At 43.4% G+C, this 60,948-nt stretch overlaps 4 protein-coding genes and 1 pseudogene across 4 annotated transcripts; 2 read left to right on the top strand and 3 right to left on the bottom strand.

Annotated features, from left to right (window-relative positions):
• Positions 1–4,169: 4,169 nt before the first annotated feature.
• LOC125347704 lies at positions 4,170–4,981 on the bottom strand (annotated as a pseudogene).
• Positions 4,982–15,467: 10,486 nt separating this feature from the next.
• Positions 15,468–16,397, top strand: LOC125348863 (olfactory receptor 7A10-like). Its single transcript, XM_048342455.1, has one exon. The coding sequence runs from the start codon at positions 15,468–15,470 to the stop codon at positions 16,395–16,397; it is 930 nt and encodes a 309-aa protein (XP_048198412.1).
• A 6,374-nt stretch (positions 16,398–22,771) lies between these two features.
• LOC125347703 (olfactory receptor 7A17-like) lies at positions 22,772–23,761 on the top strand. The gene has a single exon (XM_048340680.1). It carries the CDS (start codon positions 22,802–22,804, stop codon positions 23,759–23,761), a length of 960 nt encoding a protein of 319 aa, XP_048196637.1. The 5' UTR covers positions 22,772–22,801.
• A 5,240-nt stretch (positions 23,762–29,001) lies between these two features.
• On the bottom strand, positions 29,002–29,964 carry LOC125347702 (olfactory receptor 7A10-like). Its single transcript, XM_048340679.1, has one exon. The coding sequence runs from the start codon at positions 29,869–29,871 to the stop codon at positions 29,002–29,004; it is 870 nt and encodes a 289-aa protein (XP_048196636.1). The 5' UTR covers positions 29,872–29,964.
• A 24,589-nt stretch (positions 29,965–54,553) lies between these two features.
• Positions 54,554–56,027, bottom strand: LOC125347701 (olfactory receptor 7A10-like). Its single transcript, XM_048340678.1, has 2 exons — positions 55,737–56,027; positions 54,554–55,180 (listed from the first exon to the last, which is right to left on the bottom strand). The coding sequence occupies exons 1-2, from the start codon at positions 55,950–55,952 to the stop codon at positions 54,554–54,556; spliced, it is 843 nt and encodes a 280-aa protein (XP_048196635.1). The 5' UTR covers positions 55,953–56,027.
• Positions 56,028–60,948: the final 4,921 nt, after the last annotated feature.

Below are 60,948 nucleotides of genomic sequence, written 5' to 3'. Positions count from 1 at the left end.
ATATAATCCAATTACTTCATATGCACCAATACCACAATAAACCCCATAAGACAAGGGTATATATCAATTGTTAAAAAGAAGGAAAAGAGCTGGGTGTTCATGCTTGTAATATTAGCTACTACAGAGATTGAGATCTGAAGATCACAATTTCGAAGCCAGCCCAGGCAGGAAAGTCCATGGCTGGCACAAAGGAAAAAAAGAAAAGAAAAGGAAAGAAAATTAGGCACTATGTCTCTAACATTAATTCACAGAACTTGAAATAGTTGATTTCAAACTATTTTCTACCTCAACCCATTCTTGGCAAGATGTGGCCAAAGATACCTCATTACAAATTTGGATCTTGGTGCATTTATTTTTTATAAACCAATTTATTAGCCTTAATTATGCAAATCTGTATTATATTTACAACCTTCATGTACTTGGGTCAAATTCACCCCATTTACATTATACTTTCTTAGCCCCTCTCCTTATTAGCAATCTTTGGTGGGTTTCATTGTCTACTTTCCACACTTATATTTAATGCACTTCTGTAACGGTCACGCCTTTGTCCCCTGTTCTTTTCCCTTACTCTAACTCTCTGCTTTCCCATTTTTAGTCTTATGTGGGTCCAAAAAAAAAAAAAAAAAAAAGTCAGGGTTTACTATCTTATTTTTGGTGACACTGGGGTTTAAACTCCGGGCTTTGCACCAGCCAGGCAGGCATTCTTCCACTTGAGCCACGCCCCCTAGCACGGAGCCACGCCCTAGAACGGAGCCATGCTCTGTACTGCTTGAGCCACGCCCTATCAAGGTCACACCCCTAACAAGAGCCCTACTGTGTGAGCCACACCCTCCACAGCTTGAGCCACGCCCCAAACCTTGAGGTAAGTCCTCTTGAGGAGCCACACCTCTATGGCCTAAGCTACGCCCTTGCCGCTTAAGCCACGCCCCCAGTCCTGAAAGTTAATATTTTATCAATTGATGTCAGATCTTGGGTCCATTCCAGATTTTTTTTACTTGTGCTTGGACTGTTACCAACCCAATGGCTAATCAGAGGTCTGCCACAAGAGGGCGCCTATGCAAAAGCTGAGTCACAAGGGATTTACAATAAATTTTACTGAGGAAAACTTTAAATACAGATACCAGCATTAATTAAAAGCAAAATGTCTTAGCCACCAAACTAGAAAGACAGCCAGCCATATGGGAAAGGATCTTTACCAGCACAGCAACAGACAAAGGCCTAATATCCGTCATCTACAGAGAACTAAAAAAACTAAGCCCCTCCAAGCCCAGTAAACCAATTACAAAATTGGCAAAGGAGCTAAAGAGAGACTTCACAGGAGAAGAAATAAAAATGGCAAAGAAACATATGAGGAAATGTTCAACATCTCTGGCAGTAAAGGAAATGCAAATAAAAGCAACTCTGAGATACCACCTCACTCCAGTTAGAATGGCCTATACTCTGAACTCAGGCAACAACAAATGCTGGAAGGGGTGTGGGGAAAGAGGAACCCTTCTCCACTGTTGGTGGGAGTGCAAACTAGTACAACCACTTTGGAGAACAGTATGGAGGTTCCTCAAAAAGCTCAACATAGACCTACCCTATGGCCCAGCCATACCACTCCTAGGCATCTATCCTGAGCAACAGGTCTCAGGATATCAAGAAGACATCTGCACATCCATGTTTATCGCTGCACAATTCACAATAGCGAAAATATGGAAACAATCCAGATGCCCCAGATGAATGGATCCAAAAAATGTGGTACCTATACACAATGGAATACTACATAGCGATTAGAAATGATAAAATATTGGTTATTCGCAGGAAAATGGTCAGAACTTGAACAAATAATGTTGAGAGAGACAAGCCTAGAACACAGAAAACAAAGGGGCATGATCTCCTTGATTTTTGACTGTTAAGGTGGGGGAGGGACACCAGAGACCAGGTCTGCAAAACAAAAAACTCCTTGTCAAATGGTATTTCCCACAGGTTTGGGTCAGCTACCTTACATTATGTAACTAAAACCAAACAACTACTAAACATAAAAAGGTCTAAAATAGACCTCTCAGTGGATCACAATAGCTCAAAAGCTATATATGTATGATCATATAAGACAAGGATAAGCAAACTCTATTGTTGACGTTATATTTAAAGTTCTATGTGAATTTTCTTCGGTGTATGCCACGTGGCTACTTTATATGTTTTTGGTACACTGGGTATTGTATATATGCCTACCTGATCTAGGGAAGGGAAAGAAAAACGAGGGTGTAAGATATCACAAGAAATGTACTCACTGCCCTATTATGTAACTGTACCCCTTTTGCACAACACCTTATCAACAAAATTTAATTAATAAAAAAAAGAAGTGAATCTTAGCCTGTGGGGAAAAAAAAGCAAAATGTTTGACCATGTGCAGGCAGTTTGTAAAGGTCTATCAGTGAAGGAGAGAGTGCTTATCTTGCCTAGGAGTCAGAACAGGGGTAATTAAAATACAACCAGGCCTTGCCTATCTAAGGGTTATTTTATTTTGCCAGTGACAACCTCAGCTGTTCCTAGGAGAGAATGATCAGTCACACAATTAAGGTAGGGACTTGGTTCAATTGTGCCAGCCACAGGTTGGTGTGAAGAACGGGCTGGTCCTCAGGCTTAGAACCTAACCCTGGAGTCAGTGGCTTACACCTGTAATCCCAGCTACTTAGGAAGTTGTGATTCATATCTGGGTTCAAAGTCAACCCAGGGAGAAAAGTCTGTGAGACTCTTGTTTTTTTTTTTTTTTTTGTCTCCTGGTGCTTGGACTCAAGGCCTGAGTACTGTTCCTGAGCTTTGTGTTCAAGGCTGGCACTCTACCTCTTGAGCCACAGCACCACTTCCAGCTTTTTCTGTGTATGTGGTACTGAGGAATGGAACCCGGGGCTTCATGCATACTAGGCAAGCACTCTACCACTAAGCCACATTCCCAGCCCCATGTGAGACTCTTATTCCCATTTAATTACCAAAAATGCTGAAAGAGAGGCTGTGGTTCAAGAGGTGGAGTGCTAACCTTGGTTGGAAAAATTCATTAGGTATGTCCTTAAAAAAAAAAAAAAAGAAGACAGAAGTTTGGAGCTTTCTCAGTCCATAGCAATTATAAATAATTCAGGAAATGGATTGCATATTCCCCTGAGTGATCATTAAACACTGCATGTAGGTATTGAATTATATTGCAACCCTTCAATGTATACAGATATATATCAAAGTACATATCTAAATTAAAAAACAACCCAAGTCATTATGACAGACAACTGAGGGAAACAGCTGTGTTCATCAAGTGTTAAAATGATGGCCAGATCCATTTGGTGGCTCAGCCCAGGCCCAGGGGGCTGAGAGTGGCAAGACTGCCGTTTAAAGCTGGACTTGGCTTTAATGTTCATTGTACTCTATCTTCAGAATACTCAGCCAAAAAATAAAAAAAAGCTGGATTGGAGGCACGGCTCCAAGTGGGAGAGTAACAGCCATGCAAGCCAACCAAACAAAGGAAAGACCCTGAGTTGAAGCCCCAAAGAAGAGCAGAGAGAGTTAAAATTAAAGCTTGAATATTACAAAGTGTCGGGGTTTTTAGTCCCCCCACCCCCCACACTCCCCCGACCCTCGGGAGAGATGGGGAAGGCACGCCCAGACTGGACGAGCCAAGAAAGGAAAGGGTCGGCAGACCGCCCGCACTCAGCCCTCCCTCAGCAGAGGACAATCAGACGGCCTGGGAGTCAAGTCAGCACAAGATCTCGTTTATTGGGGAAGTACGTGCCACTAATATAAGGCACAGGAGCCAATTAGGTCTAAGATCGGCAGGAAGGGGAGGGGTGTGCACCTATCTAGGGACTGTAAGGGGAGGCATAAGCTAGCCGTCCATCAAGGGCAGAAGAGCCGGGGCGTCACAGCCCACAGAACCGCCTCCAGGTTATAACCAAAGACACTTGTAGCAGCTGCGCATTGTTGTTAGGCACCGCCATCCTAGCCATACGTGGCCTCAAGACTGAGAAACAGGCAGGGCCAGCTAGTTGACTTCCAGGTGTGCCCCACAACAAAGGGTGATTCAGATAAAACATGGTAGAAGGGAACCTAGGGCAGCATGGATCTGAAAGGAAGCCGCTAAGGATAAATCACAGCAGCAGGAATCAAGGCGGCTCCATGGGTCCTCTGTGGCACCCACGTCACTAACTCCTAAGGATGCTGCCACCTGTGGCCCCTTCACTGAGAGGCGCCATCTTGCCCAGAAGCCTCCCCAGGGCCCCCTTCACATCCCTGTTCCTCAGGCTGTCGATGAAGGGATTCAGCATGCGGGGGGGGGGGGGGGGGTGGTTCACCATGGTGGAGGCTACGGAGGCTGTCAGGCTCAGCCGGGAGGATGCTGTGGCCACAGAAGTGAGATAGTCCCCAAGGATGACGCCATAGTACAGGGAGATAACCAGCAGGTGAGAGCCACAGGTGGAGAAGGCCTGTACCTGCCCGGCCTAGGACACTGAGGATGGAGGAGAAGATCTGAGAGTAGGACACGGGGGAGCTCGCCAGAGGCAACACTGCCAGGACCAGGGTGATGCAAGACACCACCATGGTACTGAGGAGGGTGTCAGAGCAGGCTGGCATCAGGACTTCAGGGAGGTCATGGAAGTGTGGGATGTCTACGTGCATGCCGAAAGAGAGCCTCAGAACAGTCAGAGTTTCTGGAAAGGAACCCATCACACTGACCAGCCAGGACCCCAGAGCCAGCGTTTCACTTAGCTCATGATGACTGTGTAGCACAGGGGGTGACATATGGGGCCACGAAGCAGTCATAGGCCATCGCTGTGATCAGCAGGTTGTCCAGGTACCCGAACACAATGAAAAAGAACATCTGGACCATGCCGCCCTCGCAGCTGATGATGGCCTGGCTGTGGGTCTGGATGTCGAGCAGTATTTTGGGGATGGTGGTGGAGGTAAAGCAGACGTCCATGAAGGACAGGTTGGCGAGGAAGAAGTACATGGGTGTGTGCAGTCAGGGGTCAGAGATGGTGGCCAGGATGATGAGCAGATTCCCAAGCACAGTGATCAGGTACATGGACAGGAAGGGGCCAATGAGCAAAGAATGCACAGCAGTGTCCTCTGTGACTCCCAGGAAATAAAGTGTCCATTTCCTGTTTGCTTTTGTCTTTCCATGAGGCTGCTGGGTTTACCCAGAGAAAGAGGGAAGAAAGGGAGAAAGAGAAAAAGGAAGGAAGGAAGGAAGAAGGAAAGAAAGAATAAAGAAAGAAAAGAAAAGAGAGAGAACACAGTGCTGTGACACTTATCATTCAAACAACAGGACGTCAAATGCTCATTTTTTCCCCCAAAATTTTGGCAACTCGTTACTTGCCAGGATCAACAAGTTTTCCTTCTCATGACCAGCTAGAAAAAGAGCTCTAAGCTGGGTTTAGTGGCTCACACTTGTAATTATAGCTACTCAGGAGGCTGAGCTCTGAGGATCATGGTTCAAAGCCAGCCCAGGCAGGAAAGTCCATGAGACTCTTTATTTTTATTTTTTTTATTAATTGAACATAAATTTTTTACAAGGTGTTGTGCAAAGAGGGTGCAGTTACCATGAGATTCTTATCTCCAGTGAATTACCAGAAAACTGGAGGCTATGGCTCAAGTGGTAGAGCACTAGCCTTGAGTGAAGAAGCTCAGAGACAGTGGCCAAGAGTTCAAACCCCATAACCTACCCCCCCCAAAAAAAGAGCTTTAAATCATAACCAACCACCAATATCTAGAAATATAAAATGAAAAGTTTCAAATGAGAAAAGATGACCATGTAGAAAAGAGGAAGGCAAGAAAAAATTATTTGGTAGTATTGAGTTGATATATTTTATTCATAAAGCCTGAAGTATAAATCATAGAAAGATTCACGAACTTCTGGGGAGAAATGGAGAAGCACAGAAAAGGAAATGGAACGATGATCATAAATACTTGAAGATTTGGCTGGAGGAGAATGAAGGCAATCTAGGGCTTGAATGCAGGATTTGGGAAGCTGTCCCTGATCTTTTGTGCTCTGGGTTAGTGCTCTACCACTTTGAGCCACAGCTCCATTTCTGGTTTTCTGGTGGTTAATTGGAGATAAGAGTCCTGCAGACTTTCTTGCTGGGGCTGGCTTTGAATTGAGATCTGAGATCTGCCTCCTGAGTAGCTGCAATTACAGGTGTGAGCCGGCAGTGCCTGGCTAAAGGGCAATCTTATTTTCCCCAAAGAACTATGACAGATTGATATGAACCGAGAGAGAGAGAGAGAGAGAGAGAGAGAGAGAGAGAGAGAGAGAGAGAGAGAGAGACACTTGTGACAAGAGGAAGGCCCAGAAGAAGGACAGAGATTGGGAGTGACCCCACAGATCGATGGCCCTGAATGCTTTAAGTGACTAGATTATTCTTCTTTGTCTTAATCAGGTTGCATAGCTTTCACCCTTGGTGACCCCTCCTTCTCACTCACACTCCCTCCTTTCCCCCCTGCATCCAACCAGGAGCAGCAATGTGTTTCCTGGGTCCTTTTTTTTTTGCTCACCAGGACTGGGAGAAGCAAGTCAGCTGCCAAGAGGAGCAAGGATGTGGCACCAAACAAAAGACTTTTTTCAAATTGGAGCTTTGGGTGAGAGGATCCATATTTCCTATCTGCAGGCCCTCTGAGGTCCAATTCCCAGATAGCCTCATTATAGTAATTGTTCCACTGTGTCTCTTCTCGGAGCGACGTGGTCCTCTAGGAACAAGGGGACTGAAAATAGAAAATGCTTTTATTCTTTTATTTTTTGTAATTAAAGAAATTATCTTTAAGTAGTTGTACAAAGGAGCACTTCATGAACACAGCCCATCTGAGTCAATGCCATCCCTTTCAACATTCTCACCCGCCCTTTCCTTTACTTAATTTTAGGTTACATATTGGTATTTATTTTGCCGTTCAATAAAGCGTATGGAGAGTGCCAATAGTATAATTCTTTCAATAGACTGAGTCAAAGCCCAACAAAATAAGCACCAGGAAATGTGTGTTTGAAAGAGGGAGTTGGGGCCAGGGGAGAGGGGTGGAAGAAAGAAGGGGGGAAGAAGGGGAGAATGCAGGCGAGAATTTATTGTCTATACCATAGACTTGAGAACTATAAGGCAAGAGGTGGATGGAAGGGAGGGGGGTGAAGATATTGAAGCCATGACACAGATCAAGATGCACTGTACACATACACTTTTTTTCCTTTTAAATCCTCATAGTTTTGTAGCATTATCGTTTTCACTAGATACATTTATTCCTTCCCTCTCCCCTCCATGTCCTCCAGAGCTCTCTGGCTCATGGTGTTATTTTTCCCTCTGGATTAATTCCCCCCACCCCCCATCTCTTTTTTAAGGTTTTTCCCCCCGGGGCTTTGGGGCAGGAACCATACCGAATTGTTCAAGGTCTTAGTCACAGCTTGCTCCTCTCCTCGGTGTCTGAGCCCAGGTGACGTTGCAGCCATGCTGCAAGGCAGAGCTCCAAGCAGGAAGTGTCATGGTCAGTCTCGGTGAGGCCCTCAACTCCAGAGTCAGCCAGATCCATGGCTTGGCTCTTCATAGGTTGGCCCAAGGAGGAGAGTTCACCTTGAAAAATTCATAAAGCAAGCTGGGGGAGCTGCTGGCGCACACCTATCACCCCAGCTACTCAGGAGGCTGAGATCAGAGGATCGCAGTTTGAAGCCAACCTGGGGCAAGAAAGTCTGTGAGAGCCTTATCTACTACAAACACCAGAAGTGGTGCTGTGGCTCAAATGGTAAAGCACCAGCCTTGAGCATGAAAAGCTTAGGGATAGCTCCCAGACCTCGAGTTCAAACCCCAGGAAACACACACACACACACACACACACACACACACACACACACGTTTTAAAACATTGCTTTTATAGCCCAACGCAAGCATCTGGCAAACAAGAACGCTAGGCATAGAACATTCCTTTTGGGAAATTACTTTTCAGCTTGAAAGAGTAATGAACAGGTCGAGATGCTCTTTTTTTTTTTAAAAAAAAAACTTTGTTGTCATAATTTTTTTCTTCTTTATTGTCAAAGTGAAGTACAGAGGGTTACAGTTTCACATGCAAGGCAAGTGCATTATGTATCCAACTTGTTACCTCCTCCCTCATTTTCCCCCCATCTTCCCTCTCCCCAGTTCCTGCCCCCCTTCATGAGTTGTATGGTTAGTTTACACCAGATGCTTTTTTCATCAAAAATGAAGCTAGACCCTGGGCTTCCCACGGCCCTGAGTTCAAGGGTTGTACCCCTAGCGGACCAATGCTTACTGGGGGCCTGGCTTTCTGCCTCTACTACTCTCCTGAACAGTGCTTTCTCCAAGTCACATCTGGCTTAAAAAGCATCCTTATCTAAAAAAATGTACTCTAGGTAACAACTTTAAAAAAAAGAATTAATTTACTTTATTGTTATTATAGAGGTGATGTACAGTGGGATTACAATGACGAGTCGGGTAATGAGTACATTTTCTTTCATCCAATGATTTTCTTTTCTTTTTTTTCTTTTGGCCAGTCCTGAGGCTTGGACTCAGGGCCTGAGCACTGTCCCTGGCTTCTTCTTGCTCAAGGCTAGCACTTTGCCACTTGAGCCACAGTGCCACTTCTGGCCATTTTCTGTTTATGTGGTGCTGGGGAATTGAACCCAGGGACTCATGTATATGAGGCAAGCACTCTTGCCACTAGGCCATATCCCCAGTTCATCCAGTGACTTCTGGACCCTCACTCTCTCCCAGTCCCTCCCTCCCATCTCCTCCCATGAGTTGTATAGTTTACTTTCATCAATGTCTAGTGAGCTCCACTGCTGCACTTTTCACCCTTTTCCCTCCAGTCCCGTGCCCTCTCCGCCACCTTCCCAAAGATGTACACACGAATACTCCATACGTAAAGAAAATAAAAATCATCACAAAAACTAAAGATGAAAAGAGAGAGACATATATCTATTTCCTCATCTCTGAAGTATATTAGTAGATAGGTATATTACTTTATATAAATATGAAGAGGCGCTTGGGCATTGCGCCTTTGTGTTTCTTTCCTCAGAGTATCCTCTTTTGGTCTCGCTGAGTGTGAGGATCTAGAATCCTGTTAGTGGAAGAGCACTTGCTCTGGCAAGGGCAAGGCCCCAAGTTCAGTCCTCAGCTGTGAAAATCAATGCTGGAAAGACCAAACCAAACCAAACCAAACCACAAGACATCTAGGTAACAGTTTTATCAAACCTATAATTGGATCCATACACAGGAGCTGTTTTAGGGCATCACAGAGAACAATGTATGGTAATTTATATTGGAGAGCACTGAGATTATTTCCCTTTGCACATCTGTCCTTTTTTTGTGTGTTTTGTTTAGTTTTAGTTGTTTTTTTTTGTCGGTCCTGGGGCTTGAACTCAGGGTCTGGGCACTGCCTCTGAGCTTTATTTTTTTGCTCAAGGATAGTGCACTACTACTTTGAGCCATAGCTCCACTTCTGATTTTTAGGCAGTTTTTTTTAAAGATAAGAATCTCATGAACTTTCCTGCCTGGACTGGCTTTGAACCACGATCTTCAGATCTTAGCCACCTGAGTAGCTGGGATTACAGGTGTGAGTCACTGTTCCTGGTAGAATCCTATCTTTTCAGCATACAGGGCATTTAAGTGATGTGTTGATGTGCTGTTCTCTTCCTCTCTCCCTCTCTGTCTGTCTGTCTGTCTGTCTGTCTCTCTCTCTGTCCCCCCCTCTCTCTCTCACACACACACAGAAGTTGTTAGGAAAAAGTTAAACATACACAAAAGTTTAAATGTTGAAATGATAGCAACTTTTGCTTCTCCCCCAATGCTCCTATTTCTTCCCTCATTGTATCTGCAAAATTTGATGTTCTCATCACATGCACAGGGCTTAAACTCTCTCCCTGGTTCACTCACAACAAAAACCTATGATACATAAAAAATGATGTGTGGTGATCGTCTGTGCTTTCTGCGTCACCCTGGAGCAGTTAATGTCCTCAATACAACCTGGGGTGGATTTTGTTTGCCATATTCATGTGAAAGCATTAGACAGTGAAATAAAACAGAGTTAGGATAAGGAAGAGAGATCTGAGGCCTGGCACTGGTGGCTCATGTGTTTTGGGAGGGTGGAAGGAGAGGGTGCTCAGGTGAAAAACTTTTTGTAGAATTTAGCCTTCTAAGCTGAGTGCAGGTGGCCCATGCCTGTCATCCTAGCTACTCAGAAGGCTATCTGAGGATGGCAGTTTGAAGTCAGCCTGGGCAGGAAAGTCTGTGAGACTCTCATCTCCAATGAACCAGCAAAACACTGTTAAGTAGAGCTGTGGCTTAAGTGGCAGAGTGCCAGCCTTGATTGAGAAAGTTCAGGGACGGCACCAGGCCTTAAGTTCAAGCTCCAGAACTGGCCATTTTTTTTTTTTTAGTCTTCTAAGAGAGCTGAGCATCTGTCTCCAATTTCCTTTTTTGGGAGAACCCTATATTCAGTCATTGTGTCTAATATCAGATTCTTCTAGTATAAAGCCATCTCCTCTTCTGCCAAAGCCAGCTTGCTCTACCATTTTTAATCTTTCATAACATGTCATTGTGTGTGTGTGTGTGTGTGTGTGTGTGAGAGAGAGAGAGAGAGAAAAAGAGAGAGAGAGAAAGAGAGAGAGAGAGAGGGAGAGAGAGGGAGAGAGAGTTTTGGGGCTTGAACTCGGGGCCTGGGCACTGTCCCTAAGCCTTTTTCTGTCTGAGACAGTGTTCTACTACTTAAGCCACAGTTCCACTTCTGGCTTTTTGTTTATTATTTGAAATTAGAGTCTCATGATTGGACTTTCCTGCCCAGGCTGGCTTTGAATCTTGTCCTCAGATTTCAGCCTTCTGCATAGAAGCTGGGATTACAGGGGTAAGCCACTAGTGACCAGTTGAAATACAAAATTCTCAGTGGTGTCAGGTCAAGGGCCACAAAGTTAAGAACGAGAATGCCTGCAGCGATAGCCTGAGATACTTTTCTCCCTTCTGAGGATGAACTTTCTAGAAACATCAGGGGTTCTATCCTCATCACCCCATCACTGCCTCTGAAGGGTCTTGGGATTTTAGACAAGATGGATTCCATCTTAGGAAAAAAAAAATGAACAGAGCAACAAAAAGCTGTTAACTCCTAAGAGGAGAAGGAGACTCTGAGGTGAGGTCTCTGGGAGAGGGATGAGTTCTGGGAAGAAGGAAGGAAGCCGAGATTAAACAGAGAATGCACTGGTCTCCTGAGGAGGGAGAGAAGGAGAGGATAGTTCTTTTCCTGCCAGGCCACGGAGGCCCACAGGGAGGTCAGGCGGTTAGTTAGAGCATGATGTAAGGCGTGGGCAACATGCCCAGCGAGAAAATGCAGGTGTCTGCCCCAGGCTCGGGTGCCTTTCATGGTATTCAAGCTTGAGCTGAGGTCTTCAGTCTTCCTAGTGGACCAGCCATTCCATCCTTCCTGTTATCCTTCTGGAAAGAGAGCTTGCTCTTCCTCCCCTAGACTCCCACTCAGTGGCCACTATCCCCCCACTGCGCCTCCAGGTGAGTGACAGCCCGGCAGGCACCACAGGAGAGGTCCAAGAGAGGGTCCCCAGAATTGCCCACCTCACCTGACCCCGAGCAGGGTGTCTGGGGTTATTGGCTGCCTGATGGGTGATGTGTTCATCAGGTAGTGTCGGTGTGTCATGGTGTACCTCTCTCTGTAGCATAATGCATGTGTGCATTATGTTGTGTGAACGTATCACGCTTCTGTTTATGCCCTGTGTATGCATGCATGTGTTTATTTATTGCACCAGTTCTGAGGTTGGCCATTGTTCCTGAGCTCTTTTTTTTTTCCCCCCGTCTTGAGGCTGGGCACTGGGCACTGTCCCTAAGCTTCTTTTTGCTCAAGGCCAGTACCATTTAATTACAACTTGAGCCACAGTGCCACTTGTGGCTTTATTTTATTTTATTTTTGTGCATAGTTTATTGTAGATAAGAGTCTCACAAACTGGACTTTCCTGCCTGGGCTGGCTTTGAACCAGGATCCTCAGATCTCAGCCCCCTGAGTAGCTGAGATTATAAGCATGAGTTTTTTTTCCCCTCTCTCTCAAGATTGGTGATACTTTACCACTTAGGCCACACAGCTCCACTTCTGATACTTTGCTGGTTCATTGGAGAGTCTTATGGACTTTCTTGCCCAGGCTAGCTTTGAACTGAGATCCTTAGATCTGAGTATCCTGAGTATCTGGGATTGCAGGTATGAGCCACCAGCACCTGGTTTGCTTTGTTTCTTTATAGTACTTAATGGTTAATAAATATTGAATGGATTCAATGCTGGGCTCATTGCTTCTCGTTCAAGAATAGCAATAAAAGCCTGTGTGAGATTTGTTTTTTCTTTTTTTTCAAATGAAAGGAGGGGATGAGTGGGGGATTGGTTATGAAGTGCATAAAGAAGATGCAAGGACTTTTTTTTGTGTGTGTGCCTGTCCTGGGGCTTGAACTCAGGGTCTGGATGTTTTTCCCTGAGCCTTTTTGCTAAAGGCTGGCACTCTACTACTTGAGCCACAGCTTCACGTCTAGCTTTTTGATGGCTCATTGGAGATAAGAGTCTCATAGACTTTTCTGCCTTGGTTAGCTATGAACCATGATCCTCAGATCTCAATCCCCTGAGTAGTTGGAATTATAGGCATGAGCCACCAGCACCTGGCTTTTTTGCAAGGACCCTTTTTGTGGAAGAGGAGACACATGCAACCATGTTTCTCTATGTTGATCAGGGAGAGAAAGGAGAGAGAGAAAGGAGTTTGTGAGAATTTCATTTTGCCACAGAAACTCACCAGAGGCAGCTTTTGATGCTTTGTCTCTTAGTCTGGGCATTTGTATAGAATAGAAAAAAAAGGTAGCCTTTGTAATCATGACAATTCCTATGAGACCCACTTACTGTATTGCAAAAAAGTGACACCACTCATTTTTTTTCATTTTTTTTTTTTTTTGGCCAGTCCTGGGCCTTGGACTCAGGGCCTGAGCACTGTCCCTGGCTTCTTCCCGCTCAAGGCCAGCACTCTGCCACTTGAGCCACAGTGCCGCTTCTGGCCGTTTTTTCTGTATATGTGGTGCTGGGGAATCGAACCTAGGGCCTCGTGTATCCGAGGCAGGCACTCTTGCCACTAGGCTATATCCCCAGCCCCGTCATTTTTTTATTAATTAAATTTTGTTGACAAGGTGTTGTGCAAAAGGGGTACAGTCACATAATAGGACAGTGAGTACATTTCTTGTGATATCTTATACCTTCGTTTTTCTTTCCCTTCCCTAGATCAGGTAGGCATATATACAATACCCAGTGTACCAAAATCATATACAGTAGCCACGTGGCATACGCCAAAGGAAATTCACCTAGAACTTTAAATATAACGTCAACAATAAGTTTGCTTATCCTTGTCTTATATGATCATATATACATAGCTGTTGAGCTATTGTGATCCACTGAGAGGTCTATTTTAGACCTTTTTATGGTTAGTAGTTGTTTGGTTTTAGATATGTAATGTAAGGTAACTGACCCAAACCTGTGGAAATACCATTTGACAAGGAGTTTTTTGTTTCACAGACCTGGCCTCTACTCATTTCTAATTGCTATGTAGTATTCCATTGTGTATAGGTACCACATTTTTTGGATCCATTCATCTGTAGAGGGGCATCTGGGTTGTTTCCATATTTTGGCTATTGTGAATTGTGCAGTGATAAACATGGATGTGCAAATGTCTTTTTGATATCCTGAGATCTGTTGTTCAGGATAGATGCCTAAGAGTGGTATGGCTGGGTCATAGGGTATGTCTATGCTGAGCTTTTTGAGGAACCCTGACACCACTCATTTAAAAAAATACTGCAAAGGTGATGTACAGAGGGGTTCAAGTTATATAAATTAGATAATGGGTGCATTTCATTTTGAACAATGTCACCGAGTCCCTCATGTTCTCCCAGTTTTCCCTCCTCCTGTGAAGTGACAGCCTATTTATTCCTAGTTTTCAGTGCGTGTGTGTGTGTGTGTGTGTGTGTGTGTGTGTGTGTGTGTGTATGTGTGCATGTGTTCATGCCAGCACTGGGCTTTGAACCCAGAGCCCTCTTGCTCTCATTTGGACTCTTGGCTCCTTGCTGATTGGTTGCTTTATCACTTGAGCCACATTTCCATTTCCAAGCTTTTCTTTGTGGCGGTGTGTGTGTGTGTGTGTGTGTGTGTGTGTGTGTGTGTGTGTGTGTGTGTTTAGTTGGAGTTTAAGAGTATGCTGAGGGGCTGGAAATATGGCCTAGTGGCAAGAGTGTTCGCCTTATATACTTGAAGCCCTGGGTTCGATTCCTCAGCACCACATATATAGAAAATGGCCAGAAGTGGTGCTGTGGCTCAAATGGCAGAGTGCTAGCCTTGAGCAAAAACAAGCAAGGGACAGTGCTCAGGTCCTGAGTACAAGCCCCAGGACTGGCCAAAAAACCAAACCAAACCAAAACAACAACAACAAAAATAGTATGCTGAGCACAGTGGCTCACAGCTGTAATCCTGGATACTTGGACAGTGGAATCAGGGGAGTAGGGCTCAAGGACATCTTTGGTGGAAAAGTTTATGATCCCCCCCCAGCCCCATCAACCCATACAAGCTGAGTGCTGTGGGGTGCACCTGTCATTCCAGCTGTGCAAGACATATAAACAGTAGTGCAAGCCAAGCTGGGCACAATGCAAGACCACATCCAAAGAAATAGAATAAGAAGGGCTGGGTATGTGACTTGAAGGGCAGAGACCTAGCCTAACAAGTGCAAAGCCCCAATTTCAAATCTTGGCTCCACAATATTTGATATCTTTTAAAAAAGATTTTTGTGCCAGTCCTGAGGCACAGTCCTGAGTCCTTGAGCTCAGGGCCTGGGTGCTGTCCCTGAGAATATTTGCACAAGCCTAGTACTCTTCCACCTGAGCCACAGCTCCACTTCTGGCTTTCTGATGGTTCACTGGAGATAAGTCTCATGGACTTTCCTGCCTAGGCTGGGTTTGAACTGTAATCCTCTGACCTCAGGCAGCCTCCCGAGTAGCTAGGATGACAGCTGTGAGCCACTGGCATAATATTTGATTTCTTGAGAAAAAGACTCAAGAGTGGGGTAGCACAACCCATACCCATGGTAATAGCTCAAATATATATATATGCCAGTACTGGGGACTGAACTCAGGGCTGGGCACTGCCCCTGGCTTCTTTTTGCTCAAGGTTAGCACTCTACCACTTGAGCCACAGCACCACTTCTGGCTTTTTTTGATTATGTGGTGCTGAGGAATCGAACCCTGGGCTTCATGCATACTAGGGAAGCACTCTACCACTAAGCCATTCCCAGCCCCTCAAAAATATCTTACTGGGATCAGATCCATGAATGACAACAAAAGTATGCGGCCACTAGTGTAAACGTCTGGGATCCTGAGTTGTATCATTCCCCCTCTCCTGTTAGTCGTAACCCAGCTACTTTTTTGTTCACTGGTAGGGACAGGCAACACATGAACTCAGAAAACAACACGAGAGATCCAGAATTTCTACTTCTGGGGTTTTCAGAAATGCCCACACTGCAGTCCCTCATCTATGGCCTCTTCCTGTCCATGTACCTGATCACCGTGCTCGGGAATCTGCTCATCATCCTGGCCTCCATCTCTGACCCCCATCTGCACAAACCCATGTACTTCTTCCTCGCCAACCTGTCCTTCGTGGACATCTGCTTCACTTCCACCACCGTCCCCAAGATGATGCTCAACATCCAGACCCACAGCCAAGGTATCAGCTATGTGGGCTGCATCGTTCAGATGTTCTTCTTCTTGGTTTTTGTAGAGCTGGACAATTTCCTGCTGGCGGTGATGGCCTATGACCGCTTCGTGGCTATCTGTCACCCCCTGCACTACACAGTCATCATGAACCCCCAGCTCTGTGGCTGGCTGGTGCTAGGGTCCTGGATTGTAAGTACCTTGCACGCCTTGTTGCAGAGTTTAATGGTGTTCCGGCTGTCCTTCTGCAGGGTTGTGGAAATCCCTCACTTCTTCTGTGAGCTAAACCAGCTGGTCCAGCTTACGTGTTCCGACACATTCCTCAATGATTTGGTGATGTATTTTGCACTGGTCCTCTTGGCCACTGTCCCACTGGCTGGCATCCTGTATTCATACTCCAGGATTGTGTCCTCCATCCGGGCCATCTCGTCTGCCCAGGGGAAGTACAAGGCCCTGTCCACTTGTGCATCTCACCTCTCCGTGGTCTCTTTATTCTACAGCACAGGGCTGGGGGTATATCTCAGTTCTGCGGCCACCCACCACTCGCGCTCAACGGCCACGGCCTCTGTGATGTATACAGTGGTCACCCCCATGCTGAACCCCTTCATCTACAGTCTGAGGAACAAGGATGTCAAGAGAGCTCTGAGGAAGCTCTTAGGAGGCAAAGCCTAAAAGGTGTCTCCAGGCCCTGGGGCCGGCGAATTGGTCAGACTCACAAGCAGAAAGATGCAGAGTTAGTGATCATTTTCTCAGATGATATAATAGGAATGTACTCCATTTGGTTTATTTTGTGGAGTCTAAATTGCTCTGATTCTATCTTTTCTATCCAATCCAAATATAGTTTCTTTTTCTTTTCTTTTTTTTTTTCTTTTGCTAGTTCTGGGGCTTGAACTTAAGGCCTGGGTGCTGCCCCTGAGCCTCTTTATGCTCGAGGCAGGTGCTCTACCACTTGAGCCATAGCACTTCTGGCCTTTTCTAAGTGGTTAGTTGGAGATGAGTCCCACAGACTTTTCTGCCTAGGCTGGCTTCGAACCATGATCCTCAGATCCCAGCCTCCTGAGTAGCCAGGAATCCAAGGGTAGGCTACTAGCACCCTCTGGGTACTTAGTTTTAAAGCTCTCTGCTCTGTCTGATATCCAACTGTTTTTCCTATCATTTTGATTTCCCAAATTGATTCCAAATATTGCACCAGAAATCTTAGCACAGAAATGTTACAATTATTCCAAATACAATGGCATAAATTCCCTTTTATATAACAGAGCAGCACCACTTTATAATAATGAGTCCTACATAACACATATCAAATAATATTTACTGAAAAAATAATAATCATGGGTTTTATTATACAAGTAAAAGAAGCCTGCAATTGGTTAGGTTACATAATTACACATTTTTTTTTTTACATAACTACATATTTTTGTGTGTGTGTCACTATGAGGGTTTGAACTCAGGCCCTGTTCCTGAGCTTTTTTTACTCAAGGCTAGTGCTCTACCACTTGAGCCACAACATCACTTCCAGCTTTTTGGTGATTAATTGGAGATAAGAGTTTCATGGACTTTCCCTGCCCTGGACTAAGTTTGAACTTGGATCCTCAGAATCTCATTCTCTTGAGTAGTTAGGATTATAGGCACAAGTCACTGATGCCTGGCTCTTTCTGTGTTATTTCTTGCCTATGATGCTATTCTACTACTCTCACCAAATAAAAGCTTAGTTGAAATTATAAATTAGATAGAAGGGGTTGGAGAAGGATGGAAAGAATGACACTGATCAAGACACATTGTACTCATAAATAGACATGTCCAATGGAAACCCCTTCAGACAACTACTTCAACATAATAAAAGAATGAAGAAATAAAATTGTAAATGAAAGGAAGGAGCAATGGAATATGGTAGGGGAGAGGAATTTGTTCCACATGCAGCATGTGTATGTGTGCAAATATCACAACCAAGCTCCTCAAACTGCAAATATCTGGGGATGCAAAACCAAGATAAAAAATTGTCAATGAAAAAGCTATAAACACGGCTGGGAATATGGCCTAGTTTCAAGAGTGCTTGCCTCCTATACATGAAGCCCTGGGTTCAATTTCCAAGCACCACATATATAGAAAATGGCCAGAAGTGGCGCTGTGGCTCAAGTGGCAGAGTGCTAGCCTTGAGCAAAAAGAAGCCAGGGACAGTGCTCAAGCCCTGAGTCCAAGGCCCAGGACTGGCAAAACAATAACAACAACAACAAAAACACCAAAAAAACAAAAAACCAAAAAAAACCCAAAAACCTATAAACATGTGAAAAATTTTTCTTTAAGAGTTGAAATTCTAAACTTTCCTTTTCTGGCTTTGAACTCATATCCCTCTCGATTTTCCCACACAATTATCTGCCATCATAATACATCACATGCTTAATATCACTCCAAGATCCTCTTTTTGTAAAGGTCCTGGGGCTTGAACTCAGGGCCTGGGCACTGTTCTTGAGGCTTTTTTTTTTTTTTTTTTGCTCAAGGCTGGTGCTCTACCATTTGAGCCACGGATCCCCTTCTGACTTTTCTTTTAGTGGTTAATTGGAGATAAGAGTCTCATTGACTTTCCTGCCCAGGATGGCTTTGAATAACCATCCTCAGATCTCAGCCTCCTGAGTAGTTAGGATGATAGGTGTGAGCCACTGATGCCTGGATTACAATCAGTTTTCAAATCATACTTTATGGAAGTTAAATAAAAGATAGCATAATCTGTGGATCCCTGAGCAATGTGTATCAAACCATCTACACACACCTGTGATAACTATGAAATGTGTAGTGAGGGGGACAGACTTGTGGCTGTAAATGTGTCTCACAAAGCTGTTAGTTAGCTTTTTATTTATTTATTTGGCAAAATCACTGTAAAGTAATAGTTTCACATCAAAGAAACTCGGCTTTCCTCATTGCCAAACAGCGAATTACAATGAATTTTCTGGAATCCTTGGTGATTTAAGGATTCTTTAGCTTGAGATTTTTTTTTTTTTTGCCAGTCCTGGGGTTTGGACTTGGGGCCTGAGCACTGTCCCTGGCTTCTTTTTGCTCAAGGCTAGCACTCTACCTCTTGAGCCACAGCTCCACTTCTGGCTTTCTCTGTGTAGGTGGTGCTGAGGAATCGAACCCAAGGCTTCATGCATGATAGGCAAGCACTCTACCACTAAGCCACATTTCCAGCCCCAAGATATTTTGTGTGTGTGTGTGTGTGTGTGTGTGTGTGTGTGTGTGTGTGAAACTAGTTGAGGGGTTGAGTAAATTAAAAAAAAAAAGCATTGATAAAGATTGCATTCACCTGGTTTATTTATTTATTTTCTGAAACCTGGTCTCTTGAGAATGGAGAATCTGGGACAACAATTTCCTTCCTGGGTGGAGCCTCACCCCGCAGGGACTTTGTGTGCTCAGGTGTTGGAGCCTCAGGAGGGAACTGTAGCTAAGGGAGAAGGGACTGGGAGTTATGAATGTGCCCTCTTCTACCATCTTTCAGAATGTCTAACCTTGAGCTCCGTGAGACATTGCCCTGTCACTCACTGGTGTCCTGAGTCTGTCCTGGGGGCGGGAAGCCTTTGCTTGCTGTCCTGCTGTCCACCACTCTCCATCATCTGGGGAGCAGTGGCCTCCACCCAGAGGCCTCCCTTCTGACAAGCCTCCATCCAGGTGAGCCCAAAGCCTCATCAGAGATGGTGGAAGTGGGTTGGGGGGGGGACTCTGGAACTAGAGGAAATCTTCCCCAGGGGAGGGATCCAGCCTAGCTTAAGACGGGAGAGCTCTCCCCTGGAGGTCTCGCTGGCTCTGTCCATTAATGAATGCATCCATGAGTGCCTGGTTCATGAGGAGGATGTTTGTCCTGCTAAGTGAGATGTATCTTTAGAAGTCAGAAAAATGCAGGGGTGATGGTGGGTGAATGAGTGACAGCAGTGGGACACTAATCAGGAGGGGGAATTGTGAGCACAACACAGCTCAGGGAAAAGGACAACAGGTGTTGGATGATGGCTTTTGCCACTGTGAGAAGGACAGATGCAGGGTATGAGCTGGGAGGAATCAATCCTGAACTGGCAGTATGCCTTCCACTCACTTGATCAAACCTCCATGTCATAATTGTGTGTGTGCGTGCACGTGCCAGGTCTGGGGCTTGAACTCAGGGTCTGAGCACTGTTCCTGAGCTTCTTTTGCTCAAGGCTGGTGTTCTACCACTTGAATCACAGCTCTACTTCTGTCTGTTGGATGGCTCATTGGAGATAGAGTCTTATGGACTTTTCGGCCCAGTCTGGCTTTGAAATTGTGATTCTCAGATCTTAGACTCCTGAGTAGCTGGGATTACAGGTATGAGCCACCATTGGCTTGTCTTAATATTTTTATGGCAGAGTATATTTGAGTATGCTGCAATATCAATAGATGGCTATCCAGAGCAATGAATTGCTTGAAAATTGTGCCTTGCAATCTCAGTCCCCTGGTGTTACAATGTGCAATTATCTTCTCTCAGGTGATCGATTAAGAGGAGAAGCAATTAATGGGTGAAAAGAGGGCATACTAACAGAATTTCACCTCAAGTAAGTTCTGGCTTCTGAGTTGAAATCTATTTGTGCTCTTGTGAGCCACTGACTCTATTAATTAGAAGTTGTTCTAGTTATTTGCTTCTGGGAAAATGGAGATGGAGTGTTTTTAAATTCCTTTTTAAAATTGAAGGCTTTCAAATAGAAAGCTTGGGAGTTTTCTCAACATTTTCAATTTGCCATTTAGTTTTTTTTAACACATAATACACACCGACACACACACACACACACACACACACACACAGAGACAGACACAGAGACACAGAGAGAGACAGAGAGACAGAGAGACAGAGAGAAACATGCAAACAAACATATGTGTGTATTGGGGGAAATTATTAAATTGCATGTATTTTGTGATGAGGTCAAGTTAGTCATAGTGTGCTCCCTTTACTGCTTTTCGTTTTTGTTGTTTTTTACTTATTTAAAGTGATTGTTAAAGTGATGTACGGAGGGGTTACAGTTTCATATCTTAGGCAGTGAGTACATTTCTTCTCCAATTTGTCATCTCCTCCCTCATTCCCCCCGCCCCCTGCCTTCCCCTTCCCCATTTCCCTCCCCGCCGTGAGTTGTATAGTTGGTTTACAGCATATAGTTTTAAAAAAAAAATTTCTTAATTGTCAAAGTGGGGTACAGAGGGGTTACAGATTCATATGAAAGGCAGTGAGTACATTTCTTGTTCTTGTTACCTACAGCATATGGTTTTGTAAGTATTGCTGTTGCATTGGTTTGTCATTTTATCCTTTGTCTCTCGATTTTGGTATTCCCCTTTCCTTCCCTAGTCCCAATAAATGTATATACAATACCCACAGCACCAAAAGCAGTTACTATAACATCAGGGGTAAAACCATGGGGAAGAAAGACAAAAGAAAAAGGGCATAATTTCACGTTATGTTGAAAATAACAACAATGGTAAACCATTTATTTCTATAATTTGGAGTTCATTTACTTAGCATCATCTTGTGTGTTCATACGTACATAGCTATTGAGCTATTGCGATCTTCTGCTGGAACTATCCTAAATATGTACTAATTGTTCTCAATGAGGGAAACCATAGAGTCTATGTTTCTTTGGGTCTGGCTCACTTCACTTATGATTTTTTCCAAGTCCTCCCATTTCCTTATGGATTGGGCAATGCCATTATTTCTGATAGAGGTATAGAATTTCATTGTGTATATGTACCACATTTTCTTGTTCCACTCATCCACTGCAGGGCAACTGGGTTGATTCTATATTTTAGCAATGGCAAATTGTGCTGTGATGAAAATAGTTGTGCTGGTGGCTTTAGTGAGGTCCTGCTTGTAATCTTTTGGGTAGATTCCCAAAAGTAGGGCTGCTGAGTTATAGGGGAGCTCTGTGTTTAGCCTTTTGAGGAACCTCCATACTGCTCTCTAGAGTGGTTGAGCAAGTTTATGCTCCCACCGACAGTGTGGTAGGGTTCTCTTTTGACCATATCCCCTCCAACATCTGTTGTTATTAGTTTTCTTGATAATGGACATTCTTACTGTACTGATACTGGAACTTGAACTCAGGGCATTTGCTCTTGTGTAGCTTTTTGGCTCGAGACTGATTCTCTACCACATGAGGCACAGCTATATTTCAGGCTTTTTGGTGGTTAATTGGAAGTGTCATGGATTTTCCTGCCTGAGATGGCTTTGAACTGTGATCCTCATATTTCAGCCTCCTGAATAGCTGGAATTATAGCTGTGAGCCACAGCACCTGGCATGTATTCTTTTGTCTCAGGTATTTGTTATTAGGACAGAAATCCGACTGTGTGAGTTATCATCCAATATATTTTTTTTGCTTATACTCTCTCATTATTTTACCATGGAGATTTTCATTTATTCACCATTTAGACACTGCTTGCTAATAACACAGGGCACAACCCATTTATATTTTCTAAATGCATGTAGCTTTTCTCATTATTATATTTGAACACATGGTTTTACTATGAGCAAAAATGACACATGAGACAGGAATTTCTCATCAGAAATGACACTAGACATGCTTTAAAGTGGATCAGATTCATCTGCAAAATGTGGAGCTTTCTTTTGTTCCTTTTTTCCTCTTCCCTCCATCCCTCTGTCCCTCTGTCCCTCCCTCCCTCAATTCCTTTCTCTTTTGTTAGTTGTGGGGTTTGAACTCAGCCTGGGTGCCGTCCCTGAGCTCTTCAGTTCAAGGCTAATGCTCTACCACTTGAGCCATAGTGCCACTTCTGGTTTTCTGGTGGTTCATTGGAAATAAGAATCTCATGGACTTTCCTGCTAGGGCTGGTTTTGAACTGCAATCCTCAGCTCTCAGTCTTCTGAATAGCTAGGATGACAGACATGAGCCACCAGCACCTGGCCAATTTCTTGATTTATAGAAGGTTAGAGGGAGGCATGTAGATTGGTGGTACAGTGCTTGTTCAGGATGTGAGAGGCCAAAAAAGGCAAAATTTATGCCAAGTGATTCATGCATATTCATACCATATTCTTTGTCTTTTTTGATGTCTTTTTTTGGGTGGTAGTCACATCAAACACATGGAACCAGAGAATGACACCCAACTCTCAGAATTCCTTCTTCTGGGATTTTCCAACCAAGATCCACGAATCCACCCTCTCCTATTCGGCCTCTTCCTGTCTGTGTATCTGATCACCGTGCTTGGGAATCTGCTCATTGTCCTGGCCATCAAGGCAGATCCCCATCTACACACGCCCATGTACTTCTTCCTCTCCAACCTGTCCTTCGTGGATGTCTGCTTCACCTCCACCACTGTCCCCAAGATGCTGCTCAACATGCAGACCCACAGCCAAAGTATTAGTTATGCGGGCTGTATTGCCCAGATGTATTTCTTGTTGCTTTTCTCAGGGTTGGAAATTTTCCTGTTGACAGTGATGGCCTATGACAGATACATGGCCATCTGTCACCCTTTGCACTACACAGTCATCATGAGCCACTGGCTCTGTGGCTTTTTGGTTCTGGGATGCTGGATTATAGGCGTCTTGAATTCCTTGCTCCATACTCTCCTGGGGTTGCGGCTGTCCTTCTGTGCACACTTGGAAATCCCTCACTATTTCTGTGAACTCAATCAGGTGGTCCATCACGCATGTTCCGGCACCTTCCTTAACGACCTGGTGATCTATGTCACTGCTCTGCTGCTGGCTGTGGGTCCCTTCACTGGTATCATTTATTCTTACTCTAAGATTGTGGCTGCCATCTGTAAAATCTCATCAGCCCAGGGGAAGTACAAGGCCTTTTCCACCTGCGTGTCTCACCTCTCTGTGGTCTCCTTGTTTTATTGCACGCTCCTGGGTGTGTACCTCAGCTCTGCGCTGACCCAAAACTCACACTTGACGGCCACAGCTTCACTGATGTACACAGTGGTCACCCCCATGCTGAACCCCTTCATCTATAGCCTGAGGAACCAAGACATCAAGAGAGCGCTGAAAATTCTCTTTTGGAGGGCAACTAGAAAAGAAATGGTTGGTTCATCCCAGTAGAAGTGCTCACAATGGAATGGCTTGATGATTTTGGGGTTAAAAATTGCAATCCTTTGCAGCACATGGTGGAACAGATGTGATCTTTTTCATTGCTTGTGATTTCTGTTTCTTTCTTATCATCAGCTTCTCTCAACAAAGTCAAGGAGTTCTCATTTCTTTTTTTTTTTTTTTTTTTTTTGGCCAGTCCTGGGCCTTGGACTCAGGGCCTGAGCACTGTCCCTGGCTTCTTCCCGCTCAAGGCTAGCACTCTGCCACTTGAGCCACAGCGCCGCTTCTGGCCGTTTTTTTTTTCTGTATATGTGGTGCTGGGGAATCGAACCTAGGGCCTCGTGTATCCGAGGCAGGCACTCTTGCCACTAGGCTATATCCCCAGCCCAGGAGTTCTCATTTCTAAGCTCTATGTTCCTTGTGCTGTCTAAAAAAATATTGTCTTTCTTGGTTATTTTCTACTTGCCCCCAAATTACTCCATGCTCAGATCAGAGGAATTCACATTCAGAGGATGGAACAGCATGGACTTCTTAAGAATAATAGATTCCATTGGGCTCCAGTGGCTCAAGCCTGTCATCCTGGGTTCTCAGAGGACTGAGATCTGAGGACAATGGTTCAAAGTCATTCCTGGCCTGAGAGTCTGTGGGACTCTGATATTTCATTGACCACCACAAAGCCAGAAGTGGAGCTGTGGCTCAAGTAGTAGAGCAATAGCTTTGAGCAAGAGAGCTCAGGGACAGTGCCCACCCTAGGCCCTGAGTTCAAGCCCCAGGACCAACACACACACATACACACACACACACACACACACACACACACACACACACACACACACACAGAGAGAGAAGGATAATTGCTTTCAAGTAACATATTATATTTTATTACTTTTCTTTTAATAAAGGAATAGTCATGAGTTGTCCTACTTCTATTAAAAATAACTAAAGCATTTGAATGATTTTCTTTTTCCCCCCTTATTTTTATTTAATTATTTATTTTATTTCTGCACTTGTTTTGTGCACTCATGGGACTGAGGAAGGAAGGGCTCAGCTCCAAACCCGGCTGGGCCTGGCTCCCTCCCTTCGGGCCTTGGAGGGCCATGCCGCTGGCCCTGCAGTGAACAGTTATGTCTCTGTCTGAAGGGGATGTGCACACCAAGTGCACAGAGCCTTGCTGCTGCTTTGGGGGTGAACACAGCCCTTGACCCCAGGTGGCTCTTCTAATGCTCCTCAGGGTGGTGGGGGAATCCAGAAGGCACCCCTTTGACCAGGTGCCAGGTAGGTCAGACTGGTGACCTCAGCAAGTTCAGAGCCATTCTCTGGCCATTTGGAAACAGGCAGGATCTGAGGCCAGAATCTCAGATGAGAGACTCCATTCTGGGCCCAACCTCCCCTGTCTAAGACCTCCAAGAAACCCTGCCTGGGGCCAGCAATGACCTCCAGGTACAAGGAGCTATCTTGGCCATCAGCCCAGCACACCAGCCCACCCAAGTGTGGCACTCATCCCTCCCTGGCTCCCCATGGCAGAGCCCACAGCAGGGGCTGACTTGTGTCCAGCACAGGATCTGTGGCAGCTTCAGTGTGAGATGAGGGAGCAGTGCAGGTGGGCAGGCTGGGGCTCACTGGGGGCAGGAAACAGGGCGCCTGGCTGCTAGGGCCACCTGGGCAGGGGATGGAGCTGAGGGCTGGGTGCCCTGGGCTAGGCCAAAGGGCTTCCAGAGATGAACCAGGGCCCAGGGAGGGGGTAGGTGCAGAGCCAGGATTCAGCAAGCCCTGGTGGTGCCAAACTCAGGTGACAGGGACAGCAGGAAAAAACCAGCAGTAGGATGGTGGGAGGAGAGGCCTGGCCAGAGCAGAGGGCTCTGAGAATGGCGGAGCAGACCCCCAGTGGAGGCGGGAGGAGGCAGCCACAAAGCGGAGGGGCAGGGCCCTGGGTTTGGGATAGAAAGCTCTTGACACAGGTACAGGAGGCCTGAGCTCGAGTCCAGAGGCCCAAACCTGGGTCATAGGGTAGCTCTATGTTTAGTTTTCTGAGAAATCTCCATAACGCTTTCCAGAGTGGCTGAACCAGTTTACATTTCCACCAACAATGAAGTAGGGTTCCCTTTTGGCTATATCCCCTCCAACATTGGTTATTGTTAGTTTTCTTGATATAGGACATTCTTACTGGGGTGAGGTGGAATCTCAATGTTGTTTTGATTTGCATTTCTTTTATGGCCAGTGATGTAGAGCACGTTTTCATATGTCTCTTGGCCATTCTTTTTTCCTCATCAGAGAAGTCTCTTTTTAAGTCTTTTTTTCCCCCCCAGTCCTGGGCCTTAGACTCAGGGCCTGAGCACTGTCCCTGGCTTCTTTTTGCTCAAGGCTAGCACTCTGCCACTTGAGCCACAACGCCACCTCTGGCTGTTTTCTATATATGTGGTGCTGGGGAAATGAACCCAGGGCTTCATGTATATGAGACAAGCACTCTTGCCACTAGGCCATATTCCCAGCCCCTCCTTCTAAGTCTTTAGCCTACTTGTTGAGAGGGCTATTGGTTCTTTGTGGTTTTGTTTTGGAGAAATGTAATTTTTTTAGTTCTGCATATATTTTAGATATGAGGCCTTTGTCCATTGTATGGCCAGTAAAGATCTTTTCCCAATCTGTGGGCTTTCTGTTTCTTGCGGGCTATGTCTTTTGCCCTGCTGAAGCTCTGCACTTTGATGCAGACCCATTTGTCCATCCTTTCTTTGATTTGTCGCATTTCTGGGTCTTTGTTAAGGAAGTTCTGTCCTGTGCCAAGGCCGGTGCTTTTTATTCTAAGTCATACATTTACTTGAGATTTTTTCTTTTTATCTAATTGATTATTTGTCTAATTTATTATTTATTCCTTTTATCTATTTTACTGTGTATAGTAAGTTAACACAAATTCAAAGCACTCTAACTTTCTGAATTTATAGAGCCATACAAAAATCAATGAGTACAGTTGGTGTGATTACATGTGTGCTGTTAAAAAAAATTCCAAGAAGGTTTAAATGCTTATAAAATTAAGTTATGCAATTTATGCAAATTGTTAAAAAGTCTTTAGACTTCCTGGTCCATCTTATGGATAGAACTGGAGGTTGTTATGTGCAAATAAATACAAATACAGTAGACACAGAAAAACCAGTCACCCCCATGTTCTCATGCACGAGTAGAATCTACAACTTGTTCTCTTAGAGGTGTGTAGTGTACCGGCAGCCATCAGAAGCCAGGAGAGAAAAGGGGACTGGGGGCAGGAAGTAACAAGTTAAAATGAGATGAAAGGAGAAATCCTTCTGCACCACTCCCACCAGTCAAATTGAAGGTGATGGTTCTCTCCATTAGACTAAGGGGCTGAGTTGGGAGCTCAGCATTTCCCCCAGGCTCTGGGCACTGGTCCCTGACACTGCTCAGATGCAGGAAAACAAACCTGGTTTCTTTGCAAAAGTCTTGGTCATCAGCTCCTCGGATGCTTTCCTGCTCTTAGCTTCATCTCTTTGTGTACTGGACATTGCCAGTTCCATGGGAACTTTTTCTTTTTTTTTTTTAACAGCCTTTCCATGTTCTCCCACAAGCTCCCCAGATTTTTGTCCTCAGAAGTACAAGCATCCAAATCTAGATGTAGAGCCCAAAATTCACCCAGAGGACTGGGGAAGAATTCAAAACTCTGAATTTCTGCATGGGGGGCTGGGGACAGCCAAGGGACCCAGGCTCTCAGTGTTTCTCCATCAGTTCAGTTCTCTGCAGGGGAAGGAGACCCAGGACTGAGAGAATCTGGAGGACACAGGGGCTACAGAAAAAATAACCTGGCAGCAAATACATGTCATGGTAGAGTTACTGGAGGTGGGTTTCAGTTTAGGCCTGGCATTCACATGGCTGAAGGGTTATGGAAGTCACATGACTCTGAGGGTACGGTCAGTTCCTTCAGTCTCACCTGGAGTGAACACCTGTCAGGAGGGAGGTCCTGGAGTAAGGTCTCACTGACCTCAGGCCCCACCCAGCAGTTCACCATTCTGTGCTGGTCATGGTGGTGGTGGTGGTGGTGGTGTGTGGTGGGTGCAAAGGCTGTGGAAATTAGTAAAGACTCCCACCCTGGTCCCTCAGACCTGCCTGCCAGCCAGAAAATACATGCTGGGAGACTGTTCTAGAATGTGGTACCTTAGCCTGTCAGAACTTGTCTAGCAAGTCTGCAACTTTCTACTGAAGGTCTGGAGACAGGGCCCAGAGGCAGGGCCAGGAAGAGAAATACTACAACAACGATAGGCTCAGCCTCGGTTTCCCCTGTGACTCTTAGGCAAGTAGACTTTCTCCTTTCTAGGGAAGGTGTGGCCACTGGCCAACACATTGGCATTTTCTGCTGCTTGAACTGGAGGACCATATCAGACCTTTTCTGTCTCTCTGTCTCCTCCTTTTGTGGCCCTCTCCCACTCAGACCACTACTGGAGTGTTCTAAGAGTTCTTGAGCTGTGTGTGGCTCAAGTGGTAGAATGCTGGCCTTGGGCAAATAAAAGCTAAAAACAATACCCAAGCTCTGAGTTCAAGCCCCAGTATTGGTGCAAAAAAGGAACAAAATGAAAACAGAAAGAACCCAATAAATAGGAACCTGTATAAATGTTAGAGAGAACAGGAAATGTACCAAAGTGGGTTACCTAAGTTTTATAGATAAGATGAAATAATAATAAAAAAGAAACACCTGTAATCCTAGCTACTTAGGAAGTTGAGATCAGGAGGGCTGTGGTTCAAAACCTGCCTGGGTAGAAAAGTTTTGTGAGACTTTCATCTTCAGTGAACCTGCAAAAGCCAGACTGGAGATGTGACTTAAATGGTAGGCCATCAGCCCTGAGCAAGTAAACAGAGCAAGAGAATAAAGCTCTAAGTTCAAGTTCCAATACACACACACACACACACACACACACACACACACACACACACACACTACAAATAAAAAAACCCTCAGAAACTTCTATATGGTTGAAGTACTTTATATGAAAACATGTAAATAGATGAAGATAAAACCTGCAAGAATTGCTTTGAGAAGAGAATAAGAAAGAGTAACAGAGGGTGCATATGTGATGAAAGTATAGTATACATGTACTGAGAGACACCCTGCTGAAACCCACTGGTGCAATTAATATGTGCCAATAAAAATTTTAAAATGAAATGGAAAATTCTGCAAAGAAATGGGAGCAAACTTGGCTTATAAGTTCTGATCAAAACATTCCTAAATTTCTCCCACTGAGGATTGAATCATTGGATCAAGAGTACGGCTTTAAGCCATGGATCAGGGTTAGTTTTGTCATCGCTCTCTCCATGAGTGTTCTCAGTGCTTTCTTGAGGTCTTGGTTCCTTAGGCTGTAGATGAAGGGGTTTAGCATGGGGGTGACCACTGTGTACATCACAGAGGCTGTGGCTGTTGAGTGTGGGTTTTGAGTCACTGCAGAGCTGAGGTACACACCCAGGACTGTACAGTAAAACAAGGAGACCACAGAGAGGTGAGACATGCAGGTGGAAAAGGCCTTGTACTTCCCCCGGGCTGATGAGATTTTACAGATGGTGGCCATGATCTTAGAGTAAGAACAGAGGATGCCAGCCAGAGGAACACCACCCAGTAATCCAGCTCCTACATTCAACACTATATTATTAAGGGAAGGGTCAGAACATGCGAGGTGGACCAACTGATTAGGTTCACAGAAAAAATGAGGGATCTGCAGTGCCTCGCAGAACTTCAGCTGCAGCACCATGAGGCTTTGTAACAAAGAATCCAGGGCACTTATGATCCAGGGCACCAACACCATCAACCCACAGAGCCGGGGGCTCATGATGACTGTGTAGTGCAGGGGGTGACAGATGGCCACGAAGCGGTCATAGGCCATTGCCCCCAGGAGGAAGTTGTCCAAGGTGACAAAAAATGCAAAGAAATAAATTTGGGCAATGCAGCCTGCATAGCTGATGGCCTGGCTATGTGTGTGTATGTTGAGCATCATCTTGGGGACAGTGGTGGAGGTGAAGCAGACATCCACGAAGGACAGGTTGGTGAGGAAGAAGTACATGGGTGTGTGCAGATGAGGGTCAGAGATGGAGGCCAGGATGATGAGCAGATTCCCAAGCACAGTGATCAGGTACATGGTCAGGAAGAGGCCACAGAAGAAGGGCTGCAGTTCTGGTTCCTCTGAAAGTCCCAGGAGAATAAATTCTGAGATGTGGGTAGAATTTTGTGGATCAATGTATTTCTCTAGTTGGAGACTAGGGAAGAGAATAAGAACACATATTCTTTGGCCATGATTTCTTCTTTGGACGTACCCCTGAGCCATCCATAATTGGGGATTCCTGATTTTTTCCTTATATTATTCCATCAGTATTTGGAATAAAAAATAATTTTAAAAAGCTGGGCACCAGTGGCTCACATCTGTAATCCTAGTTATTCAGGAGGCTGAGATCTGAGGGTCATAGTTCAAAACCAGCCCTGTGTAGGAAAATCTTATATCCAATTAACCAGTCAAAAAGCTAGAAGTGGAACTGTATCTCAAGTGGTAGCACCAGTCTTGAGCGCAAAAGCTCAGGGACAGTGCCTAGGCCCTGAGTTCAAGTCTTAAGACTGGCACATAGACATACACACACATACATACATACACACACACACACACACACACACAAACAGTAGCTGACATTTCACTAGGATTGACTGACTTGTTCATACTGAGAAAATATCAACTTTCACACCCTCTCCAACCCTATCCCTACTTATTTAAAAGAATGAAGTGACAAACAGGAAAAAATAATACTTCAGTTCTTACTTTGGCAAAATAAAATATGATGATAAACACTCAGACCTCATAAAAGTAAAAACAACCTGTTGGATCAATTGGGAATGGCAAAAAGAAAGAACAAGGAGAAGACCCCAAAATATATGCAACAGTGAACCATAATGGAATAATTGCAATGCAATTTATCAGAAAGATTTGCAGGACAGGATACATCTAAGGAATCTTCACACCCATGTCCACTGCTGCTCTGGTTATAGTAGCCAAGTTTAAAAACAGTCTTACCATGGAAGAGTGGGTCAAGAAAACGTCACACATACACTCAAACACACACACACACACACACACACACACATGCATACAAACACATACACAGTTGTTATATCCATTCATTTTTCTATTGGGAAGAGTGAAATAATGCCATTTGCAAGGAAATGAATGGATCTGGAAAAAAATTATAGGGAGTTAAAAAAGCCAGGACCAGAGACACAAAGGACCCATGTTTGCTTTCATAGGTGGAACTTAGGCTCTGAGTACAACCTGCCATGTAAGCACACAGGTGCACGTGCACAGAGCCAAGATCCAGTTAACTAAAGTACAGAATAAATGCAAATCTACATCATCAAGTTGACTAAGGAATAGAATAAGCTCACATATACCATCAAGGTGAAACTCCAAATGTGGTGTGGGGGGTAAGCCCTTTGCAAAATTAACAGGCAGTTTAACAAGATGACTACCACGAAGCTGACACACACTGAATGGTGAGGGGCTAGTGGGAAGGGGTAGATGGATGGAAAAAAAAGAACAAGGCAGCAGGGGTGCAAATACAGGCTGAATAATCAATGCACATCTCTGATAAAGGAAGTGGGAAACATGAAATGAGTCTTGGGAGAAAGGAAGGGAAGGGGTGTGGGGAATGGTGGAAGGGGTGACATATCAAGAGCACTGAACACATCCCTGGACATGTGAAATTGCAACCCTCTGGTACAACCGTCTGAAGATCAAATCAGATAAAGACAAGTAAATTGTAACAGAAAACTCCTCAGTTTCCCCTTTCACCTACTGAATAGAACTTATTTTGTCCAGGTGAATCATTAAGTGGGAGAGAAGGCACTGTGCTGAGGCCTCGAGCAAGTTGCCAGGTAAAGTCTCAAGTTCTTCCTGGGTGGTGGTTCACAGAGACCAGATTTCTATTACAGACAGTCAGCAGGAAGGAATTACAGACAGACAGCAGGAAGGAATTACAGACAGATAGACAGCAGGAAGGAATTAAGCACTGATTTACAGGCAAGCTCAGGGCTTCAGAAAGATGCACTCTGCGGGCACTAGACCAAGACTCTGCCCTCAGAGGGGCAGTGCCAGGGGATGCATTAGTACCTCTACCTCTGCTTGTTAGAAACACTTCCCCTCGTTACTTCAGCCGCTGAACACTTGATTTCCCTGGGGTGAGCTTGGTATGAGAAGAAAGGAAAAAGTTTCCCAGTCTCCCTACCTAAGCAACTGGGAGCAACCTCTCCATGGATTCTCTGCCTTCCTGCAGCTTCATCTCCTGAGCACTGCTGCTCCGTTCTTACTTTGAATTTTCCCAAAGATTGTGAAACCTGGCTCTCTCTCTCTCTCTCTCTCTCTCTCTCTCTCTCTCTCTCTCTCTCTCTCTCTCTCTGTGGTACAGGGGCTTGAACTCAAGACCTTAGACTCTCACATTGTGTGCTTGTTCATGGCTGGTGCTCTACCACATGGGTCATGCCTTCTATCTGGATTTTTGCTGGCTAATTGGAGATGGAATGTCACTTTATTTTAATCTGGGCTGGTCTTGAGCCATGATGCTCCTGGTGTCAGCATCTTGAGTAGCAAGGATTATAGGTGTGATCATCAGTGCCTGGCTAGGATTCTCTCTCTTGACTTGTTACTCTGCCTAGGATCTGTAGTATTATATTGAGTAAGAGTAGAGAGTTTCCTGACTTTAGGGGAAATGATGGAAGTTTTTCCCTTATCTAGTTTGAAGCTAGTCTGAACAGGAATGTCTGTGAGACTCTTCTATTTTTTTTTTTTTTTTGCTAGTGCTGGGGCTTGAACTCAGAACCTGGGCACTGACCCTGAGCTTCTTTTGCTCAAGGCTAGCACTCTACCACTTGAGCCACAGCACCACTTCTGACCTTTTCTGTGTATGTGGTACTGAGGAATCAAACCCAGGGTTTCATGCATGCAAGGCAAGCACTCTACTGCTAAGCCACATTCCTAGCCCTACTTACTCATTAAATTTTTTTTTTTTTTTTTGCCAGTCCTGGGCCTTGGACTCAGGGCCTGAGCACTGTCCCTGGCTTCTTCCCGCTCAAGGCTAGCACTCTGCCACTTGAGCCACAGCGCCGCTTCTGGCCGTTTTCTGTATATGTGGTGCTGGGGAATCGAACCTAGGGCCTCGTGTATCCGAGGCAGGCACTCTTGCCACTAGGCCATATCCCCAGCCCCAAATTTTTTTTCATTATTGTTATAAAGGTGATGGACAGAAAGGTTACAATTACATAATTCAGGTAAAGAGTCCTTTTCTTTTTGGACAATGTCACCTCTTCCCTCACTCCCAGTTTTTCTGTCCCATCCTTACCCAATAGTTGTGTAGTTCATTTCCAACATAGTGTCTAGTGAGTACCACAGCTGTCTTTGTTCACCCTTTTTCCCTGGAGGGACAAAAATAAACACCAGGAAATGGGTATCTGCAAGAGGTGGGGTGGGGCCGGGGAGAGGGGTAGACTAATGAAAAGAGGGGGGAGAGTACAGTCAAGAATTCAATGTATATCCTATAAAATTAAGAGGAGTGAGGGAAGGGGTGGGTTGGGAGGGTTGGATGAGAACGTTTAAAGAGGTGATGTTGATCAAGATGCACTGCATTCATAACCTGCTTTGTTAAATGGTAACTCCTTTGTACAGCTCCTTAAAGATAAACAATCATGATGGAAAATTACTTAGCAGCCTTGGCTTTATTTTTACAAGTACATAGAAGTTTTATGACTGACATGCAAGTAAGTTATTGCCATTGACTTCTATATAGTGACTATTGATAATTATGTGATAAACTTTCCTTTCCTTTTTCTCATCTCAGCTGGAGTTAGCATCTGAATACTGGTTGGTTCCATTTCTCTTTAGGTGTATTAAGTAATGTCAGTTCTATCCAGGACTCATCTTAAACATCAAGAAATGAGAAGTGGAGAGGCTCAGGAACCTTGTCAGTTAGGAGTTCCACTAACAAGTTTTCAGTTCTCATCTCTGGTTGGGCATTGTACACCCAGGAGATATTTGGCATTGTGGGGAAAACTCTGGTTGTTACAGCTGGGGAAGTGACATTCAGTAGGACAGCGTCATTCCAAACTCACAGGTAGCCACACATAGAAATATTCATCACACAGCACCATCTAGCATGTGTTGCCAATGAGAGTTGGAGAATCAGCATTTTTATTCCCTGTGTGAACTGCTCAGGGATCTTCAGCCATCACTGGTTATGATTTGGAATGGCTGGGTTTGCCCAGAAGTTCTGTGTAGCATGCATATATTTCATTTAGGCTGGAGATGAAAACTAGGACTTGTCTGTTAAGGTTGTTTTCTAACACTAGGGTACAATTCAAGCTCCAATCACTACATATTTCTCTGTAGTTATGTTGAACCAAATTAAGGAGTTTGTGTGTTTGTGTGTGTGCGCATGCATGCTGGTCCTGGGGCTTGAACTTGGAGTTTGAACTTGAGGCCTGGGTGGTGTCTCTGAGCTTGTTTACTGTAGGCTAGCACTACCACTTGAGTCTCTCTGGCTCTTTGGTGGTTAATTGGAGATAAGAGTCTCACCTACTTTCCTGCCTGAGCTGGCTTTGAACGAAGTTTCTCAGATCTCAGCCTCCTGAGTTGCTAGAATTACAGGCATGAGCCACTGGTGCCTAACTAAACTGGGGAAATTTTGTTAATATGAACTAGCCACATAGATGACTGGAGGGATATGTGAACCATTTCCTGCTTGAAAGCCTGGCTAGCCTCTGTCTCCTATGAGTCACAATGGGTCTAGGAATAAGCAATGACCAATTTCTAGGAATGAAACCCACAAATGTCCCAAGAAAGAGCACAGGGCTGGGGATATAGCCTAGTGGAAAGAGTGCCTGCCTCGGATACACGAGGCCCTAGGTTCGATTCCCCAGCACCACATATACAGAAAACGGCCAGAAGCGGCGCTGTGGCTCAAGTGGCAGAGTGCTAGCCTTGAGCGGGAAGAAGCCAGGGACAGTGCTCAGGCCCTGAGTCCAAGGCCCAGGACTGGCAAAAAAAAAAAAAAAAAGAAAGAGCACAAAGTACACCAAAAAAGGCAATAACATCCTATTTATTTTCTAGAATAACATTAAATATTCTCAAGGAACTTAAAACACATTATCTAAATTGAATTTTGTTCTATTGAAATTTGAGGCATTTCAACTATCATAAATTACATTAGAAGAAATTGGTGACAATTTAAAATATCCCCGTCCCCCCAAATGTCCTAGCTTAATGAGGCATACTCAGTATATTGCAATTTTCTGAGCAAATATTTTTCCACATATTTCACATACAATAAGTTTTTCCCTAGTGGAAACTTGCTGATCATTGCTTATTTCTGACCTCCCACAGAATCTCTTACATTTTGTATGCTCCTGGTGTTCCTCAGCTGTGTGTGTTTCTTCTTCTTTTATGAGGTGTGATTTCTTATGCAAAGATTTCTCAGAATTACTAGGTTTGTAGATCTCTCCTTTGTGGGATTCCTTGTGGTCACTAAGCTCAGACATGTTACTGAAAATTATCCTACACACATTACATTCAAAAGATTCCTTCAGAACCTGAGCTACTTTTTGAACCACAGGTGATACCTTATCAAAGGATTTCTTATATTCATGAAACTTACTAGACGTATGTTGCAGATGACACTTCTTAGGTGTCAATGTCATTCTTGTATTAAAGGCCTTTCCTGGCTCAAAATATTTAAAATACCTTCGTGAATTTTGAATCTTGTTCTGTAGATCAGAATGTTCTGAGTACTTGAGGGGTTTCTCATTAAGAACATCAGATTCCTATACAGGCTGCATCTCCTCAGGCTCACCATGGTGTAGCATATTTTGACTTATGTGGAACCCTCCAGGCATCATTACTGAATAGCACCCACTATTTCTGTTCAGATTTAAGGCATGGTTTGATTTCATATGAAATACTCTTCCTACTTTAACGGTGTGTTCATCTGAGGTATTACTGTTGGTCATTACAACTTCCTGCAAATCTCTCTCTTGATTTTCCTGGCCAGTTTCAAGCAGGCAATTCATTTTCTGGACTTCTAAAATGATGTGAGATATATCAGTACTAACAAAACACATCGAAGCATTTGGTAACTCAAACATGGATGTAAGATTGTAATTATCTAATTGTAAGATTAAGTGTAAGATTTAAAAATAATAATATAGACTCATGGGTTTTGTACCTGGTAAATGAATAAGATATGTCATTGGGAGCTTTTCAGTGCTACATTCTCTTTTAGTTGTTTTACTCCTATGAAACATAGATCATGTCACCATATGAATCCATAACTCCCTGAATTCTGAAGTATGCAATGCGTATGGCACATAAGGCTTGATTACAGAGTTTTCTTCCTCATTTTATCAGTCCCACAGATGTCTGCCTCAATAAGTACAACCTAAATGCTTGTTTTAAGTATTGATTCCCAAATTTGTATTTACATTATAATCATTGTAGGGGATGGCTATTCCTTTAAGACCTGGGGAGGCTGGTTGCTGGCCCATCCCACTTCCTTCTGGGTTTTGCCGGAAGAGATGCCAAACCAGCCTCTGCCTCGGTGGGGAGCACGTGTGTCATGATGGTGCCGGCTGACCCAGGAGGCCGAGCAAAGAGGCTGGGCCTCTGCGGGAAGTTCTGTGACATCATCCTGATGTACATGCTCATTAGCCCATCGCTAGCACATGGCCAGTCCCTCTCCTTCGCGCGTCACTACTGCTATAAGACTGTTAACCCCTCCCCTGAATAAACAGACAGCTCTTTGAAGCTTCTCCGAGAGCCCACACACCCCATGTCTTCCTTGGCAGGTATAGGGAGGGGGAGGGCCTCTCGAAACCACACGCTGACTGAGGCTGCACGTGGACCTCGCCTCCGCAGTTAATTCCTTCTGGCCAGAGGATATGCATTGAGGGCGATAGGGGACCACACGGAGGGGCAGACAGGCCCAGGACCTCTACACGGATGGAGGTATAGAGCTTAGCCCAGCAAATGGCGGCCCAAACGTGGGGCGGGGCGGGAAGCCCATGCGAAGCAAAGCCTGGAGCTATCAGTAGCCCTCAGGAAATTGGAGTGGGTTCTCCAGGGTGTGTTGGTTCCCCTATCGGGCAGCTAAGGTGGTGGGGCAGAATCGATTTGTGTTCTAAGGGACTGGATCAGACTTTTGGGATATTCAGGCCAAGGGCCGAGGGATTTCTGCTGCCCAGGGAGATGGGCGCACGTGCGAGCCCTGGGCGCGCAGCTTTGTGGGTCTCCCGGCGCTGGGTGTGGCGTGGCGTGGCCGCGTGGCTTTGCCCGTCCCACTGGAAACCCATCGTGGTGGCTGTGCGGTAGGGGAGCGCACGTGGCGGCAACAGCAGCGCGCTAAACACTTGCTGCCGTCTGGGCTGGGACCCCACCCCCCCCCCGCCCCGCCCAGGATTTCCAGGCCCCTATTTGCGAGCAGCAGTGGCTGCGCGTGCTGGGTTTAGGGGCCCAGGGCATGGCGGGCGCGGAGGCAATGAGGCGAGCTGAGCTCCTGGAGTGGCTTGCCCTCACGCCGGCCCCCTGAGCGCAGCGGTGGTGGCTGTGCGCGCTGGGTTCTGGGGATGCGAGGCCTAGGGCAGTTGACTGGCTGGCGCTCCCTCCTTAGGAGGCGCCCCGGGTGGTGGCTGCAGGTGGTGTGGAGCTTCATGTGCGAGGTTTTAGGGCTGGCCTGCGCTCTCCGTGCCTCTTAAGCTGGCCCCAAATCTACTGGATTGGACTATGATATCTGTTGGAAAAAGAGACAGGGTCTTAGATTTTTGTTATCAATGCTTGATAAGTTGGGATGTCCTCTCCTGGCCCCCACCCTTGCTGGTGGGCATGCTGGATTCCTGGAGGCTGGGCGGGGCTAGCAGCCTGTCTGCAGCCCTGCAGACGGTCTGTGAGGTTGGATCTGTGAAAGTTTTGCTTCCTTGGAAAAGTTTTTGCTCTTTACTGATTACGTGGTTCTGATATGTGAGCAAAATAATATCATTTTGCCACTGGAATTCCAGAAAACTTACATGGCCAGTTCAGAGATTTTTCCTAAGAGCTGCTCTGGCCACAGCCTTGGGGGCTGGAGGGCAGGTAGTGTTGGATTCACTGTGGCTGGGAGGCTCCTGGCAGCTTCACAACAAAGGCATCCCGCTGTGAGCCTGCATCTGTGTCCTGTTCACTCTGTGTTAAGCTTTCATGCTGTGCAGCTACAGGCAGAGTTATAGCAAGAAAAAGCCCCAGATCGCCAACTCAAACGGAGGATTTGGGGGGCAAACAAATGGTTCTGATACAGCAATAAGTAATTTGATTGGATTTTCTAAGACTACCACTTCAGAGATACTAGAAATTGAAAGAGTTTTTCTTAATGGTTGGAAAGTTTGTTTGATGTGATTTGATTCCTGTGCTATTCTTGCAATTTGGAGATATTAAAAAGGCGAGATGCTAAGACCAAATCTCTTGTGCTTGTAAATTCTGGTAAACATGGTTGAAGGTACTTTTGTCACAATTATTTTGGATATCAGTCTAATGATTCGGATACTAAATTCTGTGTGAGACTCCTAACTATCTTAAGTTACATATAATCAGGCAAGTGTTTTAAAGTATGTATAATTAACTAGTGGGGATAAAAGTAAACTCTCATTAACCCTATATGTAGAAAAATATGGCAAAGCAAGCTAATGGTTCTCACTAATTTATTGGAAAGCTAAATGGATAAGTGTTTCTAAATTTGTAATTGTGATTCCTGCATTAAGAAAAAAAATTGTCATTTGAGTTCAGAGTATTTCAGATGCAAATAGGGCTGTGACAAAGGCTTAAAGTACATTCCTAGATGGAAATTTAAACAACCAGAGTGCTAACATTTTGCCAGGTCAAAGGCATCATAGCTATTGAAAGCTACAGAGTTATCTTGGGATTTTGTGACTAGGGAAATCTCTTAAAGTCATCACCCTGCTTGAACCAAAAGGGCATCAGCCTACAAAAGCCAGAGAATACTCAGAGCAACCAACCAGAAAATGCTGGGGGATTTTAGATGTCTTTAATCAGTCTGTACAGAATTTTACAGGCAATCCAGCAGGAGGTGACAGCCTATCCAGAGGGTTCTGAGAGATGCCACTGCAGCCTTGCCCAGATCTCTCCTGCCTGACTCCATCACACATGGCATAAAGCCTGCTAATTTGGGATGGAAGACACAGCCACTGCTAAAGCTGAGACTTTTACATTGTTTTAACCCTTTGCCCTCGATTGTCATTTATCTGTGTTCTCTTCCTCCTGCCGGTAAGATCAAATGGTATGATTTAAATTGATGGCACATAGATCTCATTCAGTCTCATGTTCTCTAAGTGTTACAACAAAACTTTGACAAGTGGTTTTTGGTCAGTTCTCAACAAACTACAGATGGGCAATTCCTGTTGCTTTCCTTGTTGCTCAATTGGAAATAAAAAGGGCTTTTATGTCTAAGACTCCTTGGATTACAGTTCAAAGCCAGCCTGGGCAAAAGAAAATCTCTCTAAAACTCCATCTCCCAATTAACCAGCAAAGAGCCAGACTGGGAGCTTGGCTCAAGAGAACCAGCAAAATGTTGAAAGCGGCACTGTGGCTCAAGTGGTAGAGTACTAGCCTTGAGCAGAAGTACTCAGGGACAGTGCTTAGGCCCTGAGTTCAAACCCCATGAATGCGGATGGGAGCATGCCATCCCAGCAACAAGCACCTGAACTCCTGGGACTCAGCCAGGAAAACAGGGATATGGAGAGGAGTAAGAGGAGAATGGTGTCATATCCTAAATGGAGTTTCCTTATCTCGCCCTTTCAAAACTAATCAGATCCGGGAGGTCAAAAGAAATAGTACCTGTCCATTTTCCTTTTTTTCTGCCAGTTGTATATATGTATATATATTTATTTTAGCCCCTAACTGGCTACTCCAGACCGGTTCTCTGTTCCTAAACACTTCCTTCAGTTATTCCTCCTTCCTTGTAATTGACCACAATTGGGTTTATGCTCCAAATGGAACTTTTCTGGCTTATGCCCAGGGTATGTTCTATGCCATTCATGTTAACTAGCTCTGAGAACTTGTCAGTCTTTTGCTTGATCTTTTCAAAAGTCTCTTTTAACAGAATAACATCTCTCACTGAGGTCATCACCTGGGAACTTGCCGTTCAAGGCCATCATCTTCCTACACTGCTGTGCCAAGCTACAGGAGCTGGCCAGAGGAAACCATGACACCCATTGGCCCTTATGGCCATTCTCGTGGTAATAATGAGGACTTTTGCCAACCAAACTGGAGGGTACCAGGCCATATGGCAAATCAGGGGCCCCTGACTACTTCGCCCTCTTTCAGCAGGAAGTAGTTTCAGAAGAAATGACCTTTGCCCATACTCCCAGCCTGGTGCCCTCCTGTGTCATTTTTTTAAAAAAAACAACAGAAGGGGGAGCAGCCCCCCCATGACTAAGGACAGTTATGCTTTACCCATGACTAGTTAAGGACAGCTATGCTTACGTTAAATATCTTAAATTTACACAAAAAAAGAAAATTTAAATCCTTCCCCAAACAGTGTGGGAAAGAGCCTTGTATGTGACTTTCCAGATTGGGAAATTAAGCCCAGAGCACTCACTCTGGAGAAATGTCTTCTTGTTCTCTAGGAAAACAAGGACCGTGCTGGATTTCTTCTGCTTTTCCAAAGGGAATGTGGGAAGCCTGCCTGCATACAACAGCGGTAGCAGTAGGAGGCAGCCATCTTCTCTTCCTTGCTTGCTTTCTAGACTCTTCCTTGAGCGTCTCCCTCAGCACAACGTTTCGCCGTGGCAGCGTCGCCTGCAGCTTTGCACAAAAACTAAAGAGAAGTTTTTGCACCATTGTTTCTCCTTTTGCTTTCCCCCTGCTGCTTGATTTAGGGGTTCCCGTTGGAGGGAAATAGGAGCTGAGAGTTTTGACACCTTACTTCGATGTTTTTAATAAGATTGTTTAAAAAGGTAGGCGCCAGGGTTTAGTGCCTTGCCTTCAATATTTATGAAAAAAAATGTTTTACTAACTACATGTGTTAAGTTATCAGCTGCTGTGGACTACCAGAGTCGCCAGAATTTGAACCTGCTTCTACCTCACCGCCAAAAGAGGAAATGATGTCTGCATTTATCTTGAGTGACACAGAAACGGGCTAAGGATTCCTATTTCTCCAGACTGAGCCAAATGGATGACCCCTTCACCTACCCCTTTTGTGGAAGGGGCCCCATATGTATCTTATGTCAACATTTGCCTTACATATGCCATATGTTTACATCATCTCCTGCTTATTTAAAAAAACAAAAAAGAGGGAGATGTAGGGGATGGCTATTCCTTTAAGACCTGGGGAGGCTGGTTGCTGGCCTGTCCCACCTCCTTCCAGCAAATCATGACAAGATATATATATATATATATATATATATATATATATATATATATATATATATATATATATGTATATATATATTCCCTATGTGCTATATGCCAAATTTTTTAAAGTACTTATTTCAAAATTAAATAAATAATAATCTAATAATTTTCCATTTAGATATAACTATCTAATGCTTTTCTCTTCTCCTTAATCTTTGTGGCTCTTATCTCACTACCAAATAATTTTACCTTTGTGTCCCCTTTCTCAGAAAAATGTAAGTTGTACTGTAGGAAAAGGCACATGTGTTTGCTCTAGCATCATACGGTTATAAAAACCAGAGCCTATGACATGACCAAAGAAAAGTATTGAAAAGAGCTAACATGGGAGCAAAACAAAACAGGTAACAAAATGGATGGATTTACATGTGACAATCTGCCTTGGAAATCTAATGCTGTTGCAGTGTTAGAACACAGTTCAACATGGCCAATATCTGATGAGCTAACTCTGTTCCTCCTGCCTAGTATGCAATTACTGACCTGAAAGGCTCTGGTGTGCCTTCTGCTGCCATTGTTGGCTCAATTCCTTGCTCCAACTTGAAGATTAATTCTGGTTTGGTACTGTAGTGCCCTGTAAATGAAAGTAACTTAAGATTTGTTGCAAATGCTGCGTGAAATCCACAAAGCAAAGATATCTCTGATTTATCAAGTGTGTGGTGATGGGACCAATTTTAAACTTTGAGAAAGTATACACTCACATTCATCATAGTGATAATCTTAAAATCTACTATGCAAGTAGAGCTAGTATAGACAAGGCTATTACTTTGATCCTTAGTTTGTCAAAAAAGTTGTGTGGAAGAAATCCCAGGCCTGGATGGATTCTCCAATGAATTCTATAAAACCTTCAGTGAGGAGCTAATACCAATACTCCTCAAACTCTTCCGTGAAATAGAAACAGAGGGGGAAATCCCAAACTCATTCTATGAAGCTAATATCACACTCATCCCCAAACCAGGCAAAGACCCAACAAAAAAACAGAATTACAGACAAATATCACTAATGAACACAGATGCAAAGCTCCTCAACAAAATATTAGCTAACAGGATCCAGAAACTGATCAAGAAAATTATACATCATGATCAAGTAGGCTTCATCCCTACAGATGCAAGGCTGGTTCAACATCTGCAAATCAATAAACGTAATTCACCACATCAACAGAGCTAAGACCAAGAACCACATCATCATCTCAGTCAATGCCCAAAAAGCCTTTGACAAAATACAACACCTATACATGTTAAAAGCCCTGGAGAGAATAGGAATGGAGGGAACATTCTGTAAAACAATAAAAGCCATATACAACAGACCAACTGCTAATATATTAAATGGGGAGAAACTAAAACCATTTCCTCTAGAATCAGGAACAAGACAAGGATGCCCACTCTCCCCACTTCTATTCAACATAGTGCTGGAATCCCTAGCCATAGCAATAAGGCAAGAGGAGGACATCAAAGGGATCCACATTGCTAAAGAGGAAATCAAACTATCCCTATTTGCAGATGACATGATCTTAAATCTGAAGGACCCAAAACACTCAGTACCCAAACTCCTACACCTAATAAACCATTTTGGCAAAGTAGCAAGATACAAAATCAACCCACAAAAATCAGCAGCTTTTCTGTACACCAGAAATGTGCAAGCAGAAAAGGGTATTATGGAAATAATAACATTTGCAATAGCTAAAAAAAGAATAAACTACCTAGGGATTAACCTAACTAAGGACGTGAATGACCCATTTAATGAGAACTATAAGAATCTAAAAAGGGAACTCAAAGAGGACACCAGGAGATGGAAAGACCTCCTATGCTCATGGGTAGGCAGAATCACTATAGTAAAAATGGCCATATTGCCCAAAATGTTATACAAATTCAATGCAATCCCCATCAAGATCCCAGCTACATTCTTCACTGAAATAGAGAAAACAGCCCATAAATTCATATGGAACAGCAAAAGACCTAGAATAGCCAAAGCAATTCTAGGCAAAAGAAGCAGCACAGTAGGAATCACAATACCAGACTTCAAGCTCTATTATAGAGCCATCATAACAAAAACAGCCTGGTACTGGCATAAAACAGACCTGAAGACCAATGGAATAGGTTAGAAGACCCAGAAATAAAGCCACATACTTACAGTCAGTGATATTTGACAAAGGAGCTAAAGACATACAATGGGAAAAACATAGCCTCTTCAACTACTGGTGTTGGGAAAACTGGGCAGCCACATGTGGAAAACTCAAAGTGGACCCTAGCCTATCACCATGCACCAAGATCAACTCAAAATGGATTAAGGACCTCAACATCAGACCTGAAACCCTGAAACTACTGAAGGATAGAGTAGGAAAGATGCTAGAACTTACAGGTACAGGAAGGAACTTACTGAACAGAGCCCCAGGGGCACAACAGATTTGGGAGAGACTGGACAAATGATACTACTACAAAATAAAAAGTCTCTGCACAGATAGAGACATAGCCACTAAACTAGAAAGACACCCAACCATATGGGAAAGTATCTTCACCAGCACAGCAACAGACAAAGGCATAATATCTGTCATCTACAGAGAACTCAAAAAACTAAGCCCCTCCAAATCCAGTTAAATGGGCAAAGGAGCTAAAGAGAGACTTCACAGGTGGAGAAATAAAAATGGCAAAGAAACGTATGAGGAAATGTTCATCATCCCTGGAAGTAAAGGAAATGCAAATAAAAACAACCCTGAGATACCACCTCACTCCAGTTAGAATGGCCTATACTCAACTCAGGCAACAACAAATGCTGGAGTGGATGCGGGGAAAGAAGGACCCTTCTCCACTGTTCGTGGGGGTGCAAACTAGTACAACCACTTTGGGGAACAGTATGGAGGTTCCTCAAAAAGCTCAGCATAGACATACCCTATGACCCAGCCATACCACTTCTAGGCATCTACCCTGAACAACAGGTCTCAGGATACCATAAAGACATCTGCACATCCATGTTTATCACTGCACAATTCACGACAGCCAAAACACGGAAACAACCCAGATGCCCCACTACAGATGAATGGATCCAAAAAATGTGGTACCTGTACACAACAGAATACTACCTAGCGATTAGAAATGATAAAATGTTGGTATTCGCAGGGAAATGGTCAGAGCTTGAACAAATAATGTTGAACAAGGCAAGCCTAGAACACAGAGAACAAAGGCACCTGGTCTCCTTGATATATGACTGTTAGGGGTGGGGGGAGGGTGGGGGAAACAGTAGAGACCAGGTCTGCAAATAACTAACGTTTTTTCAAATGGTATTTCCACATGTTTGGGTCAGCAACTTTACATTATGTATCTAAAACCAAACAACTACTAAACAAACCTAAAAAGGTCTAGGATAGACCTATCAGTGGATCACAATAGCTCAACAGCTATGTACACATGACTATATAAGATGAGGATAAGCAAAAAGAACTCCAAGAGAAGGACACAGGAGGATTCTATTGTTGTTACATTTCATTTAATGTTCTAGGTGAATTTCCTTTGGAGTACCCTATGTGGTTACTGTATATGATTTTGGTACACTGGATATTGTATATATGCTTTCTTGAACTAGGGAAGGGAAAGAAATATGAGGGTGTAACAAATATGACAATAAATGTACTCATTACCTTATTATGTAACTGTACCCCATTTGTACATCACCTTGTCAATAAAATTTAATTCAAAAAAGTTGTATGGTAAATAACATATACTGATGAATTTAAGAAAACAAAGAGACATCTGGAGGTGGGTACTAGTGAGAGAGAAGACATAGAAAGAAGGAGGGTAAATATGGTCAAGATACGTTAGTACTTTGTGGAATACTAAATAATATTATGGATGAAGATGGAAGAAGGAAACTTTTGGAGTTGTTCCAGGGATGGGGAGTGGAGAATGGTGGAGGATATAGTTGTATGTTATGCATACATATGACAAGTCCACAAATATTGATGTAAATAAAAAATGTGGGAAAATGCTAAGGGAGAAACCAGAATAACAGAGGCAGTGCAATAAAATTGGAAGGTCAACTTATGACGTATAGGAGATATTAAACAAAGGGACAGAGGACATAAAGCACTGATGAGCACTAGCTGTGTTAAAGACATTTGAAATATCCTAGTATTTCCTGGTTGCTTACTCTGAGCACTCTGGCTTTTGCAGGCTGGTGCCCTAATGGTTTAAGCAGGGTGACAACTTTACAAATAAAGATTTTAGAAGGCTTGGGCCTGTAACCATTTCTTGCAAGTACAGTCTAAAATTCACAGTTAGACTTTATGTTCAAATGTTTTCCCAGTCACAAAATCCACACAGACCAAAGGCCAATTAAGTCTGCTCTCTGCAGCAGCTATGACAGTTTCTGAGACATGGAGGGGGAAGACACCAATGCTACCCCAATGCAAACCTGTGATGCTCTTAACCTTGGAGTAAGAGTCACAGACATGTGTCTTAACTTACTGCACACTTGAAGTCTGCAATTCTGTCATGACAGGCCTGCTATAAACCTAACTCTAATCTTGGAAGTATACACAGTACTGAGTCTTTCAGAACTGAGCTACTTGAGGCAGGCAGAGCCAGGGCAGGAGTGCTCTAGGCCTGTCAAAATCTTCATAGGAACATCACTAGTAATTCCTAGATATGGCTAGGCTGGACAGGCATGGGGAGACACCCATGAGGAGGAGGGTGCAAAATGCACTTTGTTTGTTCCCTGGGCAGTCTCTCATGCAAGAGAGACAGAATAAGGAATCACTAGTAGTGAAACCAGGCAGTTTGAAAACAGACTATGGAAGCAGCTTCCTGTTGCCATGGACCACCACAGTCCATTCAGCTAGCACACATGTCGACCTGCATTCTGACTCATGACTAACTGCATCCTATAAAGCAAAATATCAACCCTGGGTCAGGAAAATCAAGGTCAGCAGCCACATTTGCACACTCATTCCAAAATGACTCTGGTCCCTTGATATTAAAGCGTTTATGGAGAAGAAAAATCTTAGTCTGTACCAAAGAATTTTCAGGATCAGATGTACATTTGACTTTTATCGTAGATGGACACGAAGAATAACACACTGGTTTTACATCAATGTACTTAAACCATGTGCTGCATATTTGAACCTTTTGGAGTTTTTCTTTTTTTCTTTATTTGGCCAGTCCTGGGCCATGAACTCAGGGCCGAAGCACTGTTCCTGTTTTTATTTTTTTATTTTTTTGCTCAAGGCTAGCACTCTGCCACTTGATCCACAGCACCACTTCTGGCCATTTTCTATATATGTGGTGCTGAGGAATCGAACCCAGCCAGGGCTTCCAGTATACAAGGCAAGCACTCTTGCCACTAGGCCATATTCCCAACCCCTTTTGGAGTTTTTCTTAGACACATTTGCTTGCACTGAAACATGATCAGTTTGGGTTTAAAACTGTTTTTTTTTTCTTTCTTTTTTTGGATTGGAGTCTGGTGATTGGAGTCAGGATTGCCTCCAGGCTGTTTACTGTGACTCCACTCACAGGCTGCAAGGAACAATTTAACACAAGACTTAAATTAAAATAGTAGTCAAAAGCAAGTAATTTTGAAACCATGATGCCAGTTTTTACATATTTTAAACACAGACAAACAGACAGACACTTATGCACAAGCTTTGGGGTGCACTTAGATTTTTTTTAATTGGCCATGTAAGTTTTCTGGAGTTCCAGTGGCAAAATGACATTATTTTGCCCATATTTTAGAACCACATGGTCAGTTAGAAAACAAAACCTTTTCCAGCAAACAAAAATTTTCAGATTATACGGCAAGGAAATGGAGAAGCCACATTTTGAGAAAGCAATTCAGCTCCAATGGGGAGCTGAAGTGGGATGCTATGACCACAGAAGGTGCAGGAGATGGGAGACAGGACAGGAAGAGAACACAGATACATGGCATGGCGTAATGGCAGCAGAGCTGGTCAGAGCCTTACCAGGGTCACCTTTGAATATCTGAATTGCAAGGCGGCAGTTACAAAGCTCAGGGTGGGGGCAGGGTTGCCGGGAGCTTGAGTCTCCACATCCTTGCCTTGCCTCTTGGAATTTGGCACGCCCATTACCTGGGGTGGTGGTGGTGGTGGTGGTGGTGGTGTGGGACTCCACCTCCAAGAGTTTTTGGAACCTTGATGGAACCAAGATGGTGCTTGTTAAAACCAATTCTATTGTCCACCACGTGGTCAATGCTAGAGAAAACTTAGGATTTAGCTAACAACAAGCAGAATTTAATAGACTCTCCAAGCTTAACAAACATCAATAACAAGAACAGAAAAACCTTCCTTTGTGTCTTCCAAAGCAGATGTTAAGCAAACATTGGTACCTTTGAAGTTGGTACCAACCATTCTATATGACAGGCAGGCAGGCTGAATTTAGAGAGAGGCAGAAAGAGAAAGAGAGAGAGAGAATTCCACCTACCAGAGCGCTCATAGAAGTTATGTAAGTCCTGTAAAATATCAGGGATCCAGTGTCCCATGAAGGGGCCACATGGAGTTCCAAATTTGGGGCCAAATTTGATTGCATGAGGCTTAAGATTGGGCTCAAACTTGAGCAGTTTTCCTGAAGCATTTTAGACTGTCCCCCACACTTGATGTGTGACCAGCGTTGCTGAACTAGAGATACCCATCAGAGTCCCAGTGGGGCTCTGTTCAGTTGACTACAAAATGGAGTCAACTGTGAGGGAATAAACAGCTAATAAGAGTCATCACCTACAATTGCTGATTCCCTTGACCTAGCCCAGTGGCTTATGGTCCCTGGGAGTAGGGCTCAGAACTTGGCACCAAGATTTCAGTCAGTGAGGTGGCCCAGTGGCCTTGGCCTGGTGGCCTTACAGAAAATCGGTTCCAAGCCCCCGGCTAATGGTCACTCACCCTGGATGGAGGTTCAATCTGTCGTTGTGGTAGATGGAAGTAGAGCGCTCGGTCAGGAGAAAGTTACTTCAGTGGACCTCTGGGTGGGCTTAGGACAGCAGAATAGGTCCCGGAGGCAGCTTGGACCCCCCAGAAATGGGGGAGCAAATCCACTGGGGAACCTATCCTGGGTTCAGCACTAATGAGAGGATATGCCCCAGCCATCCCAGGGGACCATGCGGAGACAGTCACAGACAGGAGAAGAAGGTTCATAAGGAGGTTTAGTAGTGGGGCCATATCTCCCACAGGAGAGGGAGCAACATGGAATCTTCACCTTATCTAGGTGGCAGCTTCTCTTTAGAAATCTAAATACTTTTGATAAGCATTCCAGTATTGTTCCTGTTTGGTGTTTTTAGGAAGCCTTATTGAATGTGAGAGGTGTGTAAATCACTTCACATAGTTAAGATGTAAATTAAAAAACTGGTGCCAGTTCTGGAGTTTGAACTTAGGACCTGGGCTCTGTCCTTGAGCTTTCTTGCTCAAGATTAGTGCTCTAGGGCTGGGAATATGGCTTAGCAGTAGAGTGCTTGCCTAGCATGCATGAAGCCCTGGGTTTGAATCCTCAGCACCACATAAACAGAAAAAGCTGGAAGTGGTGCTGTGGCTTAAGTGATAGAGTGCTAGCCTTGAGCAAAAACAAACCAGGGACATTGTTCAGGCCCTGAGTCCAAACTCCAGGAATGGCAAAAAAAAAAAGAAAAAAGAAAAAAGACTAGTGCTCTACCACTTGAGCCACAGTTCCACTTCTGGCTCTTTGGTAGCTAACTGGAGACAAGAATTTCATGGGTTTTCTTGCCTGGTCTGGCTTTGAACCATGATCTTCAAATCCTAGCCTCCTGAGTAGCTAGGATTAGAGGTGTGAGCCACTAGCACCCAGCACTTAGGTGTAAAGTGATGGAGTTAGACATCCATAAATTCATCTATGATGTCCCAGTGTGTCCTTCTTTTCTATTGATTATTCTGTGCTAATTACTCACTTATGTGAGATATATCATGAGCAAAGTTTGAAGTGCATGAATATATTATTAATGCCAGGCACTATGCTGTACAGCAAATATCTAGATATAAATAAAAGAGCAAATTTATCTCCGTTAATACCTGGAATAATGTGGTATTCTGATTTTCAGTGCATTTGTAGGCAAGATTGGATCTATTTCCTGTTTGTTTAGCATTCAGACACAATTTGGTGGGACAATGACTACTAGAAAATAAAAGTAAAGCCAGGTGCCAGTGGCTCAAGCCTAGAATCTTTGCTTCTCAGGAGGCTGAGATCTGAGGATTATGGTTTGGAGCTAGTGTGGGCAGGAAAGTCTGTGGGACTCTTATCTCCAATTAACCACTAGAAAACTGGAAGTGGTGCTGTGGCTCAAAGTGGTAGAGAGCTAGCCTTGACTGAAAAAGCTCAGGGACAATGCCCAGGTCTTGAATTCAAGCCCCATGACCAACAATAAAATAATCTAATATAAAACTAAAAGCAATGTCCGGGTTGACCAATAGATACAAACATTCTCAACAAAAGATGAGTAACTAAGGAGGCTGAGATCTGAAGACCAGGCAGATTTTTATCTTAATTAATCAGCAAAAAGCTGGAAGTAGAGCCATGGCTCAAGCGTGCCAGCCTTAAACAAAAAGCGAGGACAGAGCTCAGTTACTTGAGTTCAAGATTCAGTACTGCCTCCCCAACAAAAAAAAATGAGAAAAGGTGCAAGAGGATATAATCACTAGTTATCCAGGAAAACTTTCTAAATTTAAAAAGCAAGTGAGAGAATAGATCTCTAATAGGATTCAAGGATTTGACTACACAATATGTTAAGGCTTTCATAAACTCCCCAAATATATCATATGTCTATACAAGAACTAAGTTGCAGTTAGAGTACCTAATGAAAAAATACCTTCACTTGTCTTTTTGAGTAAATAAAATCAGAAGTCAAATAAACTCAGTCTCCAAGAGGGCAAGAAAATTGAAGAACAGATTTTTTTTTTTTTTTGCCAGTCCTGGGCTTGGACTCAGGGCCTGAGCACTGTCCCTGGCTTCTTTTTGCTCAAGGCTAGCACTCTGCCACTTGAGCCACAGCGCCACTTCTGGCCGTTTTCCGTATATGTGGTGCTGGGGAATCAAACTCAGGGCTTCATGTATAAGAAGCAAGCACTCTTGCCACTAGGCCATATTCCCAGCCTGAAGAACAGATTTTTGAAAGGCAAAGAATAGGGGAAAAATAGTAGACTGCTAAATATATCTTGCCTTCTCACAAATGAAATGATTTCACTCTAAAGTTTTCAGTTTTCATCTGTACTTGTCTAGAACAACTGATTTGTCTTTTCATGAATATTTTGCCTGAGCAAAGACAAGGCAATCCTGGTGTCATTAACTGTGGTCACAAACTGGTGTTTGTTAGCAATGAATTAGACAGAATTTTTTTAGGGTGGGTGGGGGAAGGACTATAAAAACAGTTCCAATTAAAAAATTAGAACAGGGCTGGGGATATAGGCTAGTGGCAAGAGTGCCTGCCTCGGATACACGAGGCCCTAGGTTCGATTCCCCAGCACCACATATACAGAAAAAAACGGCCAGAAGCGGCGCTGTGGCTCAAGTGGCAGAGTGCTAGCCTTGAGCGGGAAGAAGCCAGGGACAGTGCTCAGGCCCTGAGTCCGAGCCCCAGGACTGGCCAAAAAAAAAAAAAAAAATTAGAACAATGCCATATAGCTCTCCAGACCTATAGTTGATTTTTCTCCTCCTTAATTATAAAACTCCTCACATATCTTCTAATACTCTGCAAGTATTTCATATCCCTTCTTCATCCTCACTCATCCAATTGCCTTTCAGTCTTATCACACAATGGCCCACAATAATCTATGCACTGCAGAGCATGTTAAGTGATGTGAGCCAAGCTCAGGGAGACAAATGGCACATGTTCTCTTTGATATGCAGAAGTGAAATCTAAAATGCACTGGGATATGGCAAATTATACAGGATTCTAGATACTTACACACAGTGAGACCAAAAGAGGAGAGAAACACAAAGGGGCAATGCCTAAGAGTCTCTTCATATTTATATAAAGTACTATACATACTGAAATGAACTCCAACATATGGAAACAAAAGACTTTTTTTTTTTAATTTGCCAGTCCTGGGACTTGAACTCAGGGCCTGGGTACTGTCCTTGAGCTTATTTTGCTCAAGGCTAGTACTCTTTCACTTGAGCCAGAGAGCCACTTTTGGCTTTTTCTGTGTGTGTGGTACTGAGGAATTGAACCCAGGGCTTCATGCATGCAAGGAAAGCACTCTACTGCTAAGCCACATTCCCGGTTGACTTTATTTTTTTCATTTTTTGGTGATTCTGTCTTCTTTGCCTTATGTATGGTATATTCACGTGTATATCTTTGGGAGGATTGGGGAGAGAGCACAGAATTGGAGGGAAAAAGGGTCAAACAGTGCAGCAGTGGAGCTCACTAGACATGGATGAAAGTGAACTACACAATGTCTGGATGGAGATGGGAGGGAGGGACTGAGAGAGAATGAGGGAACAGAAGACACTGTAGGAAAGGAAATGTACTCATTACCTGACATGTCATTGTAATCTCTGTGTACATCATCTCTATCATAACACTAAATTAAATTAATTTATAAAATAAAAAATAAATTTCTTATTAATTACTCACAGAAGCAAAACTAGAGATCTCTCAGCTCTGTGCTATTTTGCTTTGGTCGTTAGAGGGCACCAGGTATAATTTGTCAGATCCAACTCTTGCTGGCAAGATGATGATGATGATGATGATGATGATGATGATGATGATGATGATTTGTAGTTCTTTCCAGGGTCTAAGATTGGGTCACTGTGAAAGGTTCTGTTTTAAACTTGGATCCTACATGGATGACTGTGATGGAGACCAGACTGCTGAAGGGAGGAAAGCCCTGAAGTCCACCTAGACTTTGGACTCTAAAAGGATCCACTCTGTCCTTTCCAGTCCAAGATTATACCTTTCAAGGGCCATCACTGGGGTATACATTTTATGCCCACATACCTACTCATTAGGTATTTTTCCTTTTCCTAATCCAGCTCCTGAGCATCCGATTTCCCCACAGGCTATTGATCACAAAAGAAAACAAAAATGTTCTGGCTCCTTCTCTGTTCCTGAGAGACCTATTTAGAAATTAATTGAATCCCAGAATTATTACTCCTGCTCTGTGAAGTCTCCTGACTTCCTGAAACCTAGCCTCCCTAGCATCTCCTCCCCCCCATCTGCTTTTTTTTTTTTTTTGGTCCAAAATCATTTTTGCTCAAATACTGAGGTACTTGGCTTTCCCTAGATTTCTTACAAAAAGCAAAGCCTTGATCTGGGTAGAAGGGTACAGTTCAGAAATTTACTATTGTCTTGTCATCGATACAAATATCTATATCCACTCTAAAAACTATAGGATATTTGAAAACCTTTGGGATTTTGGTGCTTTGTACAAAGGACATAAAAGTATTGTTCTTAAGCAGTAGTTGAGAAGTGCCTTTAGCTATTTAATTTATTAAACAATTGACACATATATAATATATTTATACAATATTACATTAATATGTCAAAGTATTAATGTATTAAATATTTATATATAACACATAATATTAATACATACTAACAAATAATATGGCATTGATATAGCAATATCTAGTATATCAACATATTAATATTTCAATATGATGTAAGATTAATAAATTTATCTTCAAATTTACAATCTCATTCATATTTATTTGCCATAACTCTGCTTACTGGGATTACTTTGCATGTGAAAGGAGGAAATAGTGTAGGAAATAGTGTAACCCCCCAAAACTGCATGACTGAGCTGAAGCTCTAAGCTACCACCGGCATATTAGGCTTTGGTTTGGAGATGAACATTCCTGCTAAGCACAAAGGTGATTCATATATTGTTCACTTGTTACTCCCCTGGTGGTTATGATGAAATTCTAAAAAGAGAAGGAATTTTATTGAGAATGATGGCAGCGTTTGCGTTTGTATTTATTGATGGCACTCTGAGTTTCCAAGCAGATGCACAGAGCTAATGAAAATAAGAATGAAATGTAAAGGATGCAATATAATTCCGGATGAATACATCCCCTCTCACAGGATGGCACCTTCCCATATTTGAGTGGTTCTGATTCCAGAACCAATGAGGAAGGAATTTGTAGAAACATTGAGCTCATCCTGCTCCAGGTCCCCTGTGATTCTAAGGACCAAAGGAGTAATCTATAACATTCATTTTGCATTCTATGCAAAATTCACTGGAAACTAGTTCTTTGGCAATCAGATTTTCCTGGGGAAGCATCAGAATACTCATGATGAGAAGAAAACACCATGATCTTTGGGACATACACTGGTAGATTGAAGCCTGTCTTGCTGGGAAAAAACATTCATATGGTCATTCATGAAGCCTACTGCAAAACTTTGGGCCGAGAATTCCACTTAAGAAAACTGGATAGAATTCCAGAAATGAGTCGAATCCCAGAATTAGACTCAATTGGTAGAATGAAACATATGAATACTTTTTATAGCATACAAAATAAACTTTCCTTCGTCACATAGATGCAATGTACAACATAGATTCAAAAACTATTAGCAACAGAAAAGGCATTTTTGTTTGACACGTAGATTTTGAGAACCTATTAGTAAGGAAGTCATATTTTCCGAGGAACAAGTGGAAATTTTCATATTTCTCATTCAAGTTATTTTTAATGTTTAAAATATGACTTTATTGTTATTATTAAGGTGTTGTGCAGAGGAGTTACCATTTCATAAGTCAAATAATGAGTACATTTCTTTGTTTTGGGGTAATGTCACCTCTTCCTTCACTTTCCCTCGGTTTCCCCTTCCCATCCCTGCCCACAATTTACATAGGTCATTTTCCTGATAGTGTACACTGAATGATGTGACTGTTTTTGTTCATCCTTCCTCCCTCCCTTCTTGTACTCCTCTTCTTGCCCCCCCAAAGAAACCCAAAGCAAAACAAACACTATGACCAACTCCACCAATAACAACAGAAATCCCACATTTACATTTCCTGGTATTTGTTTTGATAAATAGTATTTTGAATGTTCATAGAAGTTACAGCTTCGTTTTCTTCCATTAGTGTGATGATGTCTGAATGCCTAGAGTCTTGACTACGTTATCGTGCCTAGTTTTATTTTAGATCTATCTTCTACACATGGGAGGAAACATGTGCCATTTGTCTCTCTGAGCTTGGCTTACCACTCTTCGCATGATTTGTTCTAGGTCCATCCATTTCCCTGCTAACGATATAATCTTATTCTCTCTAATAGATGAGTAAAATTCCATTGTATATATGTGCTGTATTTTATTGTTCCATTCATCTGTTGTAGGGCATCTGGGCTGTTTTCCTAACTAGGCTATTGTAAACAGCACAGAAATGAACACTGATCCCCATGTATCATTACCATAATCTGATTTGTAATGTTCTGGGTAGATGGCCCAATATATGACAGGCATGAGACAGTGGCCTCCAGCAATCCACGGGTTTCAGCATGGGGGTGACCGCTGTGTACATCACCAAGGCGGTGGAAATCGTGTGTGAGTTTTGGGTCACCACAGAGCTGAGGTACACACTCAGGAGTGTGCAGTAAAACAAAGAGACCACAGAGAGGTGAGACACACAGGTGGAAAAGGCCTTGTACTTCCCTTGAGTTGATGAGATGGCCCGAATGGAAGACACAATCTTAGAGTAAGAATACATAATGCCGCTGAGAGGAAAACAGCCCAGCAGCACTGTTGCAATATTCATCAGGATATTATTAAGAAAATTGTCAGAACAGGCAAGGTGGACCACCTGATTCAGTTCGCAGAAAAAGTGTGGGACTTTCAGGTTTGTGCAGAAGGAGAGCCTCAGTACCATTAAGCTATGTAACAAGGCATTCATGGCACATATGATCCAGGACCCCAGCACCAGCAATGCATAGAGCTGGGGCCTCATGATAACCGTGTAATGCAGGGGGTGGCAGATGGCCACAAAGCCGTCATAGGCCATCACAGTCAGGAGAAAATTTTCCAGTGTTGGGGACAGCTGTGTCTTTAAGAGGCCACAGTTGGCTTTAGCTTGTCCCCTCCCCTTCCGTCTGTAACAGGAAGAGAAGCCCCCCGCCCCTGGGGGGCGAATACATGCTTGCCATCATGGCGGGGACTTCTACAGAGACCCAGCTCTTGGGGGGCTGTAATCCCTGCCCACAGGGGAAGGTTCATGACATCACTTGATGGGCATCCCAGTCAGCCAATCAGTCAGTCAGCCCAAGTCCTTCCCCTTCCGCCTGCCCTCTGGGCAGTGGAGACCCCATTCAACCTTCAAGCTGTCTCCCTGGGATTCTCTTCCTGTGTCAGACACGTGAGGGGGGCTGGCGGGGAAGGGGATTTCATCATTTCTCCTCAACTCAGCGAAGTCCACAAAGATACGCCTTATTCCTTCTGCTGGTGGGAGGGGTAGGGCTGAGTGTCTTTCATAATTTGGGTTTAGGCATTCCCCCGGGAGATAGGGGGAAGGGGGTCCTAGAGACTCCAACATGTGGGCATCTCCTCCGGAGAAGTGAGGAGAAGGGACCCTTGTGGTCCTGACAGTCCAGCACCACTAATAATGCAAAAGTGTAAATCTGAGCGATGCAACCTTCATAAGATATGGCCTGGCTGTGGGTCTGGATGTTGTGCAACATCTTGGTGATGGTGGTGGAGGTGAAGCAGAGGTCCACGAAGGACAGGTTGGAGAGGAAGAAGTACATGGGTGTGTGCAGGTGGGAGGCTAAGATCGTGGCCAGGATGATGAGCAGATTCCCGAGCAGGGTGAGCATGTACGTGGCCAGGAGGAGTCCATATATGAGAGCCTGCTGTTCTGGAACCTCTGACAATCCCAGAAAAAGAAATTGTGACGTGGGTAGAATTTTATTGATCCATGAGCTTTGTGTAAAGACCAGAGATGAAAAGATTGAGGTATTAGCTAGTGCCAAAAAATCCAAATGACAGTGTGAGGCCCTGAGTTTAAACCCCAGTAATGGCACAACCAAACCACCACCACAACAAAAAACCCAATTAAAACCAGTACGTTTAGAGAAGCATATGAAATAACATGGCAAGTGGATTAAAAGGAAACTGAGTATAATCAGTCCTTCAGAAAATTCTTCTAAAAGCAAGTAAGGGAGATTGAGTTGAATGATCTGACCACAAAAAGTATAATAATTTTTTATTTATTGATTGATTGGTTGATTGTCAGTTGTGGGGTTTGAACTTGGGGCCTGAGTGCTGTTCTCTGAGCTCATTGTGCTCAAGGATAGTGCTCTCCCACTTTGAGCCACAATGCCACTTTACGCTTTCTTGGGGTTCATTAGAGATAAGAGTCTCATGGACTTTCCTGCCTGGGCTAGCTTTGAACTGTGATCTTTAGATCTCAGCCTCCTGAGTAGCTAGGATTACAAGTGTGAGACATCAGTACCTGGCCCATATACATATATATGTGTATATACATATGTATGTGTATGTGCACATGTATATACATTTATAAAAGAATTACATGTTGATCAGAAAAGCTAATGAAAAATCTTCCAATTCTTCCTGAAAAAAATGCAACTATGTAAAATAAAATGATAAGTCCAGTTTGTTGCCAGGATATATCTCTACTTCTTGGAAGAAATAAAAAGCCTCACTAAAATGCTCCATCAAAAATGAAGAAAAAATATCCAAACTTCACACTATAGCTGGCCAAACAAAAGGGCTCATGGACAGTGGCCAGGACCTGAGTTCAAGCCATTGACAGAAAAAATTTACTATCTCTTCATTACTAAGAGAGAAACAACTGTATTTAATCATTACAAGACATTAGGACAGTACTAAAGACCTTGGTTTTTTTTTTGTTGTTTGTTTGTTTTTTGATCAGTCATGGGGCATGAACTAAAGGCCTGGGTGCTGTCCATTAGTTTTTTTTTTTTTTGTACCAGGCCAGCACTATACTACTTTGAGCCACAGTGCCAGCCACTTCCAGTTTCTAGTGGCTAATTGGAGATAAGAGTCTCAAGGAATTTCCTGCCCAGGCTTGTTTCAAACAGCAATCTTCACATCTCAGCCTCCTGAATAGCTAGGATTACAGAGGTGAGCCACTGGTGCCCAGCTTATCCCTTGGATTAAAAAAACAACAACTATAGTTTTTACAAAATAGTAGAAGTTTTATTATTGTAGCATTTGAGAATTATAGTAATTTTAATAATATAGTTGATAACTAATTTTTATAATAGTTAATATACATTAAATAACATTAAATATAGAATAAATATTGTATTAGTATATATGTAGTATATTACATGTAAAATTTATATATTATATTTATATAATAATATAGAAATATAATTTATAATAAATTATAAAAATGTATAATAAATATATTAGATATTATATGTACATATAATATTTACCTAAGTTTATATATACATACATAGTGAGTGTGTGTCTGATGCTGGTGCCTCATGCTTGTAATCCTAGCTACTCAGGAGGCTGAAATCTGACCATTATGGTTTAAAGCCAGCCCCAACAGGAAATTCTTTAGGACTACCAAAAAGCCAGATGTGATTCAAGTGGTAGAGCACTAGCCCTGAGTAAAAAAGCTCAGGGGCAGTGTGCCGGCTCTGAGTTCAAGCCTTAGTATTGGCACACACACACACACACACACACACACACACACACACACACACACACTATGTAGGTCCCTCCCTGGAAGGGGTATAGGACAGCAGGGTAACATTAGAAAGCAATGTGAAAAAGGAAAGTTATCTATTCTACCTAGTCCAGTAGTTGCCAGGCAAGTAGGAAGGCTGTCTAGAGCCACTATTGAGATCTGGGAGGGAAAAGACAGGCTAGAAAATTCAGGTAACATCAAATAACTGGCTCCTGTATCCAAAAGGAATTTGAAGAGATACACACAATGCAAGATGCATAGAAAAGGGCAAACAGTGGATGTGTGGGCTCTGCTTGGCAGTAACTTTCTGGAGATTCTATTACACTTTTCTCTAAGTCTAATACCGTTCTGAGAGTGGAGTCTGTTTGTTTTAAGAAAAACAAACTTTTTATTTTGGTAGCCATTGTGATTATACCATGATCAGTTGTTTAAAACTTAGATAAAGAGAGACATGCCATTGAGTTTCACAATAAACAATGTATTCCAGAACTTTTTTTTTTTGTCAGTTCTGGGTCTTGAACTCAGGGCCTGAGCACTGTCCCTGGCTTCTTTTTGCTCAAGGCTAGCACTCTATCACTTGAGCCACAGCGCCACATCTGGCATTTTCTATATATGTGGTGCTGAGGAATCGAACCCAGGGCTTCATGTATGCGAGGCAAGCACTCTTGCCACTAGGCCATATTCCCAGCCCTCCTCAACTTTTCTATCAACTAATGAACATGACACACTTCAGTATTAAATTTTATTCCAGTGATACACTATGAATGGGCAGATTTTAACTACTTCTTATCATAAACTCAATCCTAAAGGCTAAGCTTTTCTATTGGTTTTGTTTTGGGGTACTGAAAGATGAATGGAGTAGCCACAGGGCTCTGCGGTTACTAAGGATCTTCCTTCTTCCTCAAGAACCATATAAATTGGCTGCCAGATATTTTCAGCTACTGTGGTTTAATCTCTCTTATTAATACAGCTCCTTGTAAAATCTACATAAATGTCATTCAATTTCATGTCATTTTCAGGATAGTTTTGGAATTTGTTAATAACTAGAATTCATCCATACAATATTCAACTTATTCATGTGCTATAAAGAAAATGTTAATTCTTGTATCAAAATAAGCCAACCTTTAATTTCATCTAGTGATATCAGAATCTCTTGAACTTAGGAGACATATTATCTCATAATAGCATCTCTTTCTTCTCTCTTCAATTGATTTTTATTTATTCTTTGTAATTTCTCTTGCAAATGTGATGATTGATTATACACTTGACCATAATCTTCTTTCTGTTCATTTATTTTTAAATTTTAATCTGTGTGTACTAATCCTGCAGCTTGAAGTCAGGGCCTAGGCTTTCTTGATAAAGGCTGTTCCCCTACCACTTGAGCCACATCACCACTTTTGGCCTTTTCATTGTTTTTTGGAATTAAGAACTTTACAGATTTTCCTGCCCAATTGTCTTAGATACTTGATCCTCAGATCTCATCCTCTTGAGTAGATAGGATTACAGGCATGAGCCACCAGTGTCCAGCTTTGTTCTTTTCTTTTCAACGAGAAAAACAAACTATTGACCTCTCCAAAATGTGATATATTGTTTTTCCCTTTCCTCGCCAAGGGCTAAATTCCTTGGAGAATTTCTCATCCATATTGCTCATTCTCCCTTCCCCAACTTTGAATTCAATTTCAGACTTCACACATCTGTGCATCCTAACTCTCTTTCAGGTGATGAGTCCCAATGTTCTCACAAACTCCTATCTTACAGTTTTTGAGATTTTTGAATATCTACACATCATGTCTTATGTACATTCCACATTCTAGTTTCATCTACTCACCTGGCATTGGACTGTCACCTAGAAAAATCAGCCATTTCATGTACTGTGAAAGTGCTCTAACATGTGTGGGTTAGTTTGCAGTGTGCTGATTTCATATCCTTGGGATATATTCCACCATGGAAAATCTCATTTTAGGTTGCAAGTACCTACACGCTGGTACCCACAATGGATGTTCAAATTTGCATTCACACCAACTGAGCACCCAGAACATTTTGATTTTTCTCTTTTTAAAATTTTGTGCAGATCCTCTGGCTTGAATTCAGGGCCCAAGTGCTTACCAGAGCTTTTTGCTCAAGGAAAGTGCTCCACCATTTAGTTGGGGCACAGCTCTACTTCCAACTCTTTAGAGTGATTTACTGGAGTTAAGTGTCTCTTGGACTTTCCTGCCTAGGTGGGCTTTGAACTATGATCCTCAGATCTCAGACTCTGGCATAGGTAGGATTCCTCATGTGAACCACCACTGCCTGGCTGTCTTATTTTTTGAATTACACAATATTTGCTTAGATTTGTGCTGCTTGATTACTGACTCTTTGTTCCAAATTGATGTCTATCCACAGATCCTTTTTCTAGGCACATACAAACTTATATACACAGATACATAGATAGACAAAAACACACACAGGAGTGATGGGAACAAGTAATTACTTCTCTTAATTTGGAAACAGAGTTGAAAATCAAGACTTCAGGTGCCCCAGGAATGATTTATTCTTTATGACACAATCTTCCTCTCAATAAAAATTAGCATCCAGAACTGACAGACATCCTTTGGACTTTCTATTTTTCCTCTGTCTCTGTCTCTGTCTCTGTCTCTGTCTCTCTGTCTCTGTCTCTGTCTCTGTCTCTCTGTCTCTCTCTCTCTCTCTCTCTCTCTCTCTCTCTCTCTCTCTCTCTCTCTCTCTCTCTCTCTCCCCCTCTGTATTTCCTCCATCATCACTTTATCACTTGTCTTTTTCCTGGATACTAGATTAGAATTGGTGCTAATTACCTTACCCTTGAAGGATAATGCCTAAAAATGATTGATTTGTGGAAAAGACCTGATATTGATATCCAGACACTAAGAATTAAAAATTTAACACATGCTTTGAGAGGAAACAAGTGAGACTATCATATGCAAAGTGTTCGTGTGAGAATATATTAGACTTTGCCAGGTACAAAAGAACAAAAGAAAGGTTTATTGCCAGCAAAGGGAGTGGCAAGACCACTTCTCAAGGGAGAAGTCTGAAGGGCTAGGTATTGTGTTAGGTGAATTTAAAACCTCTGAGTTTTGGGAGATCTTGCTGTCTTATATGGTTATGGG

Source organism: Perognathus longimembris, chromosome 3 (genome assembly GCF_023159225.1).
Source record: "Perognathus longimembris pacificus isolate PPM17 chromosome 3, ASM2315922v1, whole genome shotgun sequence".
Classification (NCBI taxonomy): domain Eukaryota; kingdom Metazoa; phylum Chordata; class Mammalia; order Rodentia; family Heteromyidae; genus Perognathus; species Perognathus longimembris.
The sequence above is the reverse complement of the archived record's forward strand: the minus strand, read 5'-3'. Positions and strand labels throughout refer to the sequence as shown.

Coding starts and splice junctions, on each gene's coding strand:
- LOC125347701 (XM_048340678.1), bottom strand. CDS start 55,952: ATGCTCACCCTGCTCGGGAATCTGCTCATCATCCTGGCCACGATCTTA. Junction 55,181..55,736: donor TTTACACTTTTGCATTATTA/GTGGTGCTGGAC, acceptor TTAAAGACACAG/CTGTCCCCAACACTGGAAAA.
- LOC125347702 (XM_048340679.1), bottom strand. CDS start 29,871: ATGTACCTGATCACTGTGCTTGGGAATCTGCTCATCATCCTGGCCTCC.
- LOC125348863 (XM_048342455.1), top strand. CDS start 15,468: ATGAACTCAGAAAACAACACGAGAGATCCAGAATTTCTACTTCTGGGG.
- LOC125347703 (XM_048340680.1), top strand. CDS start 22,802: ATGGAACCAGAGAATGACACCCAACTCTCAGAATTCCTTCTTCTGGGA.